At 24.4% G+C, this 72,089-nt stretch overlaps 2 long non-coding RNA genes across 3 annotated transcripts in view; both read left to right on the plus strand.

Moving 5' to 3' along the window:
* LOC145269407 (uncharacterized) overlaps positions 1-2,789 on the plus strand; it is a 49,825-nt gene extending 47,036 nt beyond the window's left edge. For both annotated transcript variants that reach the window (XR_013865033.1, XR_013865034.1), the window contains one exon: positions 1-2,789. This exon is cut by the window's left edge and continues 3,023 nt beyond it. This is a non-coding gene — a long non-coding RNA (uncharacterized LOC145269407).
* An 11,780-nt stretch (positions 2,790-14,569) lies between these two features.
* On the plus strand, positions 14,570-39,751 carry LOC145269408 (uncharacterized). The gene is made up of 3 exons (XR_013865035.1): positions 14,570-15,020; positions 22,370-22,457; positions 36,682-39,751. It is a non-coding gene; the product is annotated as an uncharacterized LOC145269408 (long non-coding RNA).
* The last annotated feature ends 32,338 nt before the right edge of the window (positions 39,752-72,089 follow it).

A 72,089-nucleotide genomic window follows, 5' to 3' on the forward strand; every position in this document is an offset into this window, starting at 1 on the left:
GAAATCTGATATGGTAAAACATATGCGAAAACATACTGGAGAGAAACCATATTCGTGTGAAGAATGTGGTTCTTCTTTTAAACTAAAAGCTTCTATGATACAACATTTCCGAACACATACTGTTAAGAAACATACATGATAAAAATGCATGTCTAGTTTTATGTAATCTGCTTTAAAAAACTAATGTTGCATATGACCACAAATTTCTACATTTTTAAGTTATATATCGCTTACCTTTCGCAAACGTGTTTTAATATTTGGATATGATTCATGGGGAAAAATTGTTTATGTATTAAAAACGTATAATACACATTGTATTGTCTCCTTTTATAGATTAATGAATTGTATCAACATGAAAAAATGACATTTTTTATCATAGAAATCTGAAGTTGCAGAATAATGACAGCAAGGTTCCAATAAAATATATAATTCTTTAAACAGAGATTTAATATAAGATGAAAGCATGCATAATAGAAACTACAATATTGTCAAGTGTGGCTGATTTCTGCAATCAACCTTGTATACATTTTAAGTATATATCACTTACCTTTTGCAAACAAGTTGAAGCTAATCCGATTATAGACTGCATAGAATGCCTATTTCATAAAGTATGTGGTTATTCCTCTGCAAACAAAATTTATATGTTGATGATAAAAAGCAACTATATTGTGATGAAGTATTTGCATCCTTTACAAATGTTGCATCAAAGGAAAACAAATGCAACTCATGAAATCTCGCATAAATTTATAGAGATATGTACATTTTTCGATTTATTTTATGTATTTTACTTCTATTAAATTGTAATGCAATAATTTTTTAGAAACATTTGTACAATATCCGGTGAAAACTAAAAAAAGTTTTTTAATCTTGCAAAATATTTATAGATAATGTTTACTTTTTGTCATGTATTTAGAAATACATTTTTCGATTTATTTTATGCATTTTACTCCTATCAAATTGCAATGCAATAATTTTTAGAAACATTTGTATAATATCCGGTGAAAACTAAAAATATTTTTTGTAATCTTCCAAAATATTTATAGAGATAATGTGTACTTTATTGTCATGTATTTAGAAATATATTTTTCGATTTATTTTATGGATTTCACTCCTATCGAATTGTAATGCAATGCATTATTTGTACAATATTCTTTAAAAAGTAAATGATTAGTTGTAAACCAGTTTGCATATTATTTATTACGGACGAAAAATGAGTATTTTTATTGTTTTGATTTTAGGAAAAGTTTTTTCTGAAACGAAATCGATTTGAAGTTACTACAGTTGGGATATTAAATCTGGAGCTCCTCTTTTATTGGTTTATGATATATGAGTTTAAAATTTTGTTACTTTTTCTAAATAATTCATCAGTAATCAAGGAAATTTTATTCTATTATGAAATATTTTGTGCAAAAACTTATTCAAAAAGCACAGTATATGTTGCTCGTCGATTTTATTTTGGAATGCATTCAGTTAATCTGCATTTTATTTAATGTATTTCATTTGTGATAAAATATCTTTGCTTTTCTATATATGACATGTCTTTCCCATTTTTCAGAATGAAAGTGTAAAATCCGTCGAGATTATGCTGGGATGAATGTAAAGTGTGTGAGGAATTTTTGTATTGAATGGGAAGTGAAATGCGTTGTTCAAATTAGTTTATTTCAAAGAATGTGGAATTAAAATTATAAATAATGAAAACGCTAGCTGAAAGGTGCTAGACTTCGCTCAATAAAGGAATATTTGTATTGAATGTCATTTTTGTATTGATTGTATTCTAATTTTGTATTGAATGTCATTTTTGTATTGAGTGTATTCTAATTTTTGTATTGAGTGTATTCTAATTTTTGTATTGAGTGTATTCTAATTTTGTATTGTATGTCATTTTTGTATTGAGTGTATTCTAATTTTGTATTGTATGTCATTTCTGTATTGAGTGTATTCTAATTTTGCATTGAATTTTATTTTTGTATTGGGTGTATTCTAATTTTGTATTGAATGTCATTTCTGTATTGAGTGTATTCTAATTTTGCATTGAATTTTATTTTTGTATTGAGTGTATTCTAATTTTTATATTGAATGTTATTTTTGTATTGAGTGTATTCTAATTTTGTATTAAATGTTATTGTTGTATTTAGCGTATTCTAGTTTTGTATTGAATGTCATTTTTGTATTGAGCATATTTTAATTTTTGTATTGAATGTATTCAATTTTGTATTGAGTGTCAGTCCGTTGAGATTATGCTGGAATGAATGTAAAGTGTGTGAGGAGTGAGGAATTTTTGTATTGAATGGAAAGTGAATTACGTTGTTCAAATTAGTTTATTTCAAAGAAATTTTGACAATTTAAAGGAAAAATGTGACAATTTAAAGGAAAAATAAAAACATTGGAGTCACAAAGAAGAATGTGAAAAAATGATTTACATGTGCAAAGCAAGCAGGACTACGACTTCACAAAATCAAATTTATTATAACAAGGAATGTATTTTGTGTTGTATTTACATAAAAAAGAACATTTTATTTTTAATATAAAAATGTTAGTCCTGTTGAAGTGAGAAATTATTATGTTTATACGGTTTTCTTTCACTATATTTCATTTAATTTCGTTCTATTTTATTTGTATGAGAAAAAAACTTGATTGTTTGAATTTCAGTAAAATGTTTTTCTGAGAGGAAATCAATTTGAAAAGACTGCCTCATATTAACATCGTCTGTCGTAATACAACGGGGATACTAAATCTAGAGTTTTTCTATTATAAAATATTCTCTACAATAAACTTGTATCTAAAAAGTATAGTATGTGTTGTGCGTTGACTTTGTTTTTGTATGCGTTCGGTTTATAGTGTATTAATCTGCCTTTAAATTAATGGGTGTTTTTATTTGTGATAAGATGTCTTTGCTTTTCTATATATGACATATCTTTTCCATTTTTCACAATACTGTCTAACAAAAGGAAAGTGTAAAATCGATTTCATGAAAATGTCAATCCGTCGAGATTATGCTGGGTTGAATGAAATGTGTGGGGGGAGTGAGGAATTTTCGTATTGAATGGGGAGTGGATTGCGTTGTTCAAATTAATTTATTTCAAAGAATGTGGAATTAAAATTATAAATAATGAAAATGCTAGCTGAAAGGTGTCAGACTTTGCTAAAGTGAAGTTAGTTTTAAGAGACATTAGTGGTATGAGAATTACAGCGTCGAAAATAGAAGTATATCAAATAATTACTACATTAATCGACTTCCTATTATTTTGTATCTTGCAAAGAAATGGTCGCCAAGGAATAGTTTCTAAAATTTTAAGCAAAAATGAAGTCTTAATTTGCACGCCTACTTATTTTCTTATCACTTACGGTCAGTAACGATATTCATTAGGAGTAAGCTAATTTTTGTATTGTCCTTATATTCATTTAATTAAGCTTTTTAATAAAATTAAATTACGTATTGCGATAAGTAAATAAGGCACTTTAAGCATAGACGTATATGTGTACATATACATATGTGATTTGGCTGGGATTGTCTTATATAAAAATATTCTCCCCAAAGAATATTTTTTAAGAATGTAATAAACAAAATTCATTAATCTGTGATTTAACTTCATTGTTCGGACACACACACACACACATACACACACACACATACATACATACATATATATATATATATATATATATATATATATACTTCAGAATAGTTTTTATTTAACAATCAGTTGTTATGGAAACGTTAGATTGTAAAGCTTACAAAATATTACTGGCAGTAATATTCTATAAGTTATCCCATCTAAACAAGAATTGCTCGATATGCAAGATAGAGAAAATAAATTAAATTGTGATTCAATGAACTTCAAAAAACTCTCAATGAAATTAAATGAAGTGGTTGAGTTTCCTATCAAAGAATTTTTATTATTCTAAGCAAGACAAAGAATGCTTTAGAATATTAATCTCCTTAACCTATAGGGTTTCGATGTCTACCATCTCATCAGAGGAGAGAAAATATTAGCAAGTACTTATAAAGGTATGCACCCTATTTGGAAAGTCTTTCATATCCTTTTTCTGCAAATCCTCCTGCTACAGGACTTCTGATAAATTTATTATTTTGATTTTGAATGGATACGAAACTTCCCAATAGCACTCTCCCTGACAAAGTACTCTGTATACTACTCCAGTAGTGTCCGCTATGTTACTTTATAGTGTTGACGTCAAACCCGATGTATTATTCTTTTATGCTAATAAAACCTTATTTAAAGGGTATACAGTATTTGTTTTACAATCTTATTAGCACAAAAGGGTAAAAAGAAAGTAAAAGATTTTAAAAATGGATCGTGCCCTGAGGCCTTCTCGATTGGACGTAAACCCTAATTCATCTAATGCCGAGCGAGAGTTTAAGCATTGCCTTGCTACATTCAAATATTTTTTAGCGGCACTACCCCAGAAAAATCTCAACAAGTTGTCGGTCCTGATAAATCTTATTTCACCGGATATTTTCAAATATGTCAGCGAATGCGGAAATTATGAAGACACCTGTCTCAAACTGGAGGAACTCTTTATCAAACAAAAAAACGAGATATACGCACAGCATCTACTCGCCATGAGGCGTCAGCAACCGGGAGAAAGTCTGGACGAGTATCTTCAGGCATTACGAGTCCTTTGCAAGGACTGCAATTTTAGAGACGTCAGCGCGGCGATATACGCTAATGAATCAATTCAGGATGCCTTTATTGCCAGAATTCAGTCCCATACCATTTGCCAGCGTTTGTTGGAAAATAAAACGCTCGACCTGGACACTATGTTTGACCAGGCCTAAGTGCTGGACAATGCAACGAGGAATATGGAATTGTATTCACCAGCACGATACCGGGAACCAACCGCTGCAGCCCTCAGGAAGGAAGAGGCATCGGACTTGGATTCTAATCAAATAAATCTAAATGCTGCTAAATCAGAAATTAAATGTTGGAACTGTGGAAATTATAAACACCTAAAATCACGATATCCAGCAAAATCAAGTGTTTGTCATCGATGTAAATGGATCGGACATTTTGCAAATCAAATAATACTACTCAATCCACTTCTTCCTCGGTCCATTATCCAACCCTAGCCTCTATAAGTTCAAGTTCGGCAGTTCCATCGTCCCTACAGAGATCCACCATAGAAATCCACATTTTGAGTCGTCCATTAAGAGCACTAATCGAAAGTGGTAGCTCTGACAGCTTTATTCATACCAAAGTAGCTGAGGATCTTGATTTAAAAATAACAGATTCAGACTTGAGAGTTTCGATGCCATCGTCTGACCTCTCATCCAAAGTGGTAGGTGCTTGTTTTCCTAGCATACTTTTTAACAAACGTATGTATCCCAACCAGAAACTGACAGTTCTAAATAACCTTTGTTGTGATGTGATTCTCTGACTGGATTTTCAAAGTAAACATGAAAGTGTTACCTTCAAGTACGGTGAGAGTTCAACTCCTATTGAGATTTGTGGACTCGCTGTGGCTTTGGTGGAATGACCTAAACTTTTTGCTAATATAAATAAGAACTGCAAACCAGTTGCCACCAAGTCTAGACGTTATAGCTCAAGTGATAGCAAGTTCATTGACTCAGAAGTTAAGCGCCTTTTAAAGGAGGGGATCATCGAAATCTCAAACTCCCCCTGGAGTGGTTAAATCCGATAATCAGAAAAAGAGAATGATCAATGATTATTCTTAGACTGTGAATAAGTACACAAGCCTTGATGCCTACCCTCTGCCCCGGCTGGATGACGTAGTGAATAAGGTTGCTCAGTATAATGTATTCAACACAATCGACCTGAAAAATGCGTATCACCCCATCAATGAGAATGACAAATCATTCACTGCTTTTGAAGCTAACTCTGGTTTGTATTCAGCTCACCCGTATAACCTTTGGGGTTACAAACGGAGTTGCTTGTTTTCAGCGAATTGTCGATGAAATTATTAGTTCTGAGGACTTACACGACACCTTTGTATACCTGGACAATATTTTCATCAGTGGAAAGGATCAGGAGAATCTGTCGAAAAGTAACAGAAAAACGGAAAATTACGTACAATAAAAAAAAGTGTTTTCTGTGAATGAACTGAGCTTCATGGGTTGTATCATTGGACCCAACGGTCAAATTAAACCACACCCCGAGAGGTTGAAGCCTTTAAAAGAACTCCCTTATCCTACTGACGGCAAATCACTCAAGCGTGCCCAGGGTTTTTTCTCGTATTATTCAAAGTAGATTCATAGGATTCAGCCTCTTATTAAGACCAATTTATTTCCCTTTAATCAGGAAGCTCGAAATGCATTTGACAGTCTAAAGCTTAATATTGAATCAGCTGTAATAAAAACTATCGGCAAAGGGATCTCCACCAGCTACAGCACTTCATATCACCCATAGGGGAATGGTCAAGTGGAGCGAATGAATGGAACAGTGTGGAAAACTATTTCATTAGCATTGGAAGACAAAGGTTTGCCGACTGAACACTGGGAAGAGGTTTTAGCAGACTCCTTCCATTCCATTCGATCTTTAATATCCACAGCCACAAATGAGACACCTCATGAGCGCCTGTTTAAACACCCAAGAAGATCAGTGTCCGGGACAGCGGTACCATCTTGGATGACCGACTCTGGTTTTTTAATGCGGAGACACAACCGGTTAACTAAATATGAAGCTCTGGTTGATAAGGTTGAACTTCTAGATGCTAACCTGCCATTATGCCTTTGTTCGATCTAACGAGGGTAGGCAGATGACTGTATCTACACGTGAATTGGCCCATTGAAAGACTTCCAATTCACCGATATCACCCACATGACTCATAAAACTGGAATGATACACCAGCAGATCAGCAAGAGGACAATTCATCCCCACTAGTAGAACCACCTGTTTTGTGACGGTCAGAACGTAGTAGAAGACCACCAGATAAGTTGAATTTGTGATTCTAGAGTTTAGTGAATCTTTATTAAATTTATTTTGCGCATCAGAACTATTAAATTGCACTCCTTGTGCTGGATGAATTAGTGAGTTTTAACATTGCGAACCTGAACTATTAAACTACATTCCTTGCATTGGTTGTGATCAACCCACCTTCATACACTAATACTTTAATGAACTTTCCACCCAAGACAGGAACTTTCTAATTTAATGGAGGGGAAAATGTTGTATTATGTTTCGTATGGATACGAAACTTCCCAATAGTACTCTCCCTGACGAAGCGCTAGCTCTGTATACTACTCCAGTAGTGTTCACCATGTTACTTTATAGTGTTAACGTCGGACGTATCATTCTTTTGTGCTAATAAAAACCTTATTTAAAGGGTATACAGTATTTGTTTTACTTACAACAGTTATATTGTACCTATCCGTTTTGGACTGAAGATCTCTGAAAAAAATTTCACCTAATTTGATCGAGTAGTTTTTTTTTACAGCGGAAAAACACGTTTTGATGAGAGCATGTTGAAGTCAGCCATTATGGAATTTATTGAACACGCCACGGGGAGATAACTCCAGTTAAAGCGCTGATACTCCTTCTCCATACTTAATACTAGCTTTTCTTCCCAAATATCGAACCATTTTGCTCGGTATCATAACAAATTGTTTTTTCGCTGTAAAAAAAAGAAGCTACTTGATGAAATTAAGTGACATTTTTTTAGAACTTTGTTCCATAACGGATGCATACAATTTAAACTTTTTTTCGATGTTTTCATTTTTTTTAATGTCTTGATTAAACTGTACAAGTACCAAACATTAATTTTCATTAATTGTTTTACAATCTTATTATTAAGGCGTTACACGTCAGTACAGGGCAGTGTTCGTTCATCTTTTGATAGAAACAAAACGATAACGGGATATGTTGTGGACCAGGATATATATATACCCTAACTCGCTACAAGAAAAAATAATTAAACGAATTCAAATGCTGAAATAAAATAAACATGTCGTTTATTTTCTGTTGAGAAATAAAAGTCTTCAGTGTACACGTGTTCATTCAGACGTTGACGACTATGCGCGTGGAAGGAAAGGGGAATGCAATAGAGAAACGCGAAGTGGCAAGCCGGCCTGTAGAAAGAGAGGGTTAAGCTCAGTAGAGCGTCGCGCACAGGTTTGTTTTGATGGACCAAAGCTGAAAGGGGAGATAGAGTGAGAAAGTCCCTCCATGGAGATAGAAAGCGTATAAAGTGTACATACTGTTTGTTGGCTTTTTGTCCCACTACTGATGCAATTCTCTATCTATATAAAAGCCAAGTACGTCCAAGGATGAAATACTGTTGCCATATCTGGGCAGGAGCTGCTAAAAACAGCCTATCCTGCCTTGACAGAGTACAAAATAGACTTTGTGGCTTAGTGGCGGATGCCCTTTTCTATACCCTGCAACCTCTCTCCCACAGAAGAGACGTTGCGAGCCTATCTTTGTTTTATCGTTATTTCCATGCCTGGTGCTCGTCTGAACTCCAATCTCTGGTCCCCCCTCACCAATCTTTCACGAAAAACACCTGTCTAGCTGAATCCACTGTGAAAAATTTCCCCCACTCTATATCTGTGCCTAAATCAAAACGCGGATTCCATGAACAAAGCTTCTTTCTTAGAACTGCACGCCTGTGGAACTCTGTTCCGTCTGCCTGCTTCCCACCGGACTACAACTTGGATGTCTTCAAGTCCAACGTTAACAAATTCCTAATGAACTGCCCCTTAAGTAAACACTTCATCAAATCTCCACACTAACGTAATGTACTTGCAATAACCCTTATCCCTGAGTGGCTTCCGGGCCTTGATAAGTGGGGAAGGCAGGTCGGAAAAAGGGTGAAGCTGCTAATTGCTCTTGCTTTTATAGGTGTTTCCTGTGGTCTTTTGCACATGTGTAGATTTCCTTTCAAAGGGAAAGTGACGTTGTCCTCGTGTGCATACATGTGCGCGTGTGTGAGTACATGTGTGTACGTTAGCGTGTGTGCGTATACACGTGAATGTGAGTGTATGTACGCGAACGTGAATATATGTACGTGTGTGGACGTGGGCGCATATGTTTTTGTGTGCATGTATGTATATGACAAGTAATATAGCTTGAAATATGAATGCGTGTTTTTGTGTGAAATTAGAAAAGGCTCGCGCAAATATGCCTCTGACAATAAATGCATAAAAATAACCACTATCATTTTTTCCTGAGATCAGATATTTTGTAGGAGTATTTATTTGTAAATTGTCTTTAAAAGAAGAAAACTTTTCTAGAAATAAAACAGATAATTCGCAATCTTCTGGTCACAAAATGACATTCCTTTACACCTCAGTTAAGAAAAAGGTATGGCACTAATTTTCAACACCGATAAGAAAACAGTAAAAACGAGTAAAATAAAATTAATTTTTAACGCTATGTTAAGGAAGAAAGGTCATAGTTTAAAGTGCATATAAAATTTTTTACACTCCACAAAACCAGCGAAATTTGATTTCAATTTCGAAAAATGACAAAACCTTTAAGAAATGAGAAAATATAACAATGGCGGCAAATGTTACTTTAATACAAGAAAAACAGCTAAATTAAACATAAAAATATAGAAATAAAAGTCAGGGAAATATACATTATATCTTGTTAAAGTTTTCGTTTAATCATTACTCAAGTGGAATATAATAGTAAAAACCTTATCTTAGTCTTGAAAAAGACATATATATATATATATATATATATATATATTGCTCGAGCCTTTTCTAGTCTCACACAAAAACATGCGTTCATATCTCAAGCTATATTACTTGTCATATACATACGCACACACAAACATATGTGCGCCCGTCCACACATGTACATATATTCACGTTCGTGTATATACACTCAGATTCACGTGTATACACACACACGCTAACGTACACACATGTACTCACATACACGCACAGGTACGCACACATGGACAACGTCACTTTCCCTTTCAAAGAAAATCCACACATGCACAAAAGACCGCGCGAATCACCTATAAAAACAAGAGCAATAAGCAGCTTCCTCCTTTTTTGGACCAGCTCTCGAGCTGAGAGGTTCAACGAACCAGCCGCCTCCCTTTTGGGATGTGCACGCCCATGCACCTCACGCCACTTGCTACAATGTGGGGCAAAAGCTAACAAATAGTATGTACACCTTATACGTTTTCTCTCTCCATGAACTGGATTGACATTCTCACTCTTTCTCTCTCTATATATACAACTTGTCCCTGAGAATACCTTCGCGTAGCTGACTGCTAATATGGCGCACAGTTTAACTGATGTCAACCCTCAATCCTTTTCTTTGTCTACACGCTGGACTGTCATTCCCATTTTACACTACAGTACTCACTTCTCTTCCCACGCGCGAACAAACGATAGTGACCCGAACGTGAGATGAACACACATTTCCTTTTTCCTTCTATACTACCAGTCCTGCAACAAACGATGGTTACACCCGCGTGGACATGAACACGTGTTATATCTAAAACATTCATTCTTTCAACAGTAAATAAACGACACGTTTATCTTATCCATCAATTGAGTCTTTGTTGTCTTCATTCCATTAATTTCATTATTTTCTTTTGTAACGGGATTAGGATTTATATATCCTAGTCCTCCACAGAAAGATGGTGACCCCGTTATTTTAAAATGAAATGGATGAGTTTGAACGAAACACTCATACACGCAGACTCTCTCTCTACAACAATACACTTTCCCTCTCACCAGCTAACAGCGAGAGATGCACGCCAAACTATACACTTTCCTTCTCATCAGTTAACAGCGAGAGACGCACGCCAAACTAAACATGTGTAGTACCCTTTTCTTTCATTTGTTTCTTCACAAAATAAATTCCTGTTTGTTTAATTCGATTTAACACGTAGTTCGTCTCTTTCTCAATTCAATTCATTATCCCTAATTTGCACCACCACCACAAATTGGTGACACACGAACGCAAGAGAAACACATTTCCTTCTATAACCACAAGTCTCACAACAAACCGGCGATCACGACGAGACGTGAAATGAACAAGCATGGTGACCCTATCTTTTTGAAATTGCTTTGAGCGAGACGCGTGTTTTATTTGATAAAGAAAAAAAACGAACATTTCAACAAAGAAAGACAAGTGAACTACTATCGATAAGAACCTCAACGAACTACAATGACGAAACCCCTCGTCAGACTCGGCAGAAAAATAAACACGGAGCTGTCAACTTCATACCGAATTTAAAGAAAAATTTGAGCTCGACAAGCATTTTTCACGGTTTCCTGACATTACCCTGCAACAAACGTGAGGAGCAAAATCACATAGGCCTATACACATTCTCTTCCGCACAGCAGACAGAACAACAAAGAAACAATTACAGGACATCCCTATCAACACATAGGAAGAAGCTGAATCAACAATACGAGTTAAGATGCACCACACACGCTGATAAACTCACAGCTGGAAGTTTCATTGACAGCCGGCAACCGGACATTATCGTTCAACAAGAACGAATGCGCAACTAGCGCCCGTCCAAACAATGCACACATTACCGCAGACTCACTTGCGAAGATACCGTCAACTGGACACACCACGTCAACACAAAAAATTTTTCTTCCAAACGAACAATTCACTTCACTATCCAAGCAACTCGTTGCACATGTCAGCACACAAAAAAACAACCAAACAAATATCACCCTAAAAAAAAAGTAAACGTCTTTCCGCGCGTAAGTAAATACTTTTTTTTACGAACGCACTCTGTTTTTGACGTTTTTTTTAAACAACCACACCAACAGCAAAAAATAGAACGAAAGGTCAATTGCTGAAAACATTACTTACAAAAATATATATATATATATATAAATACATACACACTGCATATATTTTTTTTTCGTAGGAAGGGGAGAATTGTGCGAAGCCTTTTCTAGTCAACGAATCTGATAGTCAAACTTGTGGCAAATTTACCGTTTGCATGGTATTAACCCCTAAACCCACAAACTACTTTTCACCATTTTGCAGCTTCCGTTGACGCTATGTGCGTGCGCTGCAGCATAAATGACGGCTTGCTTCACCAAGCAAACTGCCTTCTCACATGGCGTATTAATCATAAAATTACGGACTGACATTTTTTAATGACTTACAATTGAAGAAAAGAACAATAAATTGGGGGACCTTTTTTTTTTTTTTGTCTCACGTAGTTTTTAATGCACTAAACATTTTTATGTTTTTCGTTCCTTTTTTTTTTGCGGGAGGAGGATTCAATTATAAAACTTATGTGGCTCAATAGGTGCTTCTGCAGTTTAGTTAACCGTTTTTCCGTAAGTAACGCACCGACATTTACCAATTAGAACACTATTTAACATTTTTCGAAGATTTTACTGTTTACACTGGGGGTACGAGCCCCCAATGTAAACAGTAAAATCGCACCCCCAATGTAAACAGTAAAATCTTCGAAAAATGTTCAATGATGTTCTTATTGGTAAATGTCGTTGCGTTACTTTTTGAAAATTTGAAAATTCTATGTTCCAGGAAAAAAAAATTAAATTACCCCTACCCCTCACCCCCACTCTCCTCAACTTGGAGTGCTTTCCTTTTCTTTTTCAGCTAATTTTAAATTTTCCACCCAAAAAGTGTTATAAATGTATTTTTGAAAATTAGAAAATTCTATGTTCTGGAAAAAAAAAAAAAAATCAAATGACCCCCCCCCCCAACTTGGTGTGCTTTTCTTTTCTTGCTTTATTTCTTTTTCATCTAATTTCAAATTTTCCGCGGAAGATTTGTACGCCATGTGAGAAGGCAGTTTGCTTATTGAAACCGTCGTTTATGCTACAGCGTGCGCGTAGCGTAAACGGAAGCTGCGAAATGGTGGAAAGTAGTTCGTGGGTTCAGGGGTTAATACCTTGCAAACGGTAAATTTGCCACAAAGTTTGACTATCAGATTCGTTGTCAGCGACCTCAATTACATATTAAAAAAAAAAAAAAAAAATAGTGTTCGGTGTTCTGTTGTAGCGTATCTGGATATTTACCTATTAGTAAAACTTTCATTAAGTTTTGTTTTGTTTTTTAATTTATTGTTTTTTATTGTTTTTTTTTGTTTTTTTCTGTTTTTTGTTTTTTTTTTTTCTCTCCCGGTTCGTTTGTTTTGCAATTCGTCTGCGTCTGTTACTTTGCTCGGCTTAATCCGGTGCCTGCTGGTCAAACGAACCACAATTGACGGAAATTCCCGAGGATCCGGTCAAATTCTGCAAGACTTTAAAAAGAAGAAAAAAAAAACATTTTAATAATTCTTTTACTATAATTAGAATATTTTATAATAATTATTAAGTGATTAATAATTAAACAATAATTTAATTTAAAAAAAAAATTCTTTTGCAATAATTACGTCAATTTCAAATTACATTCTTACAGGCGGTGAAGCCTCAAATATGTCCCATGTTTTCCTGCAAGACGAAATGATGGAGCCAGGAGGGGGGGGGCAGTAACACAGTTTTGGGTTGATGACGCATGCGCTAACAACTCCAATTTGAGAACAAAGCCTTTGTTTTGCTCACCATGCAATTCAAATTCATGAGGTCACAAGTTTTTTTTAACAATAACAATAAAAAACAATAATGAAAACAAGAATAAGTAAAAATAAAATGTAACAATTGTGTTCGCAATATTTAATTTATTGTAATGACCGTTTTTTTTGTTCAATTTGATTTCCAGATTCTGCATAAATTCTTATACAAATTCCACATCGTTTTTTTTTTCCTCATGCTCATATTAAGAAAATAAAAAAGTGTATTCCTGTTTAAAAATTTTTTTAACATACCCAAATTTGGGTTTGTATTACTGTACACATAGATTCGAAAAAGTTGTCAAAAAACAAATATATAACAAATAAATGTTATCAAAGGCAAGATAAGTTACTTTTCTACCAAACTGGATATATTTTTCGTGTTTTTATTCAATGTAACATATTTATTCAGCTCGAAAAACATAGTGTTTCCTGATGTATTCGAAAATTCAAGATGGCGTCTCACACCCTCTTTAACACCGTAAGTATGGAAAAAGGTGTTATAAATAAAAAAACTATACAAAATACTATTAAAACCCCGCCGAATATATGTCAACCTATGTCACGGTAACATATATTGAGCGAGTTTTTAACAGTATTGTATCCAGTTTTTTTTTATTTATAACATCTTTCCCACACTTACCATGTTAAAGAGAGAATAAGACGCCATCTTGAATGTTCCAATACATCGCTAAACACTGTATGGTTTTCGAGCTGAATAAACATGTTACATTGAGTAAAAACACGAAAAATATATCCAGTTTGGTAGAAAAGTAACTTATCTTGCCTTTGATAACATTTATTTGTTATATATTTGTTTTTTGACAACTTTTTCGAATCTATGTGTACAGTAATACAAACCCCCCAAAATTTTAATAAAAGAATATGTAACAATAAATAAAAACAATAAATTAATTTAATTATTCGTTAATTTTAGAATTAATTTAATATATATATATATATATATATATATATATATATATATATATATTTATAAAATTTAATGTACGAATCCGGGTATCAGTTTATTTTCAATATACTTCCGTTTTTTAATAAAAAAAATTTTAATAAACCGGGAATAATAACAAGAACTTGAGAGGGCGTGAGAGAAGAAAATGAGGAGAGAGGGACAGACAGACAGACAGACAGAAGGGTTGATTGCGCATGCGCTGAATTGTCCTGCTTAGCATGTAACTCCTGAGTTCACCAGATTTGACATATAGACTTCATTAACTACGATAACAATAAAAAAAAACACACACAGAAAAAAAACAACAAAAAAAACAGCATACTAAGTAAAAATAAAATTTAACAGCTGTGTTTACAATAAGTAATAATAACAAAGTTTGTTAAGAAATGATGAGAGGGAAACCCAGTAGAAAATTTCCATTTTGATTACGCATGCCAATGCGTTATTTGACATTGACGAAATTCACGTAATCTACCCTTTGAAGTAAAAAACACGCAACCCTTAAAACACCAACGAATGTTTCTTTCAAACAAGTCAAGCGAAAAAAGATTCAATAAATGTAAGTATAATATTACTTGCATTATTTCAACTTTTTGTACATCTGTTTCTATTAATTTTCCAAAAACGCAGGGGGAAAGTAATTTTCGGAAGGGAAATGTCGGTAATTGGGATTAGATAACTATTTAAAAAAAAAAAATGGGTTTGTATTACTGTACACATAGATTCGAAAAAGTTGCCAAAAACAAATATATAACAAATAAATGTTATCAAAGGCAAGATAAGTTACTTTTCTACAAAACTGGATGTTTTTTTTTTTGTTTTTATTCAATGTTTATTCAGCTCGAAAAACATGCTGTGTTTACCGATGTATTGGAAAATTCAAAATGGCGCCCGACTCTCTCTTTAACACGGTAAGTTTGAGAAAAGGTGTTATAAATAATAAACTAGACAAAATACTTTAAAAAAAAAACACCGAATATATGTCAATTTATGTCACGGTAACATATATTGAGCGAATTTATAACAGTATTTTGTCTAGTTTTTTATTTATAACACCTTTTCCCGAATTTACTGTGTTAAAGAGAGAGTCGGGCGCCATTTTGAATTTTCCAATACATCGGTAAACACTGTATGATTTTCGAACTGAATAAACATGTTACATCGAATAAAAATACGAAAATTATATCCAGTTTTGTAGAAAAGTAACTTATCTTGCTTTTGATAATATTTATTTGTTACATATTTGTTTTTTGACAACTTTTTCGAATCTATGTGTACAGTAATACAAACCCAAAAATATAACTAAGAATGAATTTAATCTCTTTGAAGATTTTAGAAAAGTTCGGTAGATTAGCGACACTTCCTCCTCCCCCCGTATTGAAACTTTATTTATTTTCAAATAAGTGAAGACCAGAAATCCAATTAATCACCGATTTTGTAAAAAATATTCTATCAAACTAAAATAAATATTTGAAGCCAATTTTTGTTTATACTTGTACAGTTTAGTCAAGACATTAAAAAATAAAAATATCGAAAAAACAGCTCAAATTGTACGTATCTGGTATGGAATGAAGTTCTCCGAAAAAAAATTTCACTTAATTTCATCTAGTAGTTTTTAAAAAACAATTTGTTATGATATCGAGCAAAAGGTTCGATTTATAGAAAGAAAAGCTAGTTATTAAAGATGGGGAGGGGGTGTCGGTACTTTACATGGAGTTATCTCTCGTGTCGTTTCTAAAATTCAAACAAAAATTTAAAACAAATTCAAGATGTCTGCCTTCAACGCGCTCTCATAAAAATGTGTTTTTTCGCTGTAAAAAAAACAAAAAAAAAAAAAAACTACTCGATCAAATTAAGTGAAATTTTTTTTTCAAAGATGTTCATGTCAAAACGGATGTGTACAATATAACCTTTTTTCGATATTTTCATTTTTAATGTCTTGATTAAACTGTACAAGTACCCTTTTTTATGAAAAAAGGTCAAATTTTATTTATTTTCAAATAAGTGAACCAGAAATTCAATAAATCGCCGATTTCTTTTATGTTCTTTCAGATTAAAATAAATATTTGAAAACCTTTTTTATGAAAAAAAGGCCAAATTTTAGGGAAAATGCCGAAAGAAAAAGAAAAGGCCAAACGGAGAATTCTTAAAGTAAAAATGGCTATATTGAAAATGATTACTGTCTGCTATATTGAATATGTTGGCTCCCAAATACTTTAGATAAATAACCCTGCGATAATGAACATTCTACAGTTTATATATTATTTTTAAAGTATACCAGAAGACTTTAAAAAATACTTGAAAATTTTATATTCAAATAATTGTTGATAAATTTGTAAATGATCACCTTCAGCAAAATTCCGTTCCAAAGAAAATGAGTCTTCTTTATTTAGGTTATTAACTGTTTGAATAGAAACAATTATTTCAGAATTAACAGTGGGGAATTAGTTTTGCATATCAAATTAGCGTAAACTTATCAGCTATTTCAGGCCAATCGTTTATCTGAATAACGTTTATAGACTATATACCCAATTTTTTTTATTAAAGAGAAGTAAATTATGTTTTTTGAAGGTGTTACAATATCTAATTAACTCTACCTGGAACCCTAAGTCCAGGTGGCAACATTCCCCACAAATTCCTTCTCTTAATCCTCCCATTGAGCTTTAATTCATGTGCCTTAGATGTCATTCAAACACTATCTGACCCGAAAATGAGGGGCCATTTTACTTTTAAACTTATATGTGAAACTGATCCCTCAACTTTAATTCTATAAAAATTGTTTTATTCTTTTTTTTTCCTAGTTCTTTCATAATGTTCATACATTATGACCCAAAAAGCATAATTTTAGGATGGATGGGTTCAACAATAATAACAAAGTAAATAATAACAAAAAATTAATAATAACAAAAAATTAATAATAACAAAAAATTAATAATAACAAAAAATTAATAATAACAAAAAATTAATAATAACAAAAAATTAATAATAACAAAAAATTAATAATAACAAAAAATTAATAATAACAAAAAATTAATAATAACAAAGAGTTAATAATTTTGAAATTTGGACTTGCATTACATTTTATATTTTATTTTACATGAATTTGATTTTTGTGAAAATGTTTAAAAAAATTTTTTTTACAAATTTCAAAGCTTATTTTTTATCATTTGTTAAATGTTTTATTTATATCAGAAACATTGTCAAGTACATCAGAAAGCATTGAAATATGCTAACATATGTTTTGCCATACTAGTTTTGTTATTTGAAGTAACAACGACAGTGAATGTTGTTTTTGAATCTTGATTGTGCAAACATTAAATCAGCAGGTTCTTTATGCCAATTAATGCATCAATAAGTACCAAGTTTAATATTATTTAACAACCAATTTTAGGCAAAATTTAACTGTAATCAGTTTCATTTCCTTCAAACATGATACACTGTTTCCAATGTTTCTCTAACAATTTGATGCCTAATTTTTTGTAGAACAATTTCTCTTCAAAATACACCTACATTTTCAATATCACTTCTTCACTGGAGCCAAATCTCTTTTCCTGGAATATTATTTAGGGGTCTGCAAACAGTCAAGTGCCACGAAGAAAAAGGTAAAAAAAAACCTAATTCAAAAGACCTACACAAAATATTAAATTTAAAAAATATAATTTCAGTTTATATATTTTTGTGCGTGTAATGAAACAATGTTCTTACTTTTTAGTGAATATTAGTTGGATGGGAAATTTTTTTTTCTTTTTTACTTAAAAATATGTTTCATCGTAAAAACATTCATGTCATTTCTGCTAAAGGAAGAAATATTTGGGGGGGGGTTAAATCAGAAATTGTACAATAGATTATAAAGATTAAAAATGTGCATTCTATAGATAGGAAACGTCAACACAGTTTAAGAGCCAATGTATTCACGATCAATTACATGTGATGGTGAAATTATTATGTTTTGGATGTGTGCACTTTTATTCGTGTAAAAATGTTGCATTTTTATTTGTGTAGAAATGTTGCACTTTTATTTGTGTAAAAATGTTGCACTTTTATTTGTGTAAAAATTCTGCACTTTGATTTGTGTAAAAATGTGGCACTTTTATTTGTGTAAAAATGTGGCACTTTTATTTGTGTAAAAATGTGGCACTTTGACTTGTGTAAAAATGCTGCACTTTGATTTGTGTAAAAATGTTTCACTTTGATTCGTGTGAAAATGCTGCACTTTGATTCGTGTAAAAATGTTGCACTTTGATTTGTGTAAAAATGTTGCACTTTTATTTGTGTAAAAATGTTGCACTTTGATTTGTATAAAAATGTTGCACTTTTATTTGTGTAAAAATGTTGCACTTTTATTTGTGTAAAAATGTTGCACTTTTATTCATGTAAAAATGTTGCACTTTGATTTGTGTAAAAATTTTGCACTTTTATTCGTGTAAAAATGTTGCACTTTTATTTGTGTAAAAATGTTGCACTTTGATTTGTGTAAAAATGTTGCACTTTTATTTGTGTAAAAATGTTGCACTTTTATTTGTGTAAAAATGTTGCACTTTTATTTGTGTAAAAATGTTGCACTTTTATTCATGTAAAAATGTTGAACTTTGATTTATGTAAAAATGTTGCACTTTTATTCGTGTAAAAATGTTGCACTTTTATTTGTGTAAAAATGTTGCACTTTTATTTGTGTAAAAATGTTGCACTTTGATTTGTGTAAAAATGTTGCACTTTGATTTGTGTAAAAATGTTGCACTTTGATTTGTGTAAAAATGTTGCACTTTGATTTGTGTAAAAATTTTGCACTTTGATTTGTGTAAAAATGTTTCACTTTTATTTGTGTAAAAATGTTGTACTTTTATTTGTGTAAAAATGTTGCACTTTTATTTGTGTAAAAATGTTGCGCTTTGATTTGTGTAAAAATGTTGCACTTATATTTGTGTAAAAATGTTGCACTTTGATTTGTGTAAAAATGTTGCACTTTTATTTGTGTAAAAATGTTGCACTTTTATTTGTGTAAAAATGTTGCACTTTTATTTGTGTAAAAATGTTGCACTTTTATTTGTGTAAAAATGTTGCACTATGATTTGTGTAAAAATGTTTCACTTTTATTCATGTTAAAATGTTGCACTTTTATTCATGTAAAAATGTTGCACTTTGATTCGTGTAAAAATGTTGCACTTTTATTCATGTAAAAATTATGCACTTTTATTCATGTAAAAATGTTGCACTTTTATTTGTGTAAAAATGTTGCACTTTTATTCATGTAAAAATGTTGCACTTTGATTCAAGTAAAAATTTTGCACTTTTATTTGTGTAAGAATGTTGCACTTTTATTTGTGTAAAAGTGTTGCACTTTGATTCGTGTAAAAATGTTGCACTTTGATTCGTGTAAAAGTGTGTTCAGTTATTATGTTGCAAAATGTCAGTATAGTCCTCACCTATTATTTTCTATTATCTGTTCATTTTTATATTTAGAACCAGTTTTTGTTTTGATGTAATTCAATAGATTTTTCTCCTCAATTAAGAATTAATGTACTCTTGACTTTTAATCATTTTATCTTCAGATTTTTTAAACTAAAAACATGTGACATTTGGTTTGTGTTAAAAATAGTGGTGGGACGATTAATCGGAATCAGAATCGTTAATCGTAAGAATCGTGTATTTTGGGAGGTATCGGAATCGGAATCGCCTCGTTAAAAAATACCTTAATTTTCCGATTCCTTCATTACGATTCTTTTAGTCAGATATTGAAAAAAAGAAAAAAATGTCCTGATATTTCTAACCGCAAGAGAGAAATGTAGCATGTTATAAAAAGAAACCAAAGAAATTCATTACTAACAGGGCAATGCTTAGTGCCTCCTCCCTTACAAGATTCATTCATTCAGATCTATTGTAATCAAAACTACAAAAGAATTAACTTGAAAAGAAGTATGCAGGGCTCTACATTGCGAGTAAAAATTTAAAAAAATACGCTTATCTTTTTTTACTAACAAATCTTCTAATACTGAATGAAAATGCTTTTTCAACTTATATTTTCTTAAAATAAAACGAGCAAAGTCAAATTATTTAAACAGTAAAAGGTTTAATAGAATAATATACTTTTTTTCTTTTTTTCAAAGAAGGCTTTTGAAAGAAATATCCCTAAAATGAAATTAATCACGTTGTATTATTTCGCAAAATTTTGAAATTTGGACCAAATGAAAATTCGTTGAATTTCTTGAAATCTTTTTTTAACTCTTTGGTCCACGACTTAGCAAAATTACCAACTAGTCACTCTGACCAGTTTTATTAGTGAGGGTCGAAATCGCAGTGTCTTTTTTTTTTTTTTTTCTAAGTCACCATCTAGGTGTCACCAATTTTTTTAACCCTCCTTAACTTCAAAGAGTAAATACAGTATACAACTAAAAAAAATAATTTTTAAAAATGCTGATTCTATTTCATGAAAAATTCTTTTAACTAGAAATTAAAAGATAGCTGAATGACAGCAACAGGAGCACTGGTTAACTACTGTACCACGTGGAAAGGTGTGGGGGGAGAGGAAAAAAGGAAATTAAATGATGATAATAAATTATGATAATCGTCTTTGAAAGGCACTAAACTCCTAAAATTTACTTCTTTAAAATTTTAGGCGGCATTCCCCGGCGATTTTAAAGAACTCTCTCTCAAAAAAAAAAAAAGAAAAATTAATTTTTTAAGGTTTGGGAAAGATATATTTATTATAACCGAATTCCTGTATGAAGACTGGATCTACTTTATTGGACGTTAATTTGTGTGATAAGTAATTTTTCAATGTTTAATATGTTTTTAAAGTTTCAATTATCAATTAAATTTTTTTAATTGCGTTTTATTTTCAATTTATTTAAAAAAAAACAGGGTTTAAAATGTATTTTTCAAGGTAACAAGCTTCGAAAGAAGTCTAATAAAAAAAAAATCACTTAAGTTTTAATTTCGACAACCCTGAGAATTTAATTATTAAAAAAATATTGAAATGTGACATTTTTTTTAAACATTTCTATTAGTTCAATTAATTTTCTTTCAATAATTCATTTCACTCAACAAACTTCACCATTTTTTTTTTCTTTTATCTTTTTCTGTAATTTTGGTAATTATTTTTGCTCAAGTTTATCTAGTATTTCATTTGTTTTTATAGCGGTATCGTTTTTATATGTGTTCCTTTGATATACCCTATTTCAAAATTAGTTGGGCTAAACTTATTCTTCACGTTAGAAACAACGTGTAAAAGCAATGAAAAAGTAAGAAAAAACAATAGGTGTTAACTACACTTTGTGAATTATGCACGTTCATTTATAAATTATTAAATTAAATATTTATTTTTTTTATATTTAATTAGTATATATTTTCTTTCTCTTCCACAATATTTTTTTTATTTATTTCATTAAATCTGTTAATTATGAGGACCAAAATAATGAATTGTGTTAATTTATTCTCTAATTTTCTTGTTTTTGTTCTGTTATATAAATTCTATTTTATTTGTTTTTGCTCTGAAGGATTAATTCTATTTTCTTTTTTTTTTTTCTGTATTCCAATTAAGTAAAATAAATTTTCTCTAAAATAAATTTTGCTAATTTTTCGTTTAGTTTACTATATAATAATTTTATTTAAACCAAAACACGACTGTGTAGGCATAAAATATCTCTTCCAAAGTTAAAGAACATATTTGGGAACTACCCGACCATAAGTATAAAACTAACTGGTATATTTCAAAACAATAATTCCCTAGGAATCGGAATCGGTATCGTACTTGGTATCGGAATCGTTAATCAATATTTTCCTGGAATCGGAATCGGAATCGTATAAAAATTAGGAATCGTCCCAACACTAGTTAAAAACGTAAAGAAAATAAGAATTTTATAAAAAAAAGTCAAATAAGAAGTCAAAATTAATTGATTTATTTTTTTGCAGATTTATTCCGGAAAATGTGAACTGCATAAAACATCATTCGTAGCTTAAAAATAGACTGATTCAGTGGTAAAGAAATTTTGAATGACAGGTAATTATTCGAATTTGTCAAATTTTTAGTGTTTATTATTTCTATGGTAATGACATAAATAATATTGATATAAACATTTTTATTCATATTATGTACTTCAAGGAAACTTATTAAAAAATAATTAAATTGAAAGTAAAACTAATTCGTGGATGTCTGAGAAAATTCAACAGAAATTGTAAGGAAACAAATTAAAAGCAAAATTTAAATAAGAAACACAACAAAATTTGAGTAAATGTACAAGCTTTATAAAAGAAATATCAAAGATAATTCCAGATTATCAGAGAAGTAAGTAGGTGGAATTAAGAATTACTTTTTTAAAAACAATAGCAATTTTTTATGAGAAAATAATTTGCGACATTGTATTTATTCTTCAGACGATTATTCTCTTTTTTAGTGTTATTTGCACTATGTTTCAGTTGATCACACTTGTGACCTGCTTCAGATGCATCTTGCCGAATTCGTGTAAAAATGCTGTACTTTTATTTGTGTAAAAATGTTGCACTTTTATTCGTGTAAATATGTTGCACTTTTATTCGTGTAAAAATGTTGCACTTTTATTCGTGTAAAAATGTTGCACTTTTATTTGTGTAAAAATGTTGCACTTTGATTTGTGTAAAAATGTTTCACTTTTATTCGTGGAAAAATGTTGTACTTTTATTCGTGTAAAAATGTTGCACTTTGATTTGTGTAAAAATGTTGCACTTTTATTTATGTAAAAATGTTGCACTTTTATTCATGTAAAAATGTTGCACTTTTATTCATGTAAAAATGTTGCACTTTTATTCATGTAAAAATGTTGCACTTTTATTTATGTAAAAATGTTGCACTTTTATTTATGTAAAAATGTTGCACTTTTATTTATGTAAAAATGTTTCACTTTTATTTATGTAAAAATGTTGCACTTTTATTTGTGTAAAAATGTTGCACATTTATTCATGTAAAAATGTTGCACTTTTAAAAGTGGGAAATCTTTCTGTCAAACTTGGGATATTTTCTGACTCAGAAAACAACACAGAATTTCCAATTTAACCTTTTATTCATCCATGAGGGTAGTATGCCCTCGTTTCATAAAGTCCTAAGTAATTCATATATGTGTTTTGGGTTGCCTGCATTGAAGATTAAACCTTAAAATATCAGAAGAGTGCAACTTTTGCAACTGACTTTTATCCAAAACTATATTGAATGTAAAATACAAAACTAAACAAATTCCAATCAATACTATATTGAAAGAAAATACAAAACTAAACAAATTTCAATCAATACTATATTGCATGTAAAATACAAAACTAAACTAATTTCATCCAATACTATATTGAAAGTAAACTATAAAACTAAACTAATTTTTTCCAAAACTATATTGAAGGTAAAATACAACACTAAACTAATTTAAATCAATACTATATTGACAGTAAAATACAAAACTAAACTAATTTCAATCAATACTATATTGAATGTAAAAGACAAAACTAAACTAATTTAAATCAATACTTTATTGAATGTAAAATAAAAACTAAACTCATTTCAATCAATACTATAGTAAAAGTAAAATACTAAACTAAACTAATTTAAATCAATACTTTATTGAATGTAAAATTCAAAACTAAACTAATTACAATCAATACTATATTGAAAGTAAAATAAAAAACTAAAATAATTTGAATCAATACTATATTGAATGTAAAATACAAAACTAAACTAATTTTTCCAAAAGTATATTTAATGTAAAATACAAAACAAAACTAATTTTTTCCAAAACTATATTGAATGTAAAATAAAAAACTAAACTAATTTCAATCAATACTATATTGAATGTAAAATACAAAACTAAAAGAATTTCAATCAAAACTATATTGAATGTAAAATACAAAACTTAAATAACTTCAATCAATACTATATTGAATGTAAAATACAAAACTAAACTAATTTTTTCAAAAAACTATATTGAATGTAAAATACAAAACTAAACTAATTTCAATCAATACTATATTGAATGTAAAATACAAAACTAAAAGAATTTCAATCAAAACTATATTGAATGTAAAATACAAAACTTAAATAATTTCAATCAATACTATATTGAATGTAAAATACAAAACTAAACTAATTTTTCCCAAACTATATTGAATGTAAAATACAAAACTTAAATAATTTCAATCAATACTATATTGAATGTAAAATACAAAACTTAACTTATTTTTTACAATACAATATTTAAAGTAAAATACAAAACTAAACTAATTTTTTCCAAAACTAAATTGAATGTAAAATACAAAACTAACATAATTTCAATCAATACTATATTGAATGTAAAATACAAAACTAAACTAATTTTTTCCAAAACTAAATTGAATGTAAAATACAAAACTAAACTAATTTTTTCCAAAACTATATTGAAAGTAAAATACAAAAAAACTAATTACAATCAATACTATATTGAAAGTCAAATACAAAACTAAACTAATTTCAATCAAAACTATATTTAAAGTAAAATACAAGCCTAAACTAATTTCAATCAATACTATATTGAATGTAAAATAGAAAACTACAATAATTTCAATCAATACTATATTGAATGTAAAATACAAAACTAAACTAATTTTTCCCAAACTATATTGAATGTAAAATACAAAACTTAAATAATTGCAATCTATACTATATTGAATGTAAAATACAAACCTTAACTTATTTTTTACAATACTATATTTAAAGTAAAATACAAAACTAAACTAATTTTTTCCAAAACTAAATTGCATGTAAAATACAAAACTAAACTAATTTTTTCCAAAAATATATTGAATGTAAAATACAAAACTAAAATATTTTTTTCCAAAACTAAATTGAATGTAAAATACAAAACTAAACTAATTTTTTCCAAAACTATATTGAAAGCAAAATACAAAAAAACTAATTACAATCAATACTATATTGAAAGTCAAATAAAAAACTAAACTAATTTCAATCACAACTATATTTAAAGTAAAATACAAACCTAAACTAATTTCAATAAATACTATATTGAATGTAAAATACAAAACTACAATAATTTCAATCAATACTATATTGAATGTAAAATACAAAACTAAACTAATTTTTCCCAAACTATATTGAAAGTAAAATACAAAACTAAACTAATTTTTTCCAAAACTATGTTGAAAGTAAAATACAAAACTAAACTAATTTCAATCAATACTATATTGAAAGTGAAATACAAAACTAAAATAATTTCAATCAATTCTATGTTGAATGTAAAATACAAACTTAACTAATTTCAATCAATACTATATTTAAAGTAAAATACAAAACTAAACTAATTTCAATCAATACTTTATTGAATGTAAAATTCAAAACTAAACTAATTACAATCAATACTATATTGAAAGTAAAATACAAAACTAAACTAATTTTTCCCAAACTATATTGAATGTAAAATACAAAACTAACATAATTTAAATCAATACTATATTGAATGTACAATACAAAACTAAACTAATTTTTTCCAAAACTATATTGAATGTAAAATTCAAAACTAACCTAATTTTTTCCAAAACTATATTGAATGTAAAATAAAAAACTATAATAATTTCAATCAATACTATATTGAAAGGAAAATACAAAACTAAACTAATTTTTCCCAAACTATATTGAATGTAAAATACAAAACTAAACTAATTTTTCCCAAACTATATTGAATGTAAAATACAAAATAATCTAATTTAAATCAATACTATATTGAATGTACAATACAAAACAAAACTAATTTTTTCCAAAACTATATTGAATGTAAAATTCAAAACTAACCTAATTTTTTCCAAAACTATATTGAATGTAAAATACAAAACTACACTAATTTTTCCCAAACTATATTGAATGTAAAATACAAAACTAAAATAATTTCAATCAATACTATATTGAATGTAAAATACAAAACTAAACTAATTTTTCCCAAACTATATTGAAAGTAAAATACAAAACTAAACTAATTTTTCCCAAACTATATTGAATGTAAAATACAAAATAATCTAATTTAAATCAATACTATATTGAATGTACAATACAAAACAAAACTAATTTTTTCCAAAACTATATTGAATGTAAAATTCAAAACTAACCTAATTTTTTCCAAAACTATATTGAATGTAAAATACAAAACTACACTAATTTTTTCCAAACTATATTGAATGTAAAATACAAAACTAAAATAATTTCAATCAATACTATATTGAATGTAAAATACAAAACTAAACTAATTTTTTCCAATACTATATTGAAAGTAAAATACAAAACTAACCTAATTTTTTCCAAAACTATATTGAATGTAAACTACAAAACTAAACTAATTTTTTTCAAAACTATATTGAATGTAAAATAAAAAAATTAACCTAATTTTTTCCAATACTATAAAATACAAAACTAACCCTATTTTTTTCAAAACTATATTGAATGTAAAATACAAAACTAAACTAATTTTTTCCAAAACTATATTGAATGTAAAATACAAAACTAACATAATTTCAATCAATACTATATTGAATGTAACATACAAAACTAAACTAATTTTTTCCAAAACTATATTGAATGTAAAATACAAAACTAACCTAATTTTTTCCCAAACTATATTGAATGTAAAATACAAAACTAATATAATTTCAATCAATACTATATTGAATGTAAAATACAAAACTAAACTAATTTTTTCCAAAACTAAATTGAATGTAAAATACAAAACTAAACTAATTTTTTCCAAAACTATATTGAATGTAAAGTATAAAACTAAACTAATTTTTCCAAAACTATATTGAATGTAAAATACAAAACTAAATTAATTTCAATCAATACTATATTGAATGTAAAATACAAAACTAAACTAATTTTTTCCAAAACTATATTGAATGTAAAATACAAAACTAAACTAAGTTTTTCCCAAACTATATTGAATGTAAAATACAAAACTAAACTAATTTTTTCCAAAACTATATGGCATGTAAAATACAAAACTAAACTAATTTTTCCAAAACTATATTGAATGTAAAATACAAAACTAACATAATTTCAATCAATACTATATTGAATGTAAAATACAAAACTAAACTAATTTTTTCCAAAACTATATTGAATATAAAATACAAAACTAAACTAATTCTTTTCCAAAACTATATTGAATGTAAAATACAAAACTAACATAATTTCAATCAATACAATATTGAATGTAAAATACAAAACTAAACTAATTTTTTCCAAAACTATATTGAATGTAAAATACAAAACTAAACTACTTTTTCCAAAACTATATTGAATGTAAAATACAAAACTAACCTAATTTTGCCCAAACTATATTGAATGTAAAATACAAAATAATCTAATTTAAATCAATACTATATTGAATGTAAAATACAAAACAAAACTTATTTTTTCCAAAACTATATTGAATGTAAAATTACAAACTAACCTAATTTTTTCAAAAACTATATTGAATGTAAAATAAAAAACTATAATAATTTCAATCAATACTACATTGAAAGTAAAATACAAAACTAAACTAATTTTTTCCAATACTATATTGAATGTAAAATACAAAACTAAACTAATTTTTTCGAAAACTATATTGAATGTAAAATACAAAACTAAACTAATTTTTTCCAAAACTATATTGAATGTAAAATACAAAACTAACCTAATTTTTTCCAAAATTATATTGAATGTAAAATACAAAACTAAACTAATTTCAATCAATACTATATTGAATGTAAAATACAAAACTAAACTAATTTCAATCAATACTATATTGAATGTAAAATACACAACTAAAATCATTTTTTCCAAAACTATATTGAATGTAAAATACAAAACTAAATTAATTTCAATCAATACTATATTGAATGTAAAATACACAACTAAACTAATTTTTTCCAAAACTATATTGAATGTAAAATACAAAACTAAACTAATTTTTTCCAAAACTATATTGAATGTAAAATACAAAACTAAACTAATTTTTTCCAAAACTATATTGAATGTAAAATACAAAACTAACATAATTTCAATCAATACTATATTGAATGTAAAATACAAAACTAAACTAATTTTTTCCAAAACTATATTGAATGTAAAATACAAAACTAACATAATGTCAATCAATACTATATTGAATGTAAAATACAAAACTAAACTAATTTTTTCCAAGACTATATTGAATGTAAAATACAAAACTAAACTAATTTTTTCCAAAACTATAATGAATGTAAAATACAAAACTAAACTAATTTTTTCCAAACTATATTGAATGTAAAATACAAAATTAACATAATTTCAATCAATACTATATTGAATGTAAAATACAAAACTAACCTAATTTTTTCCAGTACTATACTGAATGTAAAATACAAAACTAAACTAAGTTTTTCCAAAACTATATTGAATGTAAAATACAAAACTAACATAATTTCAATCAATACTATATTGAATGTAAAATACAAAACTAAACTAATTTTTTCCAAAACTATAATGAATGTAAAATACAAAACTAAACTAATTTTTTCCAAACTATATTGAATGTAAAATACAAAATAAACATAATTTCAATCAATACTATATTGAATGTAAAATACAAAACTAACCTAATTTTTTCCAGTACTATACTGAATGTAAAATACAAAACTAAACTAATTTTTCCCAAACTATATTGAATGTAAAATACAAAACTAACATAATTTCAATCAATACTATATTGAATGTAAAATACAAAACTAAACTAATTTCAATCAATACTATATTGAATGTAAAATACAAAACTAACCTAATTTTTTCCAAAACTATATTGAATGTAAAATACAAAACTTAATTAATTTTAATCAATACTATATTGAATGTAAAATACAAAACTATAATAATTTCAATCAATACTATATTGAATGTAAAATACAAAACTAAACTAATTTCAATCAATACTATATTGAATGTAAAATACAAAACTAAATTATTTTATTCCAAAACTAAATTGAATGTAAAATACAAAACTAAACTATTTTATTCCAAAACTATATTGAATGTAAAATACAAAGCTAAACTAACTTTTTCCAAAACTATATATAATGTAAAATACAAAACTAAACTAATTTCAATCAATACTTTATTGAAAGTAAAATACAAAACTCTAATAATTTCAATCAATACTATATTGAAAGTAAAATACAAAACTAATTTTTTCCAAAACTATATTGAATAGAAAATACAAAACTAAACTGATTTTTTCCAAAACTATATTGAAAGTAAAATACAAAAAAAAACTAATTACAATCAATACTATATTGAAAGTCAAATACAAAACTAAACTAATTTCAATCAATACTATATTAAAAGTAAAATACCAAACTACAATAATTTCAATCAATACTATATTGAATGTAAAATACAAAACTAAACTAATTTTTTCAATACTATATTGAATGTAAAATACTAAACTAAACTAATTTTTCCCAAACTATATTTAAAGTAAAATACAAAACTAAACTTATTTTTCCAATACTATATTGAATGTAAAATACAAAACTAAACTAATTTTTCCCAAACTATATTGAAAGTAAAATACAAAACTAAACTAATTGTTCCAATACTATATTGAATGTAAAATAAAAAACTAAACTAATTACAATCAATACTATATTGAAAGTCAAATACAAAACTAAACTAATTTCAATCAATACTATATTTAAAGTAAAATACAAAACTAAACTAATTTCAATCAATACTTTATTGAAAGTAAAATACAAAACTACAATAATTTCAATCAATACTATATTGAATATAAAATACAAAACTAAACTGATTTTTTCCAAAACTATATTGAAAGTAAAATACAAAAAAAACTAATTACAATCAATACTTTATTGAAAGTAAAATACAAAACTAAACTAATTTTTTCCAAAACTATATTGAATATAAAATACAAAACTAAACTGATTTTTTCCAAAACTATATTGAAAGTAAAATACAAAAAAAAACTAATTACAATCAATACTATATTGAAAGTCAAATACAAAACTAAACTAATTTCAATCAATACTATATTTAAAGTAAAATACAAAACTAAACTAATTTCAATCAATACTTTATTGAAAGTAAAATACAAAACTAAAATAATTTCAATCAATACTATATTGAAAGTAAAATACAAAACTAAACTAATTTTTTCCAAAACTATATTGAATATAAAATACAAAACTAAACTGATTTTTTCCAAAACTATATTGAAAGTAAAATACAAAAAAAAACTAATTACAATCAATACTATATTGAAAGTCAAATACAAAACTAAACTAATTTCAATCAATACTTTATTGAAAGTAAAATACAAAACTACAATAATTTCAATCAATACTATATTGAAAGTAAAATACAAAACTAAACTAATTTTTTCCAAAACTATATTGAATATAAAATACAAAACTAAACTAATTTCAATCAATACTATATTGAAAGTAAAATACAAAACTAAACTAATTTTTTCCAAAACTATATTGAATATAAAATACAAAACTAAACTGATTTTTTCCAAAACTATATTGAAAGTAAAATACAAAAAAAAACTAATTACAATCAATACTATATTGAAAGTCAAATACAAAACTAAACTAATTTCAATCAATACTTTATTGAAAGTAAAATACAAAACTACAATAATTTCAATCAATACTATATTGAATGTACAATACAAAACTAAACTAATTTTTTCCAAAACTATATTGAAAGTAAAATACAAAAAAAAACTAATTACAATCAATACTATATTGAAAGTCAAATACAAAACTAAACTAATTTCAATCAATACTTTATTGAAAGTAAAATACAAAACTACAATAATTTCAATCAATACTATATTGAATGTACAATACAAAACTAAACTAATTTTTTCCAAAACTATATTGAAAGTAAAATACAAAAAAAAACTAATTACAATCAATACTATATTGAAAGTCAAATACAAAACTAAACTAATTTCAATCAATACTATATTTAAAGTAAAATACAAAACTAAACTAATTTCAATCAATACTTTATTGAAAGTAAAATACAAAACTACAATAATTTCAATCAATACTATATTGAATATAAAATACAAAACTAAAATAATTTTTTCCAAAACTATATTGAATATAAAATACAAAACTAAACTGATTTTTTCCAAAACTATATTGAAAGTAAAATACAAAAAAAAACTAATTACAATCAATACTATATTGAAAGTCAAATACAAAACTAAACTAATTTCAATCAATACTATATTTAAAGTAAAATACAAAACTAAACTAATTTCAATCAATACTTTATTGAAAGTAAAATACAAAACTAAAATAATTTCAATCAATACTTTATTGAAAGTAAAATACAAAACTAAACTAATTTTTTCCAAAACTATATTGAATATAAAATACAAAACTAAACTGATTTTTTCCAAAACTATATTGAAAGTAAAATACAAAAAAAAACTAATTACAATCAATACTATATTTAAAGTAAAATACAAAACTAAACTAATTTCAATCAATACTTTATTGAAAGTAAAATACAAAACTAAAATAATTTCAATCAATACTTTATTGAAAGTAAAATACAAAACTAAACTAATTTTTTCCAAAACTATATTGAATATAAAATACAAAACTAAACTGATTTTTTCCAAAACTATATTGAAAGTAAAATACAAAAAAAAACTAATTACAATCAATACTATATTGAAAGTAAAATACAAAACTAAAATAATTTCAATCAATACTATATTGAATGTAAAATACAAGCCTAAACTAATTTCAATCAATACTATATTGAAAGTAAAATACAAAACTACAATAATTTCAATCAATACTATATTGAATGTACAATACAAAACTAAACTAATTTTTTCCAAAACTATATTGAAAGTAAAATACAAAAAAAAACTAATTACAATCAATACTATATTGAAAGTCAAATACAAAACTAAACTAATTTCAATCAATACTATATTTAAAGTAAAATACAAAACTAAACTAATTTCAATCAATACTTTATTGAAAGTAAAATACAAAACTACAATAATTTCAATCAATACTATATTGAATATAAAATACAAAACTAAAATAATTTTTTCCAAAACTATATTGAATATAAAATACAAAACTAAACTGATTTTTTCCAAAACTATATTGAAAGTAAAATACAAAAAAAAACTAATTACAATCAATACTATATTGAAAGTCAAATACAAAACTAAACTAATTTCAATCAATACTATATTTAAAGTAAAATACAAAACTAAACTAATTTCAATCAATACTTTATTGAAAGTAAAATACAAAACTAAAATAATTTCAATCAATACTTTATTGAAAGTAAAATACAAAACTAAACTAATTTTTTCCAAAACTATATTGAATATAAAATACAAAACTAAACTGATTTTTTCCAAAACTATATTGAAAGTAAAATACAAAAAAAAACTAATTACAATCAATACTATATTTAAAGTAAAATACAAAACTAAACTAATTTCAATCAATACTTTATTGAAAGTAAAATACAAAACTAAAATAATTTCAATCAATACTTTATTGAAAGTAAAATACAAAACTAAACTAATTTTTTCCAAAACTATATTGAATATAAAATACAAAACTAAACTGATTTTTTCCAAAACTATATTGAAAGTAAAATACAAAAAAAAACTAATTACAATCAATACTATATTGAAAGTAAAATACAAAACTAAAATAATTTCAATCAATACTATATTGAATGTACAATACAAAACTAAACTAATTTTTTCCAAAACTATATTGAATGTAAAATTCAAAACTAACCTAATTTTTTCCAAAACTATATTGAATGTAAAATAAAAAAACTATAATAATTTCAATCAATACTATATTGAATGTAAAATACAAAACTAAACTATTTTTTTCCAAAACTATATTGAAAGTAAAATACAAAAGAAAACTATTTTCAATCAAAACTATATTAAAAGTAAAATACAAATATAAAATAATTTCAATCAATACTATATTGAAAGTAAAATAAAAACTAAAAGAATTTCAGTCAAGACTATATTGAAAGTAAAATACAAAACTAAACTAATTGTTCCAAACTATATTGAATGTAAAATACAAAACCAAACTAATTTCAATCAATACTATATTGAATGTAAAATACAAAACTAAATTAATTTCAATCAATACTATATTGAATGTAAAATACAAAACTAAATTAATTTCAATCAATACTATATTGAATGTAAAATACAAAACTAAATTAATTTCAATCAATACTATATTGAATGTAAAATACAAAACTAAACTAATTTTTTCCAATACTATATTGAAAGTAAAATACTAAACTAAACTAGTGTTTTCCAAAACTATATTGAATGTAAAATACAAAACTAAACTAATTTTTTCCAATACTATATTGAAAGTAAAATACTAAACTAAACTAGTGTTTTCCAAAACTATATTGAATGTAAAATACAAAACTAAACTAATTTTATCACATACTGTATTGAAAATAAATTTAAAAACTAAACCAAATTTATCCAATACTATATTAAAAGTAAATACAAAACTAAACTAATTTTTTCCAATACTATTGAAAATAAAATACAAAACTAAACTAACTTTAATCAATACTCTATTGAAAATACAATACAAAACTAAATTGATTTTACCTAATCTTATATTTAAAATAACATACAAAACTAAACTAATTTTTCGCATAATATTTTGAAAGTAAAATACAAAACTAATTTAGCCCAATACTAGGTTTAAAATTAAATACAAAACTAAACTAAACTTATCCAATACTATATTGAAAATAAAATACAAAACTTACGTAGTTTTACCCAAAAATATATTGAAAGTAAAATACAAAACTAATCTCATCCAATACCATATTGAAAAGAAAATACAAAACTAAACTAATTTTATCCAATACTATATTGAAAATAAAATGCAAAACTTAACTATTTTTTACCCAAAGATATATGGAAAGTAAAATACAAAACTAATTTTATCCAATACTATATTGAACATAAAATACAAAATTAAATTATTACAGATAAACTGATTTTTGTATCTGTAAAAAAAGTATTTAATGTGACTAGTGTAAAGAACTTTTTCATTCAGATTTTACAATTTCATATATGGTGTTGATGTATGCGCAAGTTGCCTTTTTGATTTGCTGATCTAGATATGGCATACTGTCTATGATAGACCTGATGATTTTCACAATCACAGATAAAATGTAACCCAAGATACAAACTGCTATTGTAAACAATATTCTGATAGATCCAGTGGCTTTTAGATCCAATCATTAATGATAGGCATCTCATAGATATAGCAGCACACTTTTTGATCCTAATAATCTCCTTGCTCTTAGTTTTATCTACATTATCCTTAGCTAGTGCAGAGTCTTAAGATTAAATTAAGTGTTTCTAATATTCATTTGCATATTTCCAATTCATACAAATACTCAAAACTGTGACAAGTGTTAAGAACTATTTCGTTCATATTTGACAATTTTGTATACATTGTTGACATATGCGGAGGTTGCATAGTTGATTTGCTTATCTTAATATGACATGATGTTTATGATAGAGATCATCATTTGCACAATCACAAACTAAATGTAATCCTAGATACTAACTGTTATATTCTTTATAAACAATATTCTGATAGATCCAAAGTGGCGATTTACTTGAAGATAGGCAAATCATAAATATAGCTGCGCAGTTTTTGATCCTAATAATCTTCTTGCACTTAGTTCTCTGATACAATTACATTGTCAACATTATATGTATCAACATTATGTGTATCAACATTATGTGCATCAACATTGTGTGCATCAACATTGTGTGCATCAACATTGTATCAGCATTATGTGTATCAGCATTATGTGTATCAACATTATGTGTATCAACATTATGTGTATCAACATTATGTGTATCAACATTATCAACATTATGATTATCAACATTATCAACATTATGATTATCAACATTATCAACATTATGATTATCAACATTATCAACATTATGATTATCAACATTATCAATCATTATGTGTATCAACATTATCAATCATAATTTATCAACATTATATGTATCAACATGAATGTTGAGGTTCTAGTAATTAATAAGACAACACACTTTTGATTAGTTCTACTTCACAACTACTGTCAACATAAGTAACAATTTTATGAGTTTACAAATTGTTTTACAGAAATAAAAGTAACAATTGTTTGTTCATTGCTTTTACTCTTCGTTAAACAGTCTCTTGACTGGTCTTGTATTATATATTGTTACTCAGCTTGCTCTGTGCTTTGGATTCTGTTTGCTTCCATCATGTGGTAGCTACATGAAATCGGCATAAAAGTCAGCTCTTGAACAAAAGGACTTTTACTGCCACTCATCAAAAAATTGGACCTTCCTGATTTTGAGGTAGAGACTCTCACAGGAGCTTTCATAGATCTATTTTTGGGACCTACGTTTAAACCCCACCTTTAATACTCTAACTATATCTGTCTGCATTTCACGACCAAGAATAATGACATAAAGTGTTTGTTTTTACTAAGTCCAGCATATTCTATTACTCCGTCTTACACAGAAGCACTCAAAATCAATTAATGTGTGTCAGGTACACATCTGCTTGACTTGCTTCTTTCATTCCAGTAAATGCCACATATAAATGTTGTGAATAAAGCTGCTTTTATAGAGGAAAGATATTCTATTTTTTCATTGTCTTACTGCTGGGAGGCCCTGAACGCACCAGCTGTTATTTTCATGGGTATTATGCATTCAAATTGATTCAAGCTCCACGGACACATTACCAGCACTTTTGCCCTCCATCCAATATTAAATTGTCTGCATTACTGATAGTTTGTATAAGTTCTAAATAAAGTTTGTAACTATGCAACTCATGTAGTTTGTAATATTTGTAAGAAACTTCTTTTAACTTTGGTTACTGTACATCTTCTGATACTTGTAATTGCTTGAAAGTCTTCCTTCAAACCTGATTGATTTCAATTCTTTATTTATCTGCAATTCCTTATTAGTCTTTTTTCCACCTGTAAATAAGAAAATGATTTTCATTAAATAAAGAATTCTTTTCTTATGAAATATGACATTGCATTTAAAAATATTTCTTAGTCTTGTATTAAAATTAATATTTTTACTAAAACTTATCTTTTAATTCTTTTGCAGAATACCATTAACTTACGAGAAAAAACAGTTTCACTGGATTTGAATAAATATACATTGTTTTATTGACTTGGAATATGGAACTGTATTACAAAAGATAATTTTAAATATAATTCGAAATGTTACATTTTTATGTAAATTATCTACAATTGTGAACAAGACTAATGTCTTTATTTTCTTCAAATCAAATTCTTATATATATTGGACAAAAGATTTCCTTGGCTACTGTATTCAGTTACATAAACTATAGATAGTCAAATTGTACTAAAAATTATATCAAATATTCTGCTTTTAAAATTGTGCTAAAAGTCAAATATGTTTCAAGTGTCTGGTTCCTTTCTAACAGATCAACAAAATTTATATGTGAACACTTACAACAGATAAAACATTCTTTCAAAATAAGTGGATTTTTATTTGCAAGTAAACAACAGAAACTGTCCGCTAGACATACTAAAGAGAAACTATATTCTTGGGAAGTATTTCTTTTTTCTTTTACATGGAAACCCATATGTTTTTAACAATATTAATGTCTTTATTATCGTCAAATCACATCTTATGATACATTGGTCAAATTATACTAAAATAATATCAAATATTCTGCTTTAAAAATATGCTAAAATCGATTATGTTTCAAGTATCTGGTTCCTTTCAAACAAGTCAGCAGAATTCATATGCGAACACATACAAAAGATAGAACATTCTTGCTAAATACGTGACTCTTTATTTGCAAGTAATCAAGAGAAACTTTGCTATGCCATACATGTGACGACATACTGAAGACAAAGCATATTCTTAGCAAGTATTTGTTTTTTCTTTTACACAGGAAAAAATTATGTTGCAATACATGCATAAACATACTGGAGAGAAATCATATTCTTGTGAAGTATGTGGCTCTTCTTTTAAACAGAAAAAAAATATATTACAACACTTGCAGACACATACTGGAGAGAAACCCTATTCTTGTGAAATATGTGGCTCTTCTTTTTCACAGAAACAAAATATGGTGCAACATATGCGAACACATACTGGAGAGAAACCATACTCTTGTGAAGTATGTGGCTCTTCTTTTGCACAGAAAAATAATATGTTGAAACATATGCGAACACATACTGGGGAGAAACCATACTCTTGTGAAGTATGTGGCTCTTCTTTTACACAAAAATCACATATAGTTCAACATATGCGAACACATACTGGAGAGAAACCATATTCTTGTGAAGTATGTGGCTCTTCGTTTACAGAGAAAAAAAGTTTGTTGGAACACATGCGAAGACATACTGGAGAAAAACCATATTCTTGTAAAGTGTGTGGTTCTTGTTTTACAAAGAAAAACAATATGTTGAAACATATGCGAACACATACTGGAGAGAAACCATATTCTTGTGAAGTATGTGGCACTTCTTTTACACAGAAAAATAGTTTGTTGACACATATGCGGACACATACTGGAGAGAAACCATATTCCTGTGAAGTATGTTGCTATTCTTTTACAACAAAACAAAACATGTTACAACATATGCGAACACATACTGGAGAGAAACCATATTCTTGTGAAGTATGTGGCTCCTCTTTTACTCAAAAATATAGTTTGTTGACACATATGCGTACACATACTGGACAAAAACCATATTCTTGTGAAGTATGTGGCTTTTCTTTTGCACGAAAAAACAATATGCTGCAACATATGCGTAAACATACTGGTGAGAAGCCATATTCTTGTGAAGTATGTGGTTCTTCTTTTACAAAGAAGCAAAGTATGTTGCACCATATGCAAATACATAGTGGGGAGAAACCATAGTCTTGTAAGGTATTAGGCTTTTTATTTGCAAGAAAAGAATATATCTTGAAATACATGCAAACAGGAGAGGAACAAGATATGTTGATGCACACATGATATTCCTCCTTTGCAAGGAGAAATAATATGTTGTAAACTTGAGAGCAGTACATAATTGTGGCATTGTCAACTAGCAACAAAATGCACACTTAAATGCATAAAAATACATTCTTAATAGAAACCAATTATTGTGAAGTATGATTCCTTTTGCAATGATAATTGATTGAATACACATACTGTATTGCATATGACACCAATGACTTCGCCGATTGTTTTTATAACAATAAGTCATGGTGAGCAACCAATGAAAAGCTTCCAAAATTACTATAAAAATTGTAGAATTTTGGACCAATCAGTTGGCCGGTGTCTACGTCACGAACCGTATTTGATTCTTCAGCACCATCTTTGTTACTGGCAATTACTTCACACTCAGCATCGGGACTGCACTGCTGCTTCACTGTCATCTTTGTTCAACATAATGTCTCAATACTTAACAATAGAAACAGATTTAAATAATGAGATTTACACTCTTTATATCACCCTCAAGAAATATAAATAAACATTTTGTTAAGCAAAGAATATACTACATTTTTTATTAAAATAGTTTTACCCTTATTCAACAAGGGATGCCAAAATAATATCACTGATAAATGATCATATATTGCACATGTGATATTGTACTGAGCCTTATTATTAACTATAAGGGAACCTGGAAGAAAAGCGAACGATAAAGAAGGGGCTTGTGAAATCATGGCAAACGAAAAAAAAGCAAGAATGTCTAGTTTTCATCCTTATGTTTCCTGCTTGAAAAAAATATATACATATATAAATACATTTGTTGCGTGCATAAGATAATGAAAAAAATGTATATACATATATAAATACATTTGCGGCGTGCAGAAGATAATGAAAAAAATATATACATATATAAATACATTTGCAGCGTGCATAAGATAATAAATATATATATATATAAATACAGTTGTGGCATGCATAAGATAATGAAAAAAATGTATACATCTATAAATACATTTGTGGCATGCATAAGATAATAAATATATATATATAAATACAGTTGTGGCGTGCATAAGAATCGAAAAAAATATATGCATATATAAATACATTTGTGGCGTGCATAATAAAAAATATATATATATATGAATACATTTGTGGCATGCATAAGATAATGGAAAAAACATATTTATACTCAATATGTTATTAAATCTTATTTTTTTGTTTTGTGTTCTGTTACAAAATTTGTATTACCTCCTTCTTTCCTCTGTAGCATAATATTGTTATAATGGAGCCAATGCTATTTTCAAATTTTTCTGCAGAGATTGACGTCGGAATTGAAAAAGGCAGGGTGATCAGTCAAAGGCAAATATTGGTGTTGAAAAATAGAAGGGACAGTGGTTATAGGAGGTGGGTGGAAATTGGACCTTTCTGATTTGGAGGTAGATACTCTCAAAGGAGGTTTCATACATCTATTTTTGGGACCTAAGTTTAAACCCCTCTTTAATACCCTAACTATACATCTGCATTTCACCACCAAGAATAATGACATAGTGATATTTTAGGGTGACTGGGGCAGTGGATAAGGAAAAATGTCAGAAAGCTTTCCTAACCACAAGGAGCCCAGTCAGACAATTTATAAGCAAACTCATGTTTAACAATGACAGTTTTCTGTTGCCTAGAGGGGGCTTATTTGGAGATGACGGGAGTTCATATTGGAGACATATGTAATGTGGACTCATATTACACGAATAACGATGGTAACAATTCTGCGGGAGACATTCATAACAGACTGGGATGATTCTTGGTTACACGTATAGAGAGGAGACACATTACTTGAATGTGAAGTTATACAAAAGTTCTTACAAGATGATTATAAAACACATTTACCTTTCTTCCCTTTGCTTCTAAGGGGCTCCCACTCGGCAAGTGATTCTATCACCGGGTGTGATCTGCTTTAATTATCTGATCCTCCTATGACTAACTTCAAACACTCGATTCCTATATTGAGAAATTATTTTGTTTATGACGTCAGAAGTGTACTGTCAACCAACGTGATTATATCATTTTTTACACATGTTCGTCCAACACACTTTTGGCAAACAAAGAATTCTCAATTATAATTGTTTAATATCTAGCCTATTTTTGAAAAATATTTTTTAATTCGCATTGTCCATTCTTTTAACTGACATATTTAATTTCCAGATTTCTAAAAGAATGGACAATTGACTCTTTTTCTGATATAAATAATATGTAGTTATTTCTAATCGAGTAAATTCCTAAGATTCCAACTCCCATTATCTTTAACACTTGTCTACAGGGTTCGATTCTAACCTAATATTATTTTCACTTATCTAGTCTGCTTCATACTTTCCTGACAAGGGGACAGCCCTTTCATGTAACAGTACTCTAACATTGTAGCAAACCTTAACGATACATAGTTTACTTAGTGAACGTGAGACAGGGTAGGTTAGAAATAATTAGAATTGAGGGTAAGTATTATAGAGCTCTGGTGGATACAGGAACAGAGGGGTCTAATAAATAACAGTGTTTTTTTTATAAATTACGTCATAAAAATGTTATTTTAAAAACAAATGGGTCCCTATTAATTGTAAAATGGCTATGTTGATTAAGAGTAGGGATATAAAGTCAGTCTACTCACCAGGACTTCTTTGTTGCAGAACTCATATTGGATGTTGATAGGTTGCTGAAGCAAGATATGGATTTTTTTATTATGGAAGATCAGGACTTGGCCAGAAGTGATGGAGATGTGTATAAGTACATGAGCCCATATGGATAAGCCTGTATCAAACACTGCTAAATGAAAGAAAGTTTGTAGACTATGAAATAAAGGATATGATGTGGACAGGTGTAATTGAGAGAATGAATAATTGAGAGAGTAAAGAATAGCCCGTGGAGTTTTCTGGTAGTGTTAGTAGAAAAGAAGGACTGTAGTAAAATATTTTGCGTAGATTTTAAGGCTTAAGAAAATAAGATAGAAGCATGCATGAGCATTACAACATAAGCCGCGCTCGGGTCGGCAAAATACTTCTCAAAATTAGATCTAAAGTCAGGGTACTGTCAGATGAAATAATGATGAGAAAACTGCATTCAGCTGCCAGTGTAGTTTATTTCACTTTAACGTGATACCATTAGAACATGCAAACGCTCCCAGGGGCTCTCAAGAATTAATGCCATAGTTCTACGGAAACAGGAAGATTATGCATTATGGTGACCTACCACCAATATCACTGAAAGTACAGCAGAGAAGGATGAGAGTAGCTGGTCGCTGCACATGAGACAGAAAAGAGGAACCAGCAAGCTAGTTCTCTGGATACTAATAGATTGACACCCAAACCGTGGTAGAAGAAGAATAACCTACATTGATAACCTGCTACAGGACAGGATTGAAAAGTATTTGGGACCTGCAAACTGTCATGTGAGTCATGTCGGTTCGCTGGTGAAGTATCCTGAAAGACAATGGAGAGATGCATTATCTTATTTGATAGACATTTTAATATTCTCAAATATTAAGAAAGCCACATCATTCACATACATAGAGTAAGCAGAACCTAAGATTGTAAGCAACTAAGTTGGTTTTTAGGAGAGAAATACAGTACCTGGGATTGAAAGTAAGTGAACTGAGTAAAGTCAAATCAATAAAATCGAGTTTGACTCCAACTATTGTTAGACACATGAAAGATTTCCTCTGTGTAATGTTATATTATCAGCGATTTATAGAAACAAATTCCAAAATTGCCGAGCCATTAGTTCGACCGACGAGAAAGTAAGCAAGGTTACAATGGGACAAAACCTGTCAGTCTGCCTTTTATCGCTTAAAAATGAAGCTCGCAGATATGGTTATACTGGCTTATCTCGATCCCAAGGTGGACTACCGAATGTACATGGATAGTTTTCATTATGTATATGGGCATGTCTGTTGCAAATAGTTTACGATCAGAAGGAGGGTAAAGACGTTGAAAAAATAATTTACTTATCCTATAAACTTAGTGGTATGTAAACGAGACAGTTGACTGAAGAAAAAGAAGCATACATGATACATACTTAATAAGTTGTATCACTATTTTTCTAATGCAAAGTTCACCATCAATACCAATCACAGCCCCCTAGAATATGCATGAAACTCATCTATACAAAATGGAAAAATACAGACGTGTGTAATATTAGGAAAAGATCATAGTGTTGATGAGATTGTGTATTGTTGCAAGGCCACAACAAACCATTGATTTGGTTATATGTACAGTCGCATCTTAGAAAAAATGTTAGTGCATAATAGTGATAATGGTCACATGCATAGAAAAGACGTTTCATGCCATTAAGCAAAAAATATTTCTGGCCGTGTTTACTTAAAGGAGGTGAATGAATACATAAGTAAATGTATTCTGTGCCAAACCAAAAACCTGAGGAAACAACAATCTCGAATGCAGGAGTGCGATTTGCTTTCTTTTTTTTTCTTGTGAAACTGGCATTGGATATTTCCGGACCCAAAGAAACTTTGAGTAATTAATACATAGTGATGTTCATTGATATGTATAGTGTTTGGCCGTGAGCTTTGGCAGTCACTAAAGTGGAGAAAGAAACGATGGTGTATCTGTTGTTGAATGCAATTTACCCCAGATTGAGGCACCACTCCGTCTATTAACAAACAATGGGCCCCAAAATGTTAACAAAGTGATGAAGAAAGCATTGAAGGACCAAAACGTACATCATGTGACCACATGATTTTATCTGCCCCAAAGCAACAACAAAGTAGAAAAGTTTCATAGGACAATGTATGATGTTTTAGCGAAAAAAAAAATTAGGAACAATGAATAATCGTGGGATACATACATTAACCAAATGTTGAGCAAAACAACAAAATTCTCACCATACTACTTCTTCTACAATCGAGACGTGATCCTGCCATTAGATAATATCTTAATGCCTCATAGAGTATAATATGGTGTACAAGAGAAGCATTGATCTTTTACTTTAGATAGGGATAACATTTAGAAAGCTAGCAAAGAATGATAGAGGACTTGGATAAGAAAAGAAAGTCTATAGATTTTAAGATTGGAGAACCAGCAAAAATGGGGAAGCTAGATGTACGTTGGAAACAATATTTCGTGGTTATAGATGAAACAAGCCCCATCCATATTAGGTGAAGGATCAGCTGATTGGCTCCAGGATGAAGACATGTGCAACATCTTCAGATGGCATCAATCGAGGAATGGAAAATTCCCAGCATGGAAAGACCGTTAAGATAGACCATATTGACTGCTCCATGGAGCTCTGATGATTCGGATAGTGTGTGGAACAAAATGATATCCCAATATGGAGAAGTTGACGTACACGGGATAGGCCGGATGTTGAGTCTAACTTACCAGATGGAGAGGAGAGTCTTGACACATAAGATGACGTTGAAACTTGCAAATAGCTTGGACATAGGTTTTCCATTGTTTTCATCACTTGCGGATATTGAAGATGATAATAGAATCTTTTCAGAAAGGCCTAGAGTATGTTCAGAGCTTGGAAATGGAGAAGAAAAAGTGAGAGGGGATTATTTAGGTTGGGTAAGATCTGTACAACTGCTATGTCCAGTTGGAATAAATGCCCGGCAGAAACATTTCACAGCGATCTCCACTTTGATGCACCCAGGCATATGAAGAACTCAGGAACACAACGTTGTGATGCGACGACCACACACATAAAACAAAAAGAACCTATATTACGTTCCCTTTGCATATATATATATATATATATATATATATATATATATATATATATATATATATATATATATATATATATATATATACAGTAAACAGGCTGGAACATTTGAGAAAGTCTGTATATAAAGATTTGCGTGCCATTATTAAATCCGTTTTCTCTTCAATTTCTTCCTTTAAACACATGTCGAAGAAATAGCATCTGTGAGAAACGTTAAAACTCTTGTCATAATTTTTACGCATGGCAAGCATGAACTTTAATACCTAGCATGGAAATTTAGAGGATTTATATCTTCTTTTAAACAATCTTATTTCAAACTACTGTTCTATAATATAAACGAACACATGCACACACGCATGCGCGCGCACACACACACGTACACACACACACACATGCATTTCCTTATATGATTTAAGGACTGTTCTTCTAAAAAATAGACACCTGGATTTAAGCCTGCATGTGCCACACTTATTATACAAAAATCAGTAATTTTAAGCTATTGTCATTGTCAAATCTAAAAGGCTCGATCCCAGATTCATTGTTTGCTTCTTCCCATCTCTTTGTTTATTGTAAGACACTTCCTATTCCTTTGTCTATTGCAACCCCCTCTCAGCACTAAGTGACCCAGGTCTACTTTATAGTATCACACCAGTGAAATATTGCAGTATTTTTATTCTTTCTCCTTAGATTGACTTCTCATCTAGGAGAGAAGTGATGTAGCAACTGCTATGCCCAGCAGGAATGAATCACTTCTTTTATACATCCAAAAACGTACGAAGATCATTTATACATCCAAAAACGTACGAAGATCATTTAGGAACACAAAATTGTGATGCAATAGGTATGTCAGAAACTTTGTGAAAAATATTGAATAATTCGACCCCCTGTTTTTCCAAGCTTATAACTACTCGAAAATATAATTCAAACCCTGTTTTTTCTCAATTAAAGGAGCAAGGACCAAGGTTTCATTAAAAAAAAAACAAAAAAACACTTGGTTTGTTAAAAAAAAAAGCTTTGAAACGTCGGACTTTACAGGTAAATTTCTAAAAGAAACACTACTTTTTTTAAAAATTTAAATATATCATTTATTGATCTTTTATCTTCGATTTGGGATATATAAAACTTTGGTGAGTAAATTAATTATTTACTTTTCATAGACGTTTCAAAATGGCTGGGGGTGAATTAATTCAGCCCCTGTCTTTCCAAGCTTATAACTACTCGAAAAATGTAATTCAAACCCTATTTTTTTTTCAATTAAAGGAGCAAGGACAAACGTGTCATTAAAAAAAACAAGGTGGTTTAAAAAAAAGGTTTTAAACTTGTGACTTTACAGGTAAATTTCTAAAAAAACTACCTTTTTGTTTTAAATTTGAATATATTATTTATTGATCTTTTATCTTCAATTTGTGATATATAAAACTTTGGTGGGTCAATTAATTATTTACTTTTTAATAGACATTTCAAAATGGGGGGGCGTGAATTAAAAAAAAACGTTTGTCTAAAATATTATATTCGATTTATTGAAAAGAGCATAAAATTTCACATTGACCCTGAAAATATCGTAAAAATAGAATCAATAGAAAAATTTTGATAGATTTTTAAAGTTTAAAAATAGAAAAATACTGAACTTGTAAAATTCAATTAATTTCATTAGTTTTTTTTGTTTTTTTTTAAATAAAAAAAATAATAATTCTATTACTTTTTATACAACTTTAATAGTTTATTTTGGAAGTATAATCCATAAAGAAAATAACCCACTTTTAAAAGAGAAATTACGAGTTTTTTTTTTTATATTTTATTCACAATTTCGTGTTAGGGGCGTCAAAAATTTCAACCAAAAATTCTGATACACCTAGTGATGCAACCATCGCACACATAAAACAAAAAGGACCTGTTAGACTCCCTTGCATATAAATACAGTAAACAGGCTGGAACCTTCGAGAAAGCCTGTATATAAAGATTTTTCGCCAAAATCAAGTCACGTTTCCTCTTCAACTTCTCCAGTTCAACACGTGTCAAGGAATTTCTGTTTGCTGGTGACGTTAAAATCCCTGTGATGATTTTTACGTGTGACAGGCATGAACTGTAATACCTAACATGGAAATCTACCGAGAGATTTATATCTCCTTTTAAACAATCTTATTTCAAGCTACTTTTTATGATATGAACTCACACATGCATTTCCTTATATGATTTATGGTCATATATATAAGCCCACACTCTTAGCAATTTCAAGCTTCGTGCTGTTCTCTCAAACTCCTCACTTCGTTAATCCTTTATTATGAATATTCAACACAAGAAAACACTTATGCTGGAACAATTTAAACTTATATTCCTAACACGTAAGCAAATGTTGTTTAATACAGTGATTTCCTGTTCTTTTTTTTTTTTTTTTTTCAAGTGTCGATTTTTTCCAGATTTTATTTTAATATTTTTATGTAAGGATATTGATTTGTGAAACCTTTCTATCGATCGGCGATCCCATAAAATTTACCCTTCATGGTTCCGTGAATACATTCTCTTAATTGCTCCCGACTTCAATAAAAATAGCAACACGCAACCTCGGTCCTATAAACTAATAAATAGATAAACCTATAAACTAATAAATAGATAAACCTATAAATTGATAAACTGATAAACTTATAAACTAATAAATAGATAAACCTATAAACTAATAAATAGATAAACCTATAAATTGATAAATATATAAACTTATAAATTGATAAATAGATAAACCTATAAACTAATAAATAGATAAACCTATAAATTGATAAATAGATAAACCTATAAACTAATAAATAGATAAACCTATAAATTGATAAATAGATAAACCTATAAATTAATAAATAGAAACACCTATAAACTAATAAATAGATAAACCTATAAACTAATAAATAGATAAACCTATAAACTAATGAATAGATAAACCTATAAACTAATAAATAGATAAACCTATAAACGAATAAATAGATAAACCTATAAACTAATAAATAGATAAACCCATAAATTGATAAATAGATAAACCTATAAACTAATAAATAGATAAACCTATAAACTAATAAATAGATAACCCTATAAACTAATAAATAGATAAACCTATAAACTAATAAATAGATAAACCTATAAATTAATAAATAGATAAACCTATAAACTAATAAATAGATAAACCTATAAATTGATAAATAGATAGACCTATAAACTAATAAATAGATAAACCTATAAACTAATAAATAGATAAACCTATAAACTGATAAATAGATAAACCTATAAACTAATAAATAGATAAACCTATAAACTAATAAATAGATAAACCAATAAATTGATAAAAAGATAAACCTATAAATTGATAAATAGATAAACCTATAAATTAATAAATAGATAAACCTATAAACTAATAAATAGATACACCTATAAACTAATAAATAGATAAACCTATAAATTGATAAATAGATAAACCTATAAACTAATAAATAGATAAACCTATAAATTGATAAATAGATAAACCTATAAACTAATAAATAGATAAACCTATAAATTGATAAATAGATAAACCTACAAATTGATAAATAGATAAACTTATAAACTAATAAATAGATAAACCTATAAACTAATAAATAGATAAACCTATAAACTAATAAATAGATAAACCTATAAACTAATAAATAGATAAACCTATAAATTGATAAATAGATAAACCTATAAACTAATAAATGGATAAACCTATAAATTGATAAATAGATAAACCTATAAATTGATACATAGATAGACTTATAAATCATTAAATAGATAACCTATAAACTAATAAATAGATAAACCTATAAACTGATAAATAGATAAACCTATAAACAAATAAATAGATAAACCTATAAACTAATACATAGATAAACCTATAAACTGATAAATCGATAAACCTATACACTAATAAATAGATAAACCTATAAATTGATAAATAGATAAACCTATAAACTAATAAATAGATAAACCTATAAATTGATAAATAGATAAACCTATAAATTGATAAACAGATAAACTTATAAATTAATAAATAGATAAACCTATAAACTAATAAATAGATAAACCTATAAAATAATAATCAGATAAACCTATAAACTGATAACTAGATAAACCTATAAACTAATAAATAGATAAACCTATAAACTAATAAATAGATAAACCTATAAACTAATAAATAGATAAACCTATAAATTGATAAATAGATAAACCTATAAACTAATAAATAGATAAACCTATAAACTAATAAATAGATAAACCTATAAACTAATAAATAGATAAACCTATAAACTAATAAATAGATAAACCTATAAACTGATAAATAGATAAACCTATAAACTGATAAATAGATAAACCTATAAACTAATAAATAGATAAACCTATAAACTAATAAATAGATAAACCTATCAACTGATAAATAGATAAACCTATACACTAATAAATAGATAAACTTATAAATTAATAAATAGATAAACCTATAAACTTATAAATAGATAAACCTATAAACTAATAAATAGATAAACCTATAAACTAATAAATAGATAAACCTATAAACTAATAAATAGATAAACTTATAAATTGATAAATAGATAAACCTATAAACTAATAAATAGATAAACCTATAAACTAAGAAATAGATAAACTTATAAACTAATAAATAGATAAACTTATAAACTACTAAATAGATAAACCTATAAACTGATAAATAGATAAACCTATAAACTAATAAATAGATAAACCTATAAACAAATAAATAGATAAACCTATAAACTAATAAATAGATAAACCTATAAATTGATAAATAGATAAACCTATAAACTAATAAATAGATAACCCTATAAACTAATAAATAGATAAACCTATAAATTGATAAATAGATAAACCTATAAACAAATAAATAGATAAACCTATAAACTGATAAATAGATAAACTTATAAACTAATAAATAGATAAACCTATAAACTAATAAATATATAAACCTATAAACTAATAAATAGATAAACCTATAAACTAATAAATAGATAAAACTATAAACTAATAAATAGATAAACCTATAAACTAATAAATAGATAAACCTATAAACTAATAAATAGATAACACTATAAACTAATAAATAGATAAACCTATAAATTGATAAATAGATAAACCTATAAACAAATAAATAGATAAACCTATAAACTGATAAATAGATAAACTTATAAACTAATAAATAGATAAACCTATAAACTAATAAATAGATAAACCTATAAACTAATAAATAGATACACTTATAAACTAATAAATAGATAACCCTATAAACTAATAAATCGATGAACCTATAAATTAATAAATAGATAAACCTATAAACTAATGAATAGATAAACCTATAAATTGATGAATAGATAAACCTATAAACTAATAAATAGATAAACTTATAAACTGATAAATAGATAAACCTATAAACTAATAAATAGATTAACCTATAAACTAATAAATAGATAAACCTATAAACTAATAAATAGATAAACCTATAAACTAATAAATAGATACACCTATAAACTTATAAATAGATAAACCTATAAACTGATAAAGAGATAAACCTATAAACTAATAAATAGATAAACCAATAAACTAATAAATAGATAAACCTATAAATTGATAAATAGATAAACTTATAAACTAATAAATAGATAAACCTATAAACTAATAAATATATAAACCTATAAACTAATAAATAGATAAACCTATAAACTAATAAATAGATAAACCTATAAACTAATAAATAGATAAACCTATAAACTAATAAATAGATAAACCTATAAACTAATAAATAGATAAACCTATAAACTAATAAATAGATAAAACTATAAATTGATAAATAGATAACCCTATAAATTAATAAATAGATAAAACTATAAATTGATAAATAGATAAACCTATAAACTAATAAATAGATAAACCTATAAACTAATAAATAGATAAAACTATAAATTAATAAATAGATAAACCTATAAATTGATAAATAGATCAACTTATAAACGAATAAATAGATAAACCTATAAACTAATAAATAGATAAACCTATTAACTAATAAATAGATAAACCTATAAACTAATAAATAGATAAACCTATAAACTAATAAATAGATAACCTATAAACTAATAAATAGATATACCTATAAACTAATAAATAGATAAACCTATAAACTAATAAATAGATAAACCTATAAACTGATAAATAGATAAACTAATAAACTAATAAATAGATAAACCTATAAACTACTAAATAGATAAACCTATAAACTAATAAATAGATTAAACTATAAACTAATAAATAGATAAACCTATAAACTAATAAATAGATAAACCTATAAACTAATAAATAGATAAACCTATAAATTGATAAATAGATAAACCTATAAACTAATAAATAGATAACCCTATAAACTAATAAATAGATAAACCTATAAATTGATAAATAGATGAACCTATAAACAAATAAATAGATAAGCCTATAAACTGATAAATAGATAAACTTATAAACTAATAAATAGATAAACCTATAAACTAATAAATAGATAAACCTATAAACTAATAAATAGATACACTTATAAACTAATAAATAGATAACCCTATAAACTAATAAATCGATGAACCTATAAATTAATAAATAGATACACCTATAAACATATGAATAGATAAACCTATAAATTAATGAATAGATAAAACTATAAACTAATAAATAGATAAACCTATAAATTAATGAATAGATAAAACTATAAACTAATAAATAGATAAACTTATAAACTAATAAATAGATAAACCTATAAACTAATAAATAGATAAACCTATAAACTAATAAACAGATAAACCTATAAACTAATAAATAGATAAACCTATAAACTGATGAATAGATAAACTTATAAACTAATAAATAGATAAACCTATAAACTAATAAATAGATAAACCTATAAACTAATAAATAGATAACCTATAAACTAATAAATAGATATACCTATAAACTAATAAATAGATAAACCTATAAACTAATAAATAGATAAACCTATAAACTGATAAATAGATAAACCTATAAACTAATAAATAGATAAACCTATAAACTACTAAATAGATAAACCTATAAACTAAAAAATAGATTAACCTATAAACTAATAAATAGATAAACCTATAAACTCATAAATAGATAAACCTATAAACTAATAAATAGATAAACCTATAAATTGATAAATAGATAAACCTATAAACTAATAAATAGATAACCCTAAAAACTAATAAATAGACAAACCTATAAATTGATAAATAGATAAACCTATAAACAAATAAATAGATAAACCTATAAACTGATAAATAGAAAAACTTATAAACTAATAAATAGATAAACCTATAAACTAATAAATAGATAAACCTATAAACTAATAAATAGATACACTTATAAACTAATAAATAGATAACCCTATAAACTAATAAATCGATGAACCTATAAATTAATAAATAGATAAACCAATAAACTAATGAATAGATAAACCTATAAATTGATAAATAGATAAACTTATAAACTAATAAATAGATAAACCTATAAACTAATAAATAGATAAACCTATAAACTAATAAATAGATAAACCTATAAACTAATAAATAGATAAACCTATAAACTAAAAAATAGATAAACCTATAAACTAATAAATAGATAAACCTATAAACTAATAAATAGATAAACCTATAAACTAATAAATAGATAAAACTATAAATTGATAAATAGATAAACCTATAAATTAATAAATAGATAAAACTATAAATTGATAAATAGATAAACCTATAAACTTATAAATAGATAAACCTATAAACTAATAAATAGATAAAACTATAAATTAATAAATAGATAAACCTATAAATTGATAAATAGATAAACTTATAAACTAATAAATAGATAAACCTATAAACTAATAAATAGATAAACCTATAAACTAATAAATAGATAAAACTATAATCTAATAAATAGATAAATCTATAAACTAATAAATAGATAAACCTATAAACTATTAAATAGATAAACTTATAAACTAATAAATAGATAAACCTATAAACTAATAAATAGATAAACTTATAAACTAATAAATAGATAAACCTATAAACTAATATATAGATAAAACTATAAACTAATAAATAGATAAACCTATAAACTAATAAATAGATAAACTTATAAACTAATAAATAGATAAACCTATAAACTAATAAATAGATAAACTTATAAACTAGTAAATAGATAAACCTATAAACTAATAAATAGATAAACCTATAAATTTATAAATAGATAAACTTATAAACTAATAAATAGATAAACCTATAAACATATAAATAGATAAACCTATAAACTAATAAATAGATAAACCTATAAATTGATAAATAGATAAACCTATATACTAATAAATAGATAAACCTATAAACTAATAAATAGATAAACCTATAAACAAATAAATAGATAAAACTATAAACTGATAAATAGATAAACTTATAAACTAATAAATAGATAAACCTATAAATTGATAAATAGATAAACCTATAAACTGATAAATAGATACACTTATTAACTAATAAATAGATAAACCTATAAACTAATAAATAGATAAACCTATAAACTTATAAATAGATAAACCTATAAACTAATTAATCGATAAACCCTATAAACTAATAAATCGATGAACCTATAAATTAATAAATAGATAAACGTATAAACTAATAAATAGATAAACTTATAAACTAATAAATAGATAAACCTATGAACTAATAAATAGATAAACCTATAAACTAATAAATAGATACACCTATAAACTAAAAAATAGATAAACCTATAAACTAATAAATAGATAAACTTATAAATTGATAAATATATAAACCTATAAACTAATAAATAGATAAACCTATAAATTGATAAATAGATAAACCTATAAACTGATACATAGATAAACCTTTAAACTAATAAATAGATAAACCTATAAACAAATAAATAGATAAACTTATAAACTAATAAATAGATAAACCTATAAACTAATAAATAGATAAACCTATAAACTAATAAATAGATAAACCTATAAACTGATACATAGATAAACTTATAAACTAATCAATAGATAAACCTATAAACTAATAAATAGATAAACCTATGAACTAATAAATAGATAAACCTATAAACTAATAAATAGATAAACCTATAAACTAATAAATAGATAAACCTATAAACTAATAAATAGATAAACCTATAAATTGATAAATAGATAAACCTATAAACTAATAAATATATAACCCTATAAACTAATAAATAGATAAACCTATAAATTGATAAATAGATAAACCTATAAACAAATAAATACATAAACCTATAAACTGATAAATAGATAAACTTATAAACTAATAAATAGATAAACCTATAAACTAATAAATAGATAAACCTATAAACTAATAAATAGATACACTTATAAACTAATAAATAGATAACCCTATAAACTAATAAATCGATGAACCTATAAATTAATAAATAGATAAACCTATAAACTAATAAATAGATAAACCTATAAATTGATAAATAGATAAACCTATAAACTAATAGATAGATAAACTTATAAACTGATAAGTAGATAAACCTATAAACTAATAAACAGATAAACCAATAAACTAAGAAATAGATAAACCTATAAACTAATAAATAGATAAACCTATAAACTAATAAATAGATAAACCTATAAACTTATAAATAGATAAACCTCTAAACTGATAAATAGATAAACCAATAAACGAATAAATAGATAAACCTATAAATTGATAAATAGATAAACTTACAAACTAATAAATAGGTAAACCTATAAACTAATAAATATATAAACCTATAAACTAATAAATAGATAAACCTATAAACTAATAAATAGATAAACCTATAAACTAATAAATAGATAAACCTATAAACTAATAAATAGATAAACCTATAAACTAATACATAGATAAACCTATAAACTAATAAATAGATAAAACTATAAATTAATAAATAGATAAACCTATAAATTGATAAATAGATAAACCTACAAACTAATAAATAGATAAACCTATAAACTAATAAATAGATAAAACTATAAATTAATAAATAGATAAACCTATAAATTGATAAATAGATAAACTTATAAACTAATAAATAGATAAACCTATAAACTAATAAATAGATAAACCTATAAACTAATAAATAGATAAACCTATAAACTAATAAATAGATAAAACTATAAACTAATAAATAGATAAACCTATAAACTAATAAATAGATAAACCTATAAACTAATAAATAGATAAACTTATAAACTAATAAATAGATAAACCTGTAAACTAATAAATAGATAAACCTGTAAACTAATAAATAGATAAACCTATAAACTAATAAATAGATAAACTTATAAACTAATAAATAGATAAACCTATAAACTAATAAATAGATAAACTTATAAACTAATAAATAGATAAACCTATAAACTAATATATAGATAAAACTATAAACTAATAAATAGATAAACCTATTAACTAATAAATAGATAAACTTATAAACTAATAAATAGATAAACCTATAAACTAATAAATAGATAAACTTATAAATTAGTAAATAGATAAACCTATAAACTAATAAATAGATAAACCTATAAATTTATAAATATATAAACTTATAAACTAATAAATAGATAAACCTATAAACATATAAATAGATAAACCTGTAAACTAATAAATAGATAAACCTATAAATTGATAAATAGATAAACCTATATACTAATAAATAGATAAACCTATAAACTAATAAATAGATAAACCTATAAACAAATAAATAGATAAAATTATAAACTGATAAATAGATAAACTTATAAACTAATAAATAGATAAACCTATAAATTGATAAATAGATAAACCTATAAACTGATAAATAGATACACTTGTAAACTAATAAATAGATAAACCTATAAACTAATAAATAGATAAACCTATAAACTAATAAATAGATACACCTATAAACTAATTAATCGATAAACCCTATAAACAAATAAATCGATGAACCTATAAATTTATAAATAGATAAACGTATAAACTAATAAATAGATAAACTTATAAACTAATAAATAGATAAACCTATACACTAATAAATAGATAAACCTACAAACTAATAAATAGATAAACCTATAAACTAATAAATAGATAAACCTATAAACTGATAAATAGATAAACTAATAAACTAATAAATAGATAAACCTATAAACTAATACATAGATAAACCTATAAACTAATAAATAGATAAACCTATAAACTAATAAATAGATATACCTATAAACTAATAAATAGATAAACCTATAAACTAATAAATAGATAAACCTAAAAACTAATAAATAGATAAACCTATAAACTAATAAATAGATAAACCTATAAACTGATAAATAGATAAACTAATAAACTAATAAATAGATAAACCTATAAACTACTAAATAGATAAACCTATAAACTAATAAATAGATTAACCTATAAACTAATAAATAGATAAACCTATAAACTAATAAATAGATAAACCTATAAACTAATAAATAGATAAACCTATAAATTGATAAATAGATACACCTATAAACTAATAAATAGATAACCCTATAAACTAATAAATAGATAAACCTATAAATTGATAAATAGATAAACCTATAAACAAATAAATAGATAAACCTATAAACTGATAAATAGATAAACTTATAAACTAATAAATAGATAAACCTATAAACTAATAAATAGATAAACCTATAAACTAATAAATAGATACACTTATAAACTAATAAATAGATAACTCTATAAACTAATAAATCGATGAACCTATAAATTAATAAATAGATAAACCTATAAACTAATGAATATATAAACCTATAAATTGATGAATAGATAAACCTATAAACTAATAAATAGATAAACTTATAAACTGATAAATAGATAAACCTATAAACTAATAAATAGATAAACCTATAAACTAATAAATAGATAAACCTATAAACTAATAAATAGATAAACCTATAAACTAATAAATAGATACACCTATAAACTTATAAATAGATAAACCTATAAACTGATAAAGAGATAAACCTATAAACTAATAAATAGATAAACCAAAAAACTAATAAATAGATAAAACTATAAATTGATAAATAGATAAACTTATAAACTAATAAATAGATAAACCTATAAACTAATAAATATATAAACCTATCAACTAATAAATAGATAAACCTATAAACTAATAAATAGATAAACCTATAAACTAATAAATAGATAAACCTATAAACTAATAAATAGATAAACCTATAAACTAATAAATAGATAAACCTATAAACTAATAAATAGATAAAACTATAAATTGATAAATAGATAAACCTATAAATTAATAAATAGATAAAACTATAAATTGATAAATAGATAAACCTATAAACTAATAAATACATAAACCTATAAACTAATAAATAGATAAAACTATAAATTAATAAATAGATAAACCTATAAATTGATAAATAGATAAACTTATAAACTAATAAATAGATAAACCTATAAACTAATAAATAGATAAACCTATAAACTAATAAATAGATAAACCTATAAACTAATAAATAGATAAAACTATAATCTAATAAATAGATAAACCTATAAACTAATAAATAGATAAACCTATAAACTAATAAATAGATAAACCTATAAACTAATAAATAGATATACCTATAAACTAATAAATAGATAAACCTATAAACTAATAAATAGATAAACCTAAAAACTAATAAATAGATAAACCTATAAACTAATAAATAGATAAACCTATAAACTGATAAATAGATAAACTAATAAACTAATAAATAGATAAACCTATAAACAACTAAATAGATAAACCTATAAACTAATAAATAGATTAACCTATAAACTAATAAATAGATAAACCTATAAACTAATAAATAGATAAACCTATAAACTAATAAATAGATAAACCTATAAATTGATAAATAGATAAACCTATAAACTAATAAATAGATAACCCTATAAACTAATAAATAGATAAACCTATAAATTGATAAATAGATAAACCTATAAACAAATAAATAGATAAACCTATAAACTGATAAATAGATAAACTTATAAACTAATAAATAGATAAACCTATAAACTAATAAATAGATAAACCTATAAACTAATAAATAGATACACTTATAAACTAATAAATAGATAACCCTATAAACTAATAAATCGATGAACCTATAAATTAATAAATAGATAAACCTATAAACTAATGAATAGATAAACCTATAAATTGATGAATAGATAAACCTATAAACTAATAAATAGATAAACTTATAAACTGATAAATAGATAAACCTATAAACAAATAAATAGATAAACCTATAAACTAATAAATAGATAAACCTAAAAACTAATAAATAGATTAACCTATAAACTAATTAATAGATACACCTATAAACTTATAAATAGATAAACCTAGAAACTGATAAAGAGATAAACCTATAAACTAATAAATAGATAAACCAATAAACTAATAAATAGATAAACCTATAAATTGATAAATAGATAAACTTATAAACTAATAAATAGATAAACCTATAAACTAATAAATATATAAACCTATAAACTAATAAATAGATAAACCTGTAAACTAATAAATAGATAAACCTATAAACTAATAAATAGATAAACCTATAAACTAATAAGTAGATAAACCTATAAACTAATAAATAGATAAACCTATAAACGAATAAAAAGATAAACTTATAAACTGATAAATAGATAAACCTATAAATTGATAAATAGATAAACCTATAAACTAATAAATAGATAAACCTATAAACTAATAAATAGATAAACCTATAAACTAATAAATAGATACACCTATAAACTTATAAATAGATAAACCTATAAACTGATAAAGAGATAAACCTATAAACTAATAAATAGATAAACCAATAAACTAATAAATAGATAAACCTATAAATTGATAAATAGATAAACTTATAAACTAATAAATAGATAAACCTATAAACTAATAAATATATAAACCTATAAACTAATAAATAGATAAACCTATAAACTAATAAATAGATAAACCTATAAACTAAAAAATAGATAAACCAAAAAACTAATAAATAGATAAACCTATAAACTAATAAATAGATAAACCTATAAACTAATAAATAGATAAAACTATAAATTGATAAATAGATAAACCTATAAATTAATAAATACATAAAACTATAAATTGATAAATAGATAAACCTATAAACTTTATAAATAGATAAACCTATAAACTAATAAATAGATAAAACTATAAATTAATAAATAGATAAACCTATAAATTGATAAATAGATAAACTTATAAACTAATAAATAGATAAACCTATAAACTAATAAATAGATAAACCTATAAACTAATAAATAGATAAACCTATAAACTAATAAATAGATAAAACTATAATCTAATAAATAGATAAATCTATAAACTAATAAATAGATAAACCTATAAACTAATAAATAGATAAACTTATAAACTAATAAATAGATAAACCTATAAACTAATAAATAGATAAACCTATAAACTAATAAATAGATACACTTATAAACTAATAAATAGATAACCCTATAAACTAATTAATCGATGAACCTATAAATTAATAAATAGATAAACCTATAAACTAATGAATAGATAAACCTATAAATTGATGAATAGATAAACCTATAAACTAATAAATAGATAAACTTATAAACTGATAAATAGATAAACCTATAAACTAATAAATAGATAAACCTATAAACTAATAAATAGATAAACCTAAAAACTAATAAATAGATTAACCTATAAACTAATAATTAGATACACCTATAAACTTATAAATAGATAAACCTAGAAACTGATAAAGAGATGAACCTATAAACTAATAAATAGATAAACCAATAAACTAATAAATAGATAAACCTATAAACTAATAAATAGATAAACCTATAAACTAATAAATAGATAAACCTGTAAACTAATAAATAGATAAACCTATAAACTAATAAATAGATAAACCTATAAACTAATAAGTAGATAAACCTATAAACTAATAAATAGATAAACCTATAAACTAATAAATAGATAAAACTATAAATTGATAAATAGATACACCTATAAACTAATAAATAGATAAAACTGTAATCTAATAAATAGATAAACCTATAAACTAATAAATAGATAAACGTATAAACTAATAAAGAGATAAACTTATAAACTAATAAATAGATAAACCTATAAACTAATAAATAGATAAACTTATAAACTAATAAATAGATAAAACTATAAACTAATATATAGATAAAACAATAAACTAATAAATAGATAAACCTATAAACTAATAAATAGATAAACTTATAAACTAATAAATAGATAAACCTATAAACTAATAAATAGATAAACTTATAAACTAATAAATAGATAAACCTATAAACAAATAAATAGATAAACCTATAAACAAATAAATAGATAAAACTATAAACTGATAAATAGATAAACTTATAAACTAATAAATAGATAAACCTATAAATTGATAAATAGATAAACCTATAAACTGATAAATAGATACACTTATAAACTAATAAATAGATAAACCTATAAACTAATAAATAGATAAACCTATAAACTAATAAATAGATAAACCTATAAACTAATTAATCGATAAACCCTATAAACTAATAAATCGATGAACCTATAAATTAATAAATAGATAAACGTATAAACTAATAAATAGATAAACTTATAGACTAATAAATAGATAAACCTATAAACTAATAAATAGATAAACCTATAAACTAATAAATAGATAAACCTATAAACTAATAAATAGATAAACCTATAAACTGATAAATAGATAAACTTATAAACTAATAAATAGATAAACCTATAAACTAATAAATAGATAAACCTATAAACTAATAAATAGATAACCTATAAACTAATAAATAGATATACCTATAAACTAATAAATAGATAAACCTATAAACTAATAAATAGATAAACCTATAAACTAATAAATAGATAAACCTATAAACTAATAAATAGATAAACCTATAAACTGATAAATAGATAAACTAATAAACTAATAAATAGATAAACCTATAAACTACTAAATAGATATACCTATAAACTAATAAATAGATTATACTATAAACTAATAAATAGATAAACCTATAAACTAATAAATAGATAAACCTATAAACTAATAAATAGATAAACCTATAAATTGATAAATAGATAAACCTATAAACTAATAAATAGATAACCCTATAAACTAATAAATAGATAAACCTATAAATTGATAAATAGATAAACCTATAAACAAATAAATAGATAAACCTATAAACAAATAAATAGATAAACCTATAAACTGATAAATAGATAAACTTATAAACTAATAAATAGATAAACCTATAAACTAATAAATAGATAAACCTATCAACTAATAAATAGATACACTTATAAACTAATAAATAGATAACCCTATAAACTAATAAATCGATGAACCTATAAATTAATAAATAGATAAACCTATAAACTAATGAATAGATAAACCTATAAATTGATGAATAGATAAACCTATAAACTAATAAAAAGATAAACTTATAAACTGATAAATAGATAAACCTATAAATTGATAAATAGATAAACCTATAAACTAATAAATAGATAAACCTATAAACTAATAAATAGATAAACCTATAAACTAATAAATAGATACACCTATAAACTTATAAATAGATAAACCTATAAACTGATAAAGAGATAAACCTATAAACTAATAAATAGATAAACCAATAAACTAATAAATAGATAAACCTATAAATTGATAAATAGATAAACTTATAAACTAATAAATAGATAAACCTATAAACTAATAAATATATAAACCTATAAACTAATAAATAGATAAACCTATAAACTAATAAATAGATAAACCTATAAACTAAAAAATAGATAAACCTATAAACTAATAAATCGATAAACCTATAAACTAATAAATAGATAAACCTATAAACTAATAAAAAGATAAAACTATAAATTGATAAATAGATAAACCTATAAATTAATAAATAGATAAAACTATAAATTGATAAATAGATAAACCTATAAACTAATAAATAGATAAACCTATAAACTAATAAATAGATAAAACTATAAATTAATAAATAGATAAACCTATAAATTGATAAATAGATAAACTTATAAACTAATAAATAGATAAACCTATAAACTAATAAATAGATAAACCTATAAACTAATAAATAGATAAACCTATAAACTAATAAATAGATAAAACTATAATCTAATAAATAGATAAATCTATAAACTAATAAATAGATAAACCTATAAACTAATAAATAGATAAACTTATAAACTAGTAAATAGATAAACTTATAAACTAATAAATAGATAAACCTATAAACATATAAATAGATAAACCTATAAACTAATAAATAGATAAACCTATAAATTGATAAATAGATAAACCTATATACTAATAAATTGATAAACCTATAAACTAATAAATAGATAAACCTATAAACAAATAAATAGATAAAACTATAAACTGATAAATAGATAAACTTATAAACTAATAAATAGATAAACCTATAAATTGATAAATAGATAAACCTATAAACTGATAAATAGATACACTTATAAACTAATAAATAGATAAACCTATAAACTAATAAATAGATAAACTTATAAACTAATAAATAGATAAACCTATAAACTAATTAATCGATAAACCCTATAAACTAATAAATCGATGAACCTATAAATTAATAAATAGATAAACGTATAAACTAATAAATAGATAAACTTATAAACTAATAAATAGATAAACCTATAAACTAATAAATAGATAAACCTATAAACTAATAAATAGATAAACCTATAAACTAAAAAATAGATAAACCTATAAACTAATAAATAGATAAACTTATAAATTGATAAATAGATAAACCTATAAACTAATAAATAGATAAACCTATAAATTGATAAATAGATAAACCTATAAACTGATACATAGATAAACCTTTAAACTAATAAATAGATAAACCTATAAACAAATAAATAGATAAACTTATAAACTAATAAATAGATTAACCTATAAACTAATAAATAGATAAACCTATAAACTAATAAATAGATAAACCTATAAACTGATAAATAGATAAACTTATAAACTAATCAATAGATAAACCTATAAACTAATAAATAGATAAACCTATAAACTAATAAATAGATAAACCTATAAACTAATAAATAGATAAACCTATAAACTAATAAATAGATAAACCTATAAACTAATAAATAGATAAACCTATAAATTGATAAATAGATAAACCTATAAACTAATAAATATATAACCCTATAAACTAATAAATAGATAAACCTATAAATTTATAAATAGATAAACCTATAAACAAATAAATACATAAACCTATAATCTGATAAATAGATAAACTTATTAACTAATAAATAGATAAACCTATAAACTAATAAATAGATAAACCTATAAACTAATAAATAGATACACTTATAAACTAATAAATAGATAACCCTATAAACTAATAAATCGATGAACCTATAAATTAATAAATAGATAAACCTATAAACTAATAAATAGATAAACCTATAAATTGATAAATAGATAAACCTATGAACTAATAAATAGATAAACTTATAAACTGATAAGTAGATAAACCTATAAACTAATAAACAGATAAACCTATAAACTAAGAAATAGATAAACCTATAAACTAATACATAGATAAACCTATAAACTAATAAATAGATAAACCTATAAACTTATAAATAGATAAACCTATAAACTGATAAATAGATAAACCAATAAACGAATAAATAGATAAACCTATAAATTGATAAATAGATAAACTTACAAACTAATAAATAGGTAAACTTATAAACTAATAAATATATAAACCTATAAACTAATAAATAGATAAACCTATAAACTAATAAATAGATAAAACTATAAACTAATAAATAGATAAACCTATAAACTAATAAATAGATAAACCTATAAACTAATAAATAGATAAACTTATAAACTAATAAATAGATAAACCTATAAACTAATAAATAAACTTATAAACTAATAAATAGATAAACCTATAAACTAATAAATAGATAAAACTATAAACTAATAAATAGATAAACCTATAAACTAATAAATAGATAAACTTATAAACTAATAAATAGATAAACCTATAAACTAATAAATAGATAAACTTATACACTAATAAATAGATAAACCTATAAACTAATAAATAGATAAAACTATAAACTAATAAATAGATAAAACTATAAACTAATAAATAGATAAACCTATAAATTGATAAATAGATAAACCTATAAACTAATAAATAGATAAACCTATAAATTGATAAATAGATAAACCTATAAACTAATAAGTAGATAAACCTATAAAGTAATAAATAGATAAACCTATAAACTAATAAATAGATAAACCTATAAATTGATAAAGAGATAAACCTATATACTAATAAATAGATAAACCTATAAACTAATAAATAGATAAACCTATAAACAAATAAATAGATAAAACTATAAACTGATAAATAGATAAACTTATAAACTAATACATCGATAAACCTATAAACTAATAAATAGATAAACCTATAAACTGATAAATAGATAAACCTATAAACTGATAAATAGATAAACCTATAAATTGATAAATAGATAAACTTATAAACTAATAAATTGATAAACCTATAAATTGATAAATAGATAAACCTATAAACTAATAAATAGATAAACCTATAAATTGATAAATAGATAAACCTATAAATTGATAAAAACATTAACCTATAAATTGATAAATAGATAAACCTATAAACTAATAAATAGATAAACCAATAAACTAATAAATAGATAAACCTATAAACTAATATATAGATAAAACTATAAACTAATAAATAGATAAACCTATAAACTAATAAATAGATAAACTTATAAACTAATAAATAGATAAACCTATAAACTAATAAATAGATAAACTTATAAACTAGTAAATAGATAAACCTATAAACTAATAAATAGATAAACCTATAAACATATAAATAGATAAACCTATAAACTAATAAATAGATAAACCTATAAATTGATAAATAGATAAACCTATATACTAATAAATAGATAAACCTATAAACTAATAAATTGATAAACCTATAAACAAATAAATAGATAAAACTATAAACTGATAAATAGATACACTTATAAACTAATAAATAGATAAACCTATAAATTGATAAATAGATAAACCTATAAACTGATAAATAGATACACTTATAAACTAATAAATAGATAAACCTATAAACTAATAAATAGATAAACCTATAAACTAATAAATAGATAAACCTATCAACTAATTAATCGATAAACCCTATAAACTTATAAATCGATGAACCTATAAATTAATAAATAGATAAACGTATAAACTAATAAATAGATAAACTTATAAACTAATAAATAGATAAACCTATAAACTAATAAATAGATAAACCTATAAACTAATAAATAGATAAACCTATTAACTAATAAATAGATAAACCTATAAACTGATAAATAGATAAACTTATAAACTAATAAATAGATAAACCTATAAACTAATAAATAGATAAACCTATAAATTGATAAATAGATAAACCTATAAACTAATAAATAGATAACCCTTAAAACTAATAAACAGATACACCTATAAATTGATAAATAGATAAACCTATAAACAAATAAATAGATAAACCTATAAACTGATAAATAGATAAACTTATAAACTAATAAATAGATAAACCTATAAACTAATAAATAGATAAACCTATAAACTAATAAATAGATACACTTATAAACTAATAAATAGATAACCCTATAAACTAAAACATCGATGAACCTTAAAATTAATAAATAGATAAACCTATAAACTAATAAAGAGATAAACCTATAAATTAATAAATAGATAAACCTATAAACTAATAAATAGATAAACTTATAAACTGATAAATAGATAAACCTATAAACTAATAAATAGATAAATCTATATACTAATAAATAGATAAACCTATAAACTAATAAATAGATAAACCTATAAACTAATAAATAGATAAACCTATAAACTTATAAATAGATAAACCTATAAACTGATAAATAGATAAACCTATAAACTAATAAATAGATAAACCAATAAACTAATAAATAGATAAACCTATAAATTGATAAATAGATAAACTTATAAACTCATAAATAGATAAACCTATAAACTAATAAATATATTAACCTATAAACTAATACATAGATAAACCTATAAACTAATAAATAGATAAACCTATAAACTAATAAATAGATAAACCTATAAACTAATAAATAGATAAACCTATAAACTAATCAATAGATAAAACTATAAATTGATAAATAGATAAACCTATAAATTAATAAATAGATAAACCTATAAATTGATAAATAGATAAACCTATAAACTAATAAATAGATAAACCTATAAACTAATAAATAGATAAAACTATAAATTAATAAATAGACAAACCTATAAATTGATAAATAGATAAACTTATAAACTAATAAATAGATAAACCTACAAACTAATAAATAGATAAACCTATAAACTAATAAATAGATAAACCTATAAACTAATTATAGATAAAACTATAAACTAATAAATAGATAAACCTATAAACTTATAAATAGATAAACCTATAAACTAATAAATAGATAAACTTATAAACTAATAAATAGATAAACTTATAAACTAATAAATAGATAAACTTATAAACTAATAAATAGATAAACCTATAAACTAATAAATAGATAAAACTATAAACTAATAAATAGATAAACCTATAAACTAATAAATAGATGAACTTATAAACTAATAAATAGATAAACCTATAAACTAATAAATAGATAAACCTATAAACTAATAAATAGATAAACCTATAAACTAATAAATAGATAAAAATAAAAACTAATAAATAGATACACCTATAAACTAATAAATAGATAAACCTATAAATTGATAAATAGATAAATCTATAAACTAATAAATAGATAAACCTATAAATTGATAAATAGATAAACCTATAAACTAATAAATAGATAAACCTATAAACTAATAAATAGATAAACCTATAAACTAATAAATAGATAAACCTATAAACTGATAAATAGATAAACCTATATACTAATAAATAGATAAACCTATAAACTAATAAATAGATAAACCTATAAACTAATAAATAGATACACCTATAAACTAATAAATAGATAAAACTATAAATTGATAAATAGATAAACCTATATACTAATAAATAGATAAACCTATAAACTAATAAAAAGATTACCCTATAAACTAATAAAAAGATAAACCTATAAATTAATAAATAGATAAACCTATAAACTAATAAATAGATAAACCTATAAACTGATAAATAGATAAACCTATAAACTAATAAATAGATAAACATATAAATTGATAAATAGATAAACCTATAAACTAATAAATAGATAAACCTATAAACTAATAAATAGATAAACCTATAAACTAATAAATAGATAAACCTATAAATTGATAAATAGATAAACCTATAAATTGATAAATACATAAACCTATAAATTGATAAATAGATAAACCTAAAAACTCATAAATAGATAAACCTATAAACTAATAAATAGATAAACCTATCAACTGATGAATAGATAAACCTATAAACTACCTAATAGATAAACCTATAAACTAATAAATAGATAAACCTATAAACTAATAAATAGATAAACTTATAAACTAATAAATAGATAAACCTATAAATTGATAAATAGATAAACCTATAAACTAATAAATAGATAAACCTTTAAATTGATAAATAGATAAACTTATAAACTAATAAATAGATAAACCTATAAATTGATAAATAGATAAACCTATAAACTGATAAAAAGATACACTTATAACCTAATAAATAGATAAACGTATAAACTAATAAATAGATAAACCTATAAACTAAGAAATAGATAAACCTATAAATTGATAAATAGATAAACCTATAAATTGATAAATAGATAAACCTACAAACAAATAAATAGATAAAACTATAAACTGATAAATAGATAAACTTATAAACTAATAAACAGATAAACCTATAAACTAATAAATAGATAAACCTATAAACTGATAAATAGATAAACCTATAAATTGATACATAGATAAACTTATAAACTAATAAATAGATAAACCTATAAATTGATAAACAGATAAACCTATAAACTGATAAATAGATACACTTATAAACTAATAAATAGATAAACTTATAAACTAATAAATAGAAAAACCTATAAACTAATAAATAGATAAACCTATTAACTAATTAATAGATAAATCTATAAATTGATAAATAGATAAACCTATAAACTGATACATAGATACACCTATAAACTAATAAATAGATAAACCTATAAACAAATAAATAGATAAACTTATAAACTAATAAATATATAAACATTAAACTAATAAATAGATAAACCTATAAACTAATAAATAGATAAACCTATAAACTGATAAATAGATAAACTTATAAACTAATAAATAGATAAACCTATAAACTAATAAATAGATAAACCTATAAACTAATAAATAGATAAACCTATAAACTAATAAATAGATAAACCTATAAACTAATAAATAGATAAACCTATAAATTGATAAATAGATACACTTATAAACTAATAAATAGATAACCCTTTAAACTAATAAACAGATACACCTATAAACTGATAAATAGATAAACCTATAAACAAATAAATAGATAAACCTATAAACTGATAAATAGATAAACTTATAAACTAATAAATAGATAAACCTATAAACTAATAAATAGATAAACCTATAAACTAATAAATAGATACACTTAAAAACTAATAAATAGATAACCCTATAAACTAATAAATCGATGAACCTAAAAATTAATAAATAGATAAACCTATAAACTAATAAAGAGATAAACCTATAAATAAATAAATAGATAAACCTATAAACTAATAAATACATAAACTTATAAACTGATGAATAGATAAACCTATAAACTAATAAATAGATAAATCTATATACTAATAAATAGATAAACCTATAAACTAATAAATAGATAAACCTATAAACTAATAAACAGATAAACCTATAAACTTATAAATAGATAAACCTATAAACTGATAAATAGATAAACCTATAAACTAATAAATAGATAAACCAATAAACTAATAAATAGATAAACCTATAAATTGATAAATAGAAAAACCTATAAACTAATAAATAGATAAACCTATAAACTAATAAATATATAAACCTATAAACTAATAAATAGATAAACCTATAAACTAATAAATAGATAAACCTATAAACTAATAAATAGATAAACCTATAAACTAATAAATAGATAAACCTATAAACTAATAAATAGATAAACCTATAAACTAATAAATAGATAAAACTATAAATTGATAAATAGATAAACCTATAAACTAATAAATAGATAAACCTATAAACTAATAAATAGATAAAACTATAAATTAATAAATAGATAAACCTATAAATTGATAAATAGATAAACTTATAAACTAATAAATAGATAAACCTATAAACTAATAAATAGATAAACCTATAAACTAATAAATAGATAAACCTATAAACTAATAAATAGATAAAACTATAATCTAATAAATAGATAAACCTATAAACTAATAAATAGATAAACCTATAAACTAATAAATAGATAAACTTATAAACTAATAAATAGATAAACCTATAAACTAATAAATAGATAAACTTATAAACTAATAAATAGATAAACCTATAAACTAATATATAGATAAAAATATAAACTAATAAATAGATAAACCTATTAACTAATAAATAGATAAACTTATAAACTAATAAATAGATAAACCTATAAACTAATAAATAGATAAACGTATAAACTAGTAAATAGATAAACCTATAAACTAATAAATAGATAAACCTATAAATTTATAAATAGATAAACTTATAAACTAATAAATAGATAAACCTATAAACATATAAATAGATAAACCTATAAACTAATAAATAGATAAACCTATAAATTGATAAATAGATAAACCTATATACTAATAAATAGATAAACCTATAAACTAATAAATAGATAAACCTATAAACAAATAACTAGATAAAACTATAAACTGATAAATAGATAAACTTATAAACTAAAAAATAGATAAATCTATAAATTGATAAATAGATAAACCTATAAACTGATAAATAGATACACTTATAAACTAATAAATAGATAAACCTATAAACTAATAAATAGATAAACCTATAAACTAATAAATAGATAAACCTATAAACTAATAAATAGATAAACCTATAAACTAATTAATTGATAAACCCTATAAACTAATAAATCGATGAACCTATAAATTAATAAATAGATAAACGTATAAACTAATAAATAGATAAACTTATAAACTAATAAATAGATAAACCTATAAACTAATAAATAGAAAAACTTATAAACTAATAAATAGATAAACCTATAAACAAATAAATAGATAAACCTATAAACTGATAAATAGATAAACTTATAAACTAATAAATAGATAAACCTATAAACTAATAAATAGATAAACCTATAAACTAATAAATAGATAAACCTATAAACTAATAAATAGATATACCTATAAACTAATAAATAGATAAACCTATCAACTAATAAATAGATAAACCTATAAACTAATAAATAGATAAACCTATAAACTAATAAATTGATAAACCTATAAACTGATAAATAGATAAACTAATAAACTAATAAATAGATAAACCTATAAACTACTAAATAGAAAAATCTACAAACTAATAAATAGATAAACCTATAAACTGATAAATAGATAAACTTATAAACTAATAAATAGATAAACCTATACACTAATAAATAGATAAACCTATAAACTAATAAATAGATACACTTATAAACTAATAAATAGATAACCCTATAAACTAATAAATCAATGAACCTATAAATTAATAAATAGATAAACCTATAAACTAATGAATAGATAAACCTATAAATTGATGAATAGATAAACCTGTAAACTAATAAATAGATAAACTTATAAACTGATAAATAGATAAACCTATAAACTGATAAATAGATAAACCTATAAACTAATAAATAGATAAACCTATAAACTAATAAATAGATAAACCTATAAACTAATAAATAGATAAACCTATAAACTAATAAATAGATACACCTATAAACTTATAAATAGATAAACCTATAAACTGATAAAGAGATAAACCTATAAACTAATAAATAGATAAACCAATAAACTAATAAATAGATAAACCTATAAATTGAAAAATAGATAAACTTATAAACTAATAAATAGATAAACCTATAAACTAATAAATATATAAACCTATAAACTAATAAATAGATAAACCTATAAACTAATAAATATATAAACCTATAAACTTATAAATAGATAAACCTATAAACTAATAAATAGATAAAACTATAAATTGATAAATAGATAAACCTATAAATTAATAAATAGATAAAACTATAAATTGATAAATAGATAAACCTATAAACTAATAAATAGATAAACCTATAAACTAATAAATAGATAAAACTATAAATTAATAAATAGATAAACCTATAATCTAATAAATAGATAAACCTATAAACTAATAAATAGATAAACCTCTAAACTAATAAACAGATAAACCTATAAACTAATAAATAGATAAACCTATAAACTAATAAATAGATAAACCTATAAACTAATAAATAGATAAAACTATAATCTAATAAATAGATAAACCTATAAACTAATAAATAGATAAACCTATAAACTAATAAATAGATAAACCTATAAACTAATAAATAGATATACCTATAAACTAATAAATAGATAAACCTATAAACTAATAAATAGATAAACCTATAAACTAAAAAATAGATAAACCTATAAACTAATAAATAGATAAACCTATAAACTGATAAATAGATAAACTAATAAACTAATAAATAGATAAACCTATAAACTACTAAATAGATAAACCTATAAACTAATAAATAGATTAACCTATAAACTATTAAATAGATAAACCTATAAACTAATAAATAGATAAACCTATAAACTAATAAATAGATAAACCTATAAATTGATAAATAGATAAACCTATAAACTAATAAATAGATTAACCTATAAACTAATAAATAGATACACCTATAAACTTATAAATAGATAAACCTATAAACTGATAAAGAGATAAACCTATAAACTAATAAATAGATAAACCAATAAACTAATAAATAGATAAACCTATAAATTGATAAATACATAAACTTATAAACTAATAAATAGATAAACCTATAAACTAATAAATATATAAACCTATAAACTAATAAATAGATAAACCTATAAACTAATAAATAGATAAACCTATAAACTAATAAATAGATAAACCTATAAACTAATTAGTAGATAAACCTATAAACTAATAAATAGATAAACCTATAACCTTATAAATAGATAAAACTATAAATTGATAAATAGATAAAACTATAAACTAATAAATAGATAAACCTATAAACTAATAAATAGATAAAACTATAAATTAATAAATAGATAA

This window comes from Euprymna scolopes, chromosome 45 (assembly GCF_053919585.1).
Source record: "Euprymna scolopes isolate OS-2025 chromosome 45, ASM5391958v1, whole genome shotgun sequence".
In the NCBI taxonomy this organism is placed as follows: Eukaryota; Metazoa; Mollusca; class Cephalopoda; order Sepiida; family Sepiolidae; genus Euprymna; species Euprymna scolopes.